This window comes from Macadamia integrifolia, chromosome 5 (genome assembly GCF_013358625.1).
Source record: "Macadamia integrifolia cultivar HAES 741 chromosome 5, SCU_Mint_v3, whole genome shotgun sequence".
Taxonomy (NCBI): Eukaryota; Viridiplantae; Streptophyta; class Magnoliopsida; order Proteales; family Proteaceae; genus Macadamia; species Macadamia integrifolia.
In genome coordinates, this window is record NC_056561.1 from 18,751,583 (window position 1) to 18,823,671 (window position 72,089).

The following is a 72,089-nucleotide window of genomic DNA, read 5'->3' on the forward strand; positions in this document are numbered from 1 at the left end:
GGAAGAAGATGGTTAATAGAAGTCGTTCCTTGTTAATCAAGGAATGGGTCCTTTCCCCTCTTAGGAGGAGTTGGGAAGGGTGAAGCAAGAACAATCTGTTTCAAAGCTAAAAGGCCGGTAGAGATGACTTGTACTATTGCATCACCTGAAATATTTCTTTAAAGTAATCAAATATGGAAAGTGTTTACAATACAATCTAATCCTTTTATGAAAATAAAATATTTCGTGGAATTACAATTCTATTTTAAGGGGAAAATTGTAATGACAGTAGTGTGTAGATCATGGTTTCAAGTATCGGTCTGGGATCGGCCATATCGGATTGGTATCGGTTGAAACTGATCTGATATTGTTTATCCAGATTGTTTCAGGGGTAAAATAGTAAAAGAATAGTACTTTTTATAAAAATCAAGGGTAAAATAGACCGATACCCACCGATCCGATCTGATCCAATCCAGATCGGTATCGGATCAGCATCGGCAGAGACTGATACTGATACCGATACCATCCCCTAAATCCTTGGTGTAGATTCCTGTATGCACCCTCTCACATTCCACCGTAAACCCCCACCTCTCTCCCATTATAACTTAACTCCTATTAGAAGATTCGATTTCCCACTCCCTCATTGGTGTGAAATTGCGCTCCGTCATAGTGATCCATCTCCCTTCTATTTAGCAAAAAAAAATCATATTTTAGTACCAAAAAAAGAAAAAAATAGAATTCATATTTTGAAGCCCTCCAAACACAGCTACCATTTTCAGAATCTAGATTCCGTCCCACGTGGAGATCGTTCCCACACAGGGATTAACTGTCCATGGGTGCAAGACCCATCTCTAGCGTGCGAGAATCATACCCTATGGACAGTGGATCCCATGTGGAGAGAGAATCCGGACTCCCTCTTCCACCCCTATCCTAATAAAGAAGAGAGAGAGAGAGAAGGGTGATGGGGAGTGGAAAAATAGCTTTTGGCTTCCAAGGAAAGATTTCTCTTCTTATTATTATTGAAGCCAACTCTCGCTCTCCACACATAACTTGAGGACTTTATGAGTATACGTAATGAATTGCCTTCCAGAGAAAGCTTACTCTTTGATTCTCTCCCTCTCTCTCTCTCTCTCCACCATATATTTCTCAGGACTCTCTCACTTAACACCATCAATGATGAGAAAAAACTTTACTGGTTAGGAAGTTGTAATTCACTGATTGCAAGATACATGTTGAGAAGCATAAGATACCAATTTAGCAAGCCTAGCATTACTAAGTGGGCACTGATCACTTTCTTCATCTTCTACTTGGTTTGATAAAGCATTTCTTCCTCTTGACAATAGGCCATGCATCTTCAACCCATTCTCAAGATCAATAACCTCATCTAATCTTTTCACAACTCTATCATAGCATAAGTATCTCCCACAAGCTCCATAATCCATAGCTTCATAAACATCTACATGTGCCTTTGCAGCAGTGTCAACATCCACAGGTGCCAACACACCTTGTTCTATCATCATCTGTCCCCCCTTCACATCACCTCACTTTATTAATTATTGGTGAGGCCAAGTTCATAAAAGACTTTTTTGTTTTTTTAGTTACCTGTAAGATAGGGTAGAGAAGCTTCAGTGTGAGCGTTTGATATTCTCCTAGTCATACTTAGGGGTGTCAATTCTAGGCCTGCACTGGTTAACCTAATCGAGATCAATAAAAAAATCCAAGACTGGTTTGGACCACTTATTAAATGTGCAGGGCTTAAACCTACACCGAATAATATCCGGTTGCTCTAGATGCGAGGACTCAGTGCGACAGTTGTTCGACTGGGACAAATCCCTAAGAGCCCATTTAGAAATAAATAGATCAGTAGCTCGTTTAGCCCAATTAGTGGTAACCCCATTAAAAGATCAGTACTCGACTGACTGTTTATAAATGGAACCGTGCCTAACTTATCAAAGCCAATTACTTAATTAACCGATCACAATGCGGGATCTTAAAGTAGTGGGGACCTATTGACACCCAAACTCATAACTACTAAACCAAGGGGGGAGGATTTAGGGTAATAAACACTAGACTATTTTCCCAAGTAATCAAAAGCAGAAATATATGCAATTATTTTGTTGGTAACTAGATTCAAAAACCTTGTTGTCTCGGCAGAACTCTTCATCACTCCAACAACTCTCATTGATGACTGCATTGGCAGCATTGGCTTGCCATATAGAAGCGAGTAGAGATGAAGTAAAGATATATCTCTTAACACATGCAGCTCTCCCACACGCCTCAATAACATTCTTTGCTCCCTCTGTCTCTAAAAAAGCCATTGTTTCCTATAAAGTGAGTAAAGGATCATCATCGGATTTATCAATTTTGGTTCTTGTCTTGTCTGTCCAACAGCCAGAATTACCACATCATTTTATCATGGGACCCAAAACAGTGAGCTTTTCTGATAAGCTTACAATTCCCTTTTAATTGAAGTCTAGACCATTTGGCTAATGGTCTGTCCTTTGTAAATTATGTTGTTTTAAAATTGGGGGTTGATAAGTTTTCGCAAGCTGCCACTTGACAAGCAATTATAAAGTACCTTAGTCCTGGAAACAGTCTTTTTGGTCAAATTTCAACATAAAATTAGCAAATTGTATAGATGAAAATGCATCAAAAGTTTTAGAAAACTACTAAAATGCCTTTTTGAGCAACTCTGAATCATTTTAGCAAGATGCTAGTATGATCCTCTATAAGATTTACCATGTCATAATTTCTTGTCTTGAAGCTTTCACTTACCTTGGTGAATGTTAACATTACCCTAATTTCTATAGAACAAAACAAGTGAAAAACCAAAATTTGCAAAATATAAATATAGGGATCAAGTTTTCCTGAGGCCACGATGAACGGGCATTAGTTCACTATGGCCCGTCAACACTTACAATAGGGGGAGATATATAGGGAGAGAGGAAGGTCACATCAAGACCCTCTCTTCCTTCACCAAGCGGTGAATGAAAACCTTGTCCTAATTGTAATGACATGTTAGTGACAATTGATTATTGTCATTGTCATGGTTCTTTAAGCCACCAGGGGGAGGTATGGTTCTGCCAATCCAATACTCATACCTCCCCCTAGTGGCTTAAAGAACCTTTTCCTATAACAAGATTCTGAAAAATAGCGTTTCCAACAGCAAAGGTGTCTTCTAGGGAGTGTCAAACCTTAGCCCAAACGGGTGAAACCAAATTGAACCAACCAAAAAAGCCCAAATTGATTTGATCCAATTTCTTGTTCAGTTGGTTTCGGATTGCAGAATTGTAGAACTGGCTGAACCCAGACTGTACCATAACCATACTGAGCATGGAAAGCCAAACCGATATAAAATTGATAAGAAAGTACATATATACTCCTCCAAGTCGTGTTGATCCATCGAGTCGTGATCGGTCGATCGTACCTATCAGCCCAACCACTCGGCTACTATCACAGATTTGAAAAATGTCTCATTCGGGTCACCACCAAAATATGCCAAAGCAGGTCATTCTTCGAAACAAGTCATGAATTCGAGACAAACATAACAGAGGTTATGAAACAAAGTAAGGCTACTCATTATACGATATCAGACCAAAAAAGAGGTCAAGATAGATTGGTATGAAACTGAATGAGTTAATGGATCATAAAAAGTAAAAGAAGAAAATTTTTTCCGTCCCTAAGCAGTCAATTGCGACATTTTTCTAGACGGAAATTTCCGTCACTGAAAAACTAAATATGTGATAGAATTTTCTGAAAAAAAAAATGGATGGAATAAGGAAGTCGCCTGGATAAACTAATTGTTTTGTATAGAGTTTGAAGGCTTGAGTGATAAAGACTACAGATTGTTGTAACACCATTTTAATTAATTAGCTAGTGGAGTTCTGAGGAGTCTGCACATGAGCATTGGGGGGAGGTGATGCTAGAAGAAGGAAAGGAAGCACCGATGGATAAGGGTTCTGGATCCTGGCCATGATCCTGAAAGTGGTAGGCCTCCTGATCGAGGAAGACAACTTCGAATGACTAATTTTTGGTGGCCCCTTGCAATGCTACGAGAATGTACGTCCAATATACAAGAAGAAGACCTTTGCCATGGTTGTGGGAAGATCTCTCCCTGATGTCGATCAATGCTGGGTCTTTTACAAGGATCGTTATCCCACAAGAAGCGTATAAAGAAAGACTAGATAGATTCAAATTTGCTCTTATTGGGAGGTCTAATTTCAGAGCTCTGTCCATAAATGACATTCGAAAGGAAGTTGCTGAGGGGTGGAATTTGAGGGGGAATGCGTTAGCTCCAATGGGAAAGGGGTATATTTTATTTCAGTTCGAGCTAGTGATATCCATAAAATTTTCATTCAGGCGATTTTAAAAGCAGTCGCGAAGTTTAAAATAAGTTTGACTAGAGTATAACTTTGTCATTACAACTTAGATTTAAGTAATCTTAGACTTGTTGGAAAGTTGGTTTTATGTTATATACAAAAAGTCTCATGTAAAGTCAAACTTATTCTTTAACAAGAGCATTTCTCTAAATGTTGATTTTTTATAACTTAATGTGACTTACTGTTAATTTTTTATGACTTGATGTGGCTAAATGTTGATTTTTAATGACTTGATGGGGCTTAATGTTGATTTTTTAGGGGACATGGCAACCATCTGGAGAAGAAATCTTATGAAGGTCAGGGGACGGTTCATTTGCTTTCAGAGTTGGAAACTTGACTTTGATGTCCATGCGGCAAACACCCCGACTAAACTAGTGTGGATCAGATTTCCAGACCTTCTTCTGGAGTATTGGCATGAGAAGATTCTTCTATCAATGGCCAAGGGGGCGAGTAGGCCTATGGCTTTGGATAGATGAACTAGATCGGCAACAATGGGTAGCTACGCTAGAGTGCAGGTTGAAGTGGTGATAGAGGCCAAAAGGGTGGAAGAAATTCAGGTGGGGAGAAAGCAGCCGGGGTCAGGAGATGCTTTTTGGTTCAAACAGACTATCACATATGAAGATGGAATGACCAGATGCAGTTATTACAAAAAATTCGGTCATTCTCTACCTGAGTGTAGGGAGAAGAAAGTAACCGATGCTAAAGAGAGAGTGAACCATGAGAATGGTGTTCATGGGGCGGTAGCAATGTAGGAAGGTGGTGTTTTTGGGCAGAACTTGGAGGATGGTGGGGCCAGCAAATCCAGTTTCCAATTTTGGGAGGAGCCCTACCATATTGAGAGACAATTCTATTGCCTTAACTAGATCTCTTTCCAGGGAGAATATTCCCTCTTCAATGGCAAGAGTTCAGCCGATGGGGGACATCTTGGTTGTCCTTCCTTTTGAGAAGGATTATGTGGAGGAGATATACAAGGAAAATATGGAAGATAATTATCGTTTGGATGAGTCAGAAAACGGGGCATCTTAATAGATATGGGGCCGAGTTAGACTGCGGGTCAGATCATAACCCATCTATCGACTCCAAGGAGAGGATAGGGGAGGTGGAGCACTGGAATGAAGAGGAAGGATCTCAGGGAGCTGTAGCCCTTGGAAGGGGGTGTATGGGGACCTATGCTATTAGGGTGCGGGGTGATGGTCGTGGCGGTGGTAGAGGTGCTTACCATTGGGGCTCTCAGAATGCAGGGTCCAAGAGTTACCAGTAGCTTTTGGAGGGGGTGATGGTGGTTTATTATAAGGATTTGGAGGAGGTGGACAGAGCTATGTGTGAGTTGGAGGGCAGCATGGAGCATAGGAGACAACAGAAGGGGAAGAATGCGACTTACCCTGAGTAGGCTTCTTGGAAGTCTGACATATTGGCCCTTTTAAAAAAGTGATTATGAAGGTTCTATTCTAGAATATCATAGGGATAAAGAAGAAGGCTGCATGATTGGCCTTAGGTAAGCTGTTGAGGGAGAGTTCTCCAAAGTTAGTATGCATTGCTGAACCGATGTTGGAGGTGAAAGACTTTCCAAAGCAGTTCTTTAATAAAAATGGTTTTGAAGTGGATTTTATCCATAATGATAGACCAGACAAAGTCTCAAATCTTTGGGTAATGTGAAAAAAGGGGCTTTGATAAGCCGATGGTCCTTTCTTTGTCAGACCAATATATCTCGATAAGTGCGAGGTGGGAGCATCAATTTTTACTCTATCTGTTGTTCATACAAAATATTTCAGGAATGATAGAAGAGATTTGTGGACAAACCTAACAGCATCTTGCCCTGGTCAAGGTACTCCTTGGATGGTGATTGGCTATTTCAATGCCACTCTCCAGTCACATGAAAAAAGAGGACCTAGATTATTTAACATGGGCTCTGCTGCTGATTTCTCTATGATGGTGGATGAGTGTTCATTAATTCAGGTTCCTTCTCAGGGCCGCAAGTTCACATAGACTAATAATAGAAGAAAAGGGAATGTGGTCGTAGTGTTGGACAGATCATTTTGCAATGATTCCTGGTTCACTACTTTTTAGGAATGCCACTAACAAGTTATGTCCAGTGGGGCTTCTAATCATGCCCCTTTGGTGGTGGTATCGGAGGCTTCGGTTAGACCGTAAAATTGCCCATTTCGTTTCCAACGATTTTGGATTGAGCATGAGTCTTTTTTTGAATGTGGTAAGGGATTCTTGGGGTGAATGGATCAGTGGTTCTGCTATTTATATTTTTAGCCAAAAAATTAAAAGGCTGAAAGTGACGATCAGGGAGTGGGCTAGACAGACGTTCCTTAATGTTAATCTAGAATTGGAGGCCACTCAAAAGGGGCTGGAGGAGGTGTAGATGGAGATTGAAAATTATTGGATTGACGATCAAATTTTTTCTTATGAGCCTGATGCAAAAACAAGGTATTTGAAAGCAATGGAGAGCTACGAAAAGCTTTGGGCTGAGAAGTCGAGATCACGATGGAGATTGCAAGGCGACAGATGCTCCAAATTTTTTCATGTCTCTGCGAAAGTCAGAAGAATGAAGAATACAATTTGCAATCTGAAAAATGGCGATGGGAATATTATTTCAGATAAGAGACAGCTAGAAGATTATATAAGTGGGTTTTATGAGAATTTCCTGAGAAGGTCTTCTACTACGGAGCATATGGATATGTTGGACTGTATTCCCTTAGTGCTTGAGGATAATTGTAATACCCTACTTCTTAAACCCAGTCTGATTACAGGGTTGATCCGGTTTAACCATGCAAGACCTGAACCGGAGAGGGTTAAGGCGGGATCCTTGTGGACCATGATGGCAAGGGTGACCTTAAACGTCGGCTGGCCAGACAAGTCCGAGTCAGTGCCAGAGGAGACGGGTGTACCCAAGCCGTGTATATGCACATATCATAAGACCATGTACGGATAAAGCAGGTATGTAGCCATATCTTAAGGCGCATACGTGTATTACATCTTATGCCAAGAGTGAGATTCGTGCCGAGAGTCGAATTCTGTCAAAATCCCACTTATTGATCCAGTTTTGGCCCTCAGGTGGGTGGTCACAAGTGGGTGCATCCGCCCACCTGATTGACTCACCCATGTGGTTACTTAATTATTTTAAAAAGTATAAATAGCATTTATGAGTTTTCCATTTTCTCATTTATAACACTCGGGCGTTTCGTGAGAAGAATAAAGAGGAGAGAGAAAAGAAGGGAAAGAAGAGGAAAAAGGGAAGAAAGAGGAAGAAGAGATGGATTTCAACAGCGCCAAGGGTTGATCTTCCCATTTTGACGCTGGAAGAGTGGTCTCCAACACGAGATCTACGTTTAGAGGTGAGCAAAGGCTAGATTCCTTAAACTTTCACAATACCCAAGTAAAACCCTTGATTTGGGTAGAGTTTCTTGAGGTCTTGTAAATCCCCCTTGAGATGATGAATCTAAGGTTTAATAGATGATCTATGTGTTGATTTTGAAGGATTTGAAGAAGTGTTTACAAGGTTGGCAAAAGCATTGGTGATTTGAAGTGATTTTGGGGGTTTGAAGGAGTTCTTGAGCAAAGAAGGTAAGATGGTTTTCCATTCCTTAAATCTAACCTAGATCTAGGTTAGAATCATCTTATGAGACCTTGAATGTGTGGAGAATGGGTTTGGAAGAGCCCCATTTGATTCCCCAAAGGTTGGGGAAGGTTTCAGGCGAAAATGACATTTTCCCGCCAAGACCGGTGGGCCAAGACCGGTGGGCCAAATGGCTCGCCTGAGGGCACCCGCCTGTGAGGGCAGACCCTCGGGGCCAACCAGCGGGCCCAACCGGTGGGCCGACCGGTGGGCCAACCTGCCTGTCGATCTTAGCAGGACCCTCAGGCCCAACCGATGGGCCCAATTGGTGGGCCAACCAGTGGGCCGACCTGCCTGCCGATCATGACCGGTGGGTCATGATAGGTGGGCTGTCTGACCCACCCGAGAGGCTCCCAACGTGATTTTTACGTCCGAACGGATCCAAAACAGACGTGTGACCTTCTTTTAGGATTCTAAACATGATTTTGTCATTGGATCGTGTTAATTTTGATCCCAAAATGGTGAAATGCTAACCCCATTCACTTATGTTAGGTTCACCAAAACGTACGCTTCTCGCACCGGATCTCACCCGTACCGAGCGTGAGTCCTGGTACACTGTAGGTAAGTGGGGAGAGGACGTGCGGCCTTATGTTAAGGCTTGTTTGGCATTCATTTAATTGTATTTAGACTAGTCATGTCATCATGCGAATTATGTGTAACTTAGCCATCCTCATATTATTATGACTTGTGTGTTGTGTTTATTTTCTTAATGTCAAATGATGATATGAATATGTGATGAATGATGACATCATGGTGCATAATGCATTAGTAGACTAGATGCCATAGTCGGCTTGGAAACGAGTGCATTGGTGGCCCGTGGAATGGGACGCGGTGGTACTATGCAATCATACTATGTCATATAGGAGCATGCGGTTTAGGGTTATCATCTTCCCGTGCTATGACCCTTCCCAACAGGGGTTGAGGTATTGGGTTACCATTTGAGGGGAAGTAGTGGTCGCGATTGTCGGGTCACTTTGGCAGTTAGACATATGCCCGACTGGTCATTAGGATAGTCGGTAACCCCGGTGGTATATTCAAGAGGGCCAATCGTAATGTTTTTAAATTATTGGAGTCAGCACCTTTAATTTATGTCATTTACTTTATATTGAGAGCCGATGGTCGGCATGTTTTACTTTTCCGAGTACTCATGGTGGGCTTTCTCCGACAGCCCTATGGGTGTATCGCAGGATGGAGTTTACGGCTCGTACCCGGAGTATACGAGCACTGTGGTTGTAGTAGCACTAAACCAAAGACTTAGTAATGTTGATTAGGTGGATGTGAATTAAAATGAATTGCATAGCATATAGTGCATATGGTTGTGATTTGTTGTATGGACTATTGTGTGGTCCTTCTTTTCACTTACTGAGCTAGTGAGCTCATCCCACGTGTGCACCTCTTTTAGATGATTTTGCAGGTCATCATCCTGAAGAGCACGGGTCGGGCCCCACAGTTGAATTCCCTGAAGAGGATTTGTGGGTCCTCGAGGAATTAGAGTATGGCACGGATTGCTCGTGCGAGGGCTGTGCTACGGGACCGCAGTTTTGATACCGAGCTAAGCTTTACTGTTGATACCGAGTTGAGCTCTTCTTCTGATACCGAGCTGAGCTCTACCTTTTGATACCGAGCTGACCTTTACCTTTGATGCCGAGCTGAGCTCTACTTTTGATACCGAGCTGAGCTGTACCCTTTGTGTTTTTGATGATCCCTTTTGTACTTGATATGTAAATTGTATTCTTTTGTGTAAATATCATGCCTGCGGGCCCACATGTACTTAACTATGTATTACAATTTAGGTATCAAGTATAATGGGAATATTTATAGGTAAATTAAGCCTTTCGCTGAACTGATGAACACTTTCTTAGTTGTGTGTATACTGTGGTTGGATATTGTATCAGATGATCCTGGTAGGTTTGGGTTAACCGGTGTTAACCCGGTCACCGGTCTGGTTCTGTGTGAACGGGGTGTGACAATAACGATAGATGGAGGCTGGATGTGATGCCATCCAATGCAAAGATTAAAGGGGCGGTTAGGGAGCTCGACCCTGAGAGCGCCCCGGGCCCAGACGGCTTCCCAGGTATGTTTTATAGAGCTAGTTGGGATATAATTTCTAGAGATGTATGCAATGCAGTTAAGGGCTTCTTTAGCAGAGGAATTATGCCGAATGGTATAAAAAGTAATTTTCTGGTCTTAATTCCTAAGGTAAAGGGGGCCATGACTTTAGATAAATTTAGACCCCTATGCTTGGGCAATTTTTTCTACAAAATTGTTTCAAAAATCATAGCAATAAGGCTATCTCCATTGCTGCCTCACCTTATTTTGGAGGAGCAAGGGGCTTTCTAGAAAGGGAAAATTATCCATTCAAACATATCTTTATCGTCAAAGCTATCCAATATGATGTTTTCAGCAGCTAGAGTTAGTGGAATGGGGCTAAAGATAGACATCCAGAAGGCTTACGACACCATGTCTTGGAGCTTTATCTTCCATGTTCTGAGGAAGTTCGATTTCTCGAATAGGTAGGTTTCGTGGGTTCACCCAGTTTTTGGTTTCAGCTAAGTGTAGACACCCAATTTTGTCACCCTCCCCCGACAATGACAATACAAGGACAGTGGACCCGAACTCTCACTTTCAATCAATGGAGATGCTTTACAGTGGTATTCTACTGTTAACCATCCCCAAACCTAACCAAATCCTGATTTATCCGTAAACCCTAAAACCCGATGCGGGAGAAAAGAGGATCCAATTTTGACTTTTCATATGCAAAGAAATCTGGTCAAAAGTGATTGTACAAATGGATAGTACTCAGAAATACGATTCCAACGATATATGGTGCGTCAAAATCGAACTTACGAATCTCCCGAAATCATTCCCGACACTTCCAAAGATTTTCTAACATTTTCATATTTTTTTCAAAAATTTCCTTGACAGTCAGGTTTTTTGCTAAAAATTCCACTTTCTGGGAAAAGAATCTATTTTTCAGAAAAGATCTTGTCCACTTTCACAAGCAGGAGAAAATCTTCACCAATTTCAAAAATATTACATCACACTTTATGTCATGTCATAGGTCTTTACCCACTAGATAAAAATTAGGTGTCATCACTTCATTGATTAAAATTCTCTCGACAGTTTGGTTTTTTACTAAAAATTCCCTAGACAGTCGGGTTTTCTACTAAAAATCTCACTTTTTGAGAAAAAATTATATTTGTCAGAAAATATCTTGTCCACTTTCACAAGCAAGAAAATATCTTCACCATTTTTAAAAATGTCACATCACACTTTATGTCATTTCACATCACACTTTATGTCATATCATTAGTCTTTATTCACTTGGTAAAAATTAGGTGTCATCACTTCATTGATTAAAATTCTCTCGATAGTCGGGTTTTTTGTTAAAAATCTCACTTTTTGATAAAAGATTCTATTTATCAGAAAAGATCTTGTCCACTCTCACAAGTAAGAAAATATCTTCACAATTTTTAAAAATATCAAATCACACTTTATGTCATGTTATGGATCTTTACCCACTTGGTAAAAATTAGATTTCATCACCTTATTGATTTCAAAAAACTTTACCCCTACCTTTACTTGTAAAAAGGACCAAAGACTCTCTTAAGAGCAATCCCTTTCTTGTAGGAGCTTTGCCCTCTCTCCTCATAATTCCCTCCCCCTTTGAGCTTCTTCAGGCCTTCGAAGCGATCTTCATAAAGATCCGAAGTTCTACTCGGATCTTGAAGTGTTCTTCGGGGTTTTAAAAAACTTCAATCTAAGTTTTAGCTTGATCCATTTTTTTCCAAAAATAGAAAGTTTTTAGTTTCCCTCTTTGAATGCTTTTGGTTTTTTTGCCAAAAAATAACAGTTGCAAGCCGAAGCCTTGTTTGAGTGCCACCTCAGCCTAGCCTTCCATAATCCATCCCTAGCAGAAGCTCTGCCCGAGTGCCTTTGGAATCTTTTCAAAAGTAGCTCATCCCTCACGGAAGCTTTGTCGAAATTAACAATCAACAAACAAGCCAATCCTAAGTCGGACCTCTGTCCATAGATAACCACAGTCAATATCTCCTAAAATCGAAAGTTGGAGTTTAAGACCATCTTCCCCCGAGTCAGGAGAATCTATGTGAAAAGTCAGCATCAACCAGGGGACCACCTCTTTGATCCGAAATAGGGGTCAAATTCAGGTATAATCTCTCTCCTCATTTAAGCATAATGCAGATATCTAATTAACCTTGCTTTAGTGTACATAAACAGTTGTTTTTAATTTAATGTACATATGTTTGATAATATAGCCATGCATGCGGAATAGGAATAAATTTTGAAAAATATTCATTCTTAAGCATCTTGTAGGAAGACTAATTGAACCGGGTAGAGTGGGTGCCTAACACCTTCCCAAATCTATAACCTGACTCTTATCCTAAATCTCTGGACCAGACCAATGTTTGTTTTTCTCAATAATTAGGCCCACCCCCAGGTCTTAGAACCATAATCCTAGGTGATGACTCCACACCTTTTCTGTATGATCCCAATCCCCCGTATTGGACCATCATCAAACTCTGTCTTTATGACGAACTTGGTACACCTGCAAAATAGGCCTCCACGTATTTTTGAGCATTGATACGGTGGTGTGGGGCCTATAGAAGCACACACGAAAGCACTCCCCACCTTATCCACCAAAGGATATCAAGAGAGAGGAGAGAAGGCTCGAATCCTGGAGACCTTCCCCCTGATGGGGATATTTCCGATCTGAGGCCCGCTACCCTCACAGTGGCGACTCCACTGGGGAATTGTCAAGATTTTGATACTAGATGCTACCTTTAAATGCAAGAACATTTTTCACCACATTTGTTTGAAAACATGTTTGGCTAACCCCATGTTTATAAATTTAATTCACTAACTGCATCATGCATCGTGCTCGAGTGAAATCATTTGGCGAGGGCACTGCCTGTCATGCCCACACCCTTGGGGAGGTCAAATCATGACATACTAAGTACTCTGAGAGCAAATGATAACCGCTTCCTATACAAGAGTTGAAGGTATTGTCAAACAGCGAGGACGTTGTAATTGTGCCAACACCCTCGGGGAGGTCCGTGCACTTTATAACCTTTTGAGATCGAATGCGTCATGGAATGGTGAGGATGTCCATAATTGTGCCAGTACCCTTGGGGAGGTCTGTGCACTTTATGGCACTCTAAGATCGAATGATGGTTACCCTACACTACACTTCACACACGTTCACTCATGCTTCCACCAACCCCGTAGTGGTCCTTAGCATCCCCTCATGTGAAGTCACGTAGAATGGGGGTAGGGAGTTACACCCTTGGCCAAGTACCCTTAAGGTACGTTAAAGGATTAGTACCTAGCGTATATCGATCTTATCAAGGTAGCCTTGTCGGTCCTATTGCATCCACTGCATACTCAGCATCATGTAGAAAATAGATGGAGAAGCTAGGAGCATCATAAGCTAACTGTAGAGCTTGTTTGCAGTCTTGGAAAGGAATTTTCCTACATTATATTTTCGTCATAACGAATTACTTTCCTAAGTGGGTTTCGATAAAAGGTGTCTCTCCTCCTTGAGAAAAACGTCCAGACACGTGACTTAGGGGCAATCCCGTTAAAGTCACGTAAAGTCCCGAGAAGTCTCGAGGAAATCGGGAGGAAGGACACCTAAGTGGGAAAAAAGAGTAAGGAAAGCATGACTTTATTACATGGAATGTTTTCTAGGAATGTTCTCAATAAGCCATTTGTATGAAATTCTCACCAATGATATCAAGTGGACTAGGGGCATGTTCCCCTATCCACTTTCTATCATACAGTGAATTGACTCTGGATGAATTATTGATTGATCAAAATGGATGAATGATTGAACATGGGATGCGGTATCAGTGATCTAAAATGAACCGCCTTTTGGTTCAGGCGCAATTCCACATCTCAAGTACTCATCGCAGTCCATTTGGACACGCCAGGGCAGTAGGTTGACTCATTTAAGTCCAATGTCACCTACGTTGTCTGTTTGAAACTGTTTACTACCAAGTGTGTGCACCTTGGAAGATATGGATCCAGCAGACGGTGAAACTCTAGTTCACGCATGGGTACACCCCGTTGAGGTATTGCAAGCTGAAATGAAAGAAGTAAGGACTGGGTTAGCACAAGTACTCCACATACTTTAGAACTCTCCCAGAGTTGATCCCACTTCGACTACAGGAGAGCAAGAGCATAATGGACCTATGGGACATCAGGGAGCTTCCCCCACTGGTTAGAATAGGCAGAGAGGAGTCTACTCTTGAGTCCTCCCTCTAAGGGTAGTGATCAAGGATGAAGAAGAAGAATTTACAGCACATCAGAATAGAACCTCCTGAGATGGAGAGAAAAAGAAAGCTTCGAGAACAGCTGAAGAAACTGGAAGATCTGATCCGAGTTGGGAAGAAACAAGAGAGTCAAATGGCAAATTCTGATGATATGAGCTTTTTCTCTGGAGCAAGAATCCTTGAAAAGTTCAAGTGGAAAACTAACAAGTTTGATGGATCAAGGGACCCTAAAGCACACTTAAAAGTCTTCCTCAGTATTACTAAGTCATGGCAATGAGCAGGCAATTAGATGGGTCAAGCATTTATGTTGACATTGTCAGAAACAGCTTTGAGATGGCTCACGCAGTTGGAGCCAGCGTAGATACAAAATTATCCAACGTTGGTAAAAGCATTCACCAAACAATATTCATATAACACTGAGGCAGGTGTGAAGCGTCGAAGCTCGAAACCTTAAGGCAACAACCTAAGAAAGGGTTCACCACATTCTTGATGAGGTTCAGGAACAAGGCCGTCAAGATGATAGAGTGGCCTTCTGAAGCAGAACAAGTAGAAATGTTGATCGAGAGTATGTCTAAACCATATTATGATGTCCTCTACTACCAACACTTATAAACATTTGAAGCGTTGATAGCTACAGGGACATGCATTAAGAATTGGATTCTGAGGGAAGCACAGTACCTAGGAATGTCTTAAGATGCCACAAAGAGCTCCAAGGTTGGATGGGGAAAGGGTTCTGAAACCAATGTTGTCAATTCAACCCAATAGTCAGTGGTGGCCATATCTCCATCACAACCCTTTGTGATACAAGCGGATGCCCCGGCTCAGAGGTCCCCTCATCAAAGAAGGCAGTTTTCAGACTTGGGGATGCCAATCACAGCAGTATATGAGAAACTGAAGAAGCAATGGTTATGGAGAACAGTGGCTCCAAGAGTGATGTCCAATCCTCTCCCAAACTAGTATTGGGACTATGAGTATTGTGCTTATCATACCTAGAAGGGGCACTCCACTGAAAAATGTCTAGGGTTGCAGCATGCAGTTCAAGATCTGGTGGATAATGGGACGATTGAAGTCAAAGTCAAGCATCTCCTAATGTTATTACCAACCCACTTCCAGATCATGGTACGGTTGGTAATCTGGATGATGATGAGTTGGAAGAAAGTGACCCCAATCAGTTCATCCAGCCTAAGAAGCAGAAGGATCCTCTGATCGCCTGTGACTATCAGAAGATCTTGGCACAAATAACAAAGGCCATGAAACTTCCCTGTGTAGAAGAATCATCAGAGTCATCAGAAGAAGCAGAAGGGCAGATGTCCACCCTACCCTCCTTCATCTAACCGACCATTTCCTCCCTATTGTCCAGGATCAAATGTTCCATCATCATCCAATTAACATTTACCTTTATCCAACTATCCCTAATATCTACTATGCAATCCTCTACCTCTACAATATTATCACCCTCTACATCACCAACAACCTTTACTTTATCCTCAAGGAGAGGAAACCCCATCTCCCTCTCATCATACACCCACTCCATCTTGCCATTCACCATCTCCATCAGGATACCCTACCTCTAACGTTACATCCCCATCATACCACCCCACTTCATAGCCTTATCAACTTCCTATGAATCCCATTCCCAAGGTTTTGTTCATAACCCAAAGGAAGGATGGTTTGGTGGGTACAATTGGTGGAACATGCAAGAATTACCTGATTCTTTGAAAATGACTTCATCATCGGGATCAGTGAATGCTCTTGAGGAAGACCAAGAGGTAGATCCCACACCTCTGATTCAGCCAATGGCCTCACCAAAGCATAAGTCAGAAACAACTGAGGAAATTTCAGATGATCTCCTGAGAATAGTGATAGCACTATCAGTAGGTGAGAACATTAAAAAAGATGCCTCCCTAATCCACATAGGGAGTGGCACAGAAGAAGATGAATCAGATGAAGAACCCAATGAGGAGGAAGTCACTGAGGAAGAAGACACTAGCAATTATGATGACAGTGATAGTGCACATCCGGACTGGGATGACTACCTTGAGCCATAAGAGCAGGATGTAAATGATGAATCTGTGTACTATTTGCCCAGGGATCCAGGAAGTTACTCAGTGTTTGCCATCGGTAGCGATGACCTAGTACCAGATCCAACAGGTGGTACTTAACCTTCTCTCTACATAGAAGAAGGTGATTCCACATCAGATTCAGATGATGATGGGCCTGAAGACGAAGGAAGGGCAACAGAGGTTTACATGGAAGAGCAGACCCCTCTATTTGAGATGGAAGAAAAGATGTGTGAGATTTATTGAAACACACTAGAAATGCAAAGAAGGGTGGGTGAAATCAGCCAGATGTTGGGCAAAGTGACTGTCAGCGAACAGTACTACAAGGAGCAGCTAAATGACCTAGAAGAAATTGGGCCACAGGATACATTTGTAGAGGCGGTGGATTCCAAATGCTGTCCAATGCAGTTAAGAAGATGAGAGCTAGGGCTCTCGATATCTGTGGAGGACCTCGACTCCCTACCCTAAGCCGAGAGGGGGAGTCCGATGAAGATGATTCAATAGTAGGGATAATTACCATTATGAATAGTGATGATGAAGATCAGTATCCCACTGAGATCATTATAAAGATGCTCGTCACAGAGATGGAAACCAGGAGCGGTAAAGACTATAAAGGCAAGGCTCTAGGTGTAGAGCCGCCCAAGAATTACATGGCAGGTTCTAGCAGCTTGAAAAAGGAACCAAAAAATCTAGTGTTAGCTCAATTGAAGAAGGCTCAAGCTAACATTTCCATCTGGGGATTGTTGATGGCTTCTCCCTCTCATTGTGAGGCAGTATTGAAATCCCTCACTCATGTACAAGTACCGATCGAGATTGACCAGATGTAGCATTCCCACATAGTAGGGGTAACATACGCAATACAATCTCTGGTATTTCTTAGACACTAACATTCCCAAAGGGGGGGGCTGTACAACAAGGCATTGTATATCACGATGGATTTTCTTGACAAAACTATTCCTCAGGTCCTCATCGATAATGGGTCGGCCTTAAACATCTTGCCTTTAAGATCAGCCAACAGCATTGGCGTCAACATAAGTGAAATGAAAGCAATAGGCCAAATCATAAGGGCCTATGATAACACCAAGAGGGAAATTCTAGGAATATTCACCTTGGCTGTGATGATCAGCCCTGTGAAATTTGACATCAACTTCTAAGTCATTGATATACTGGCTTCCTTCAATATGCTATTAGCGAGGCCATGGTTACATCATGCTAAGGGTGTGTCATCTAACCTTCACCAGAATGTCAAGTTCATACATGGAGGAAAAGTGATTGTCGTCTCAGGGGACCCGGAAGTAGTTAATACTGTGGCCAATATAGAGTAAGGGGAAGAGAAGACAGAAGAGGTCCGCCTTGGCGGATTTGAGATAAAAGGCATTTGTGCTGTGATTTCAAAAGAGGCGATGGAAGCAAACACCTCAGTTGACTATGAGGCAACATTGAGCCCTCCTGTGGGCCAAATAATGAAGACCATGAAGTACTTCCCTGGTATGGGATTGCGAAAGTATGCACAAGGTGTATCCAAGTTACCAACCCCAGTTGTCAACAAGGGCAAGAATGGATTGGGGTATGTTCCTCAAAGTAAGGGCAAGGCCAAGATATTGAAGATGACTAGAAAAATATCCGCCACTTACTACCCCACTCTCAATGGGTACTTTGTAAGAGAAGGAGAAGATTTCCCATTCTGTGGAAATGTCGAGCCATGGTTTGATGAGACCGCCACCAAAATGCAACCAGGATTCAAAGTGTTCTTCCAAGACAAGTTCGACTAGGTGACATATGAAGTAGAACATCTGCAAGTTCAGAAGAGTGATCAGGAGAGTTGTATTACTGGAATAATTGAAGTTGCTGCATTGAGAGTGGGTCTTCCAGTAGCAATCCCGCAACTTTGATCCGGTTAAAAGAGCTACCAAGCCCTAGGATTCTCTTGAAATGGGAATGGGAAAAGAAGATAAAGCTCACTTGGAGTCTACCTTTTCCCAATGAGTTGAAGTTCCACATCTACTTTTTTCTACAAAAGCCTCGAGCACAAGAGCTTCATGACCTCAAGCCAAGGCCGTTCAGGGGAAGAATTGTTTTTTCCAAGCAGAGAAGAGCTCAGAAGATGATGATTTGCATGTACTGTGCTAGAACCAATTGTAATGGGAGATCATGTGAAGACGATCAAAGATGTGATCAGGGAGTGGGGATGGCTTCACTTAACAAGATGATGAAGCTAGACTACATAGAAGAGGGCTTGAGCAGCCTTGACCATCACTTTTCCCTCAACAAGTTTGGTTTTAGAGACCATGAAATTAGGTAGATGAAGTATGGACCAAGGGAGAAGCTAGACAAGTACACCACTGCCGTCGAAGAGGTAGCAGTAATCATCCTGGAAGGAGAAGAAGATGGCCCTTTGCCTCACTTACTCATCCACCAGTCTACTGAACAACTCCTGAACTGGATGAGCATTGGGGAGGACTTCAAGTTTACTCATGCCATTAAGACAACCAACCAAATTACCATTAGCATCAAGTAGATCGTCGAGTCTGTAGATGAACCTTATGCTTATAATTCTGCCATCGAGTCTTCTGTTTATGAGTCTCTTGTTCCCATAAAGGAAAGTCAAGAGTCCATGTATGTTGGGTCTGTCACTCCTTTATTCATCAATGAAATTTCCTATTCCGAGTATGACTTGCCTCCTTTTTCCGATGATGATCTAAATGAATATCAAAATGTAATAAAACAATGCAAACCAAAAAAAGACCAACCCATCTGTGAGGATACCCGGGTTATTAATTTGGGAACCACCAATGCCCTCAAGAGTTAAAAATTGGTATCACCCTAGAAGATGAAGAAGTAGAACAGATGATCAGCTTACTAAAGGAACTTGCAGAAGTCTTTGCCTGGTCGTATGAAGATATGCCTGGAATTGACACCAACATTGTACAACATCGTTTGCTGACTTACCTTGGGGTAAAGCCCATCAAGCAGAAAGTTAGAATAATGTGTCCTGAATAGAGTGAGAAGATTAAAGAAAAAGTCATGAAGTAATGGAATGCGGATTTCTTACAAGTGGTAGAGTACCCCCGATGGTTGGCCAACATTGTACCAATTCTAAAGAAAGATGGAAGAGTACGTATGTGTGTGGATTTTCAAGATCTCAACAAAGTGAGCTCGAAAGATGATTTCCTATTACCTCATATTGATGTATTGGTTGACAGCACCGCAGGGCACGCCTTGCTATCATTTATGGATGGATTCTTAGGATATAATCAAGTGAGTATACACCCATAGGATCGTGAGAAAACATTCACTACTCCACGGGGTACTTATTGCTACAAGGTCATGCCTTTTGAATTGAAAAATGCCAGGGAACTTATCAGAGAGCAGCTACATCCATCCTACATGACATGATACATAAGGATGTGGAGGTCTATGTGGATGATATGATTGTGAAGTCAAGAGATCGACCGGGGCACATTCCGATGTTGAGACATTTCTTCGAAAGGATCAAGAAGTACCAGTTAAGGTTGAATCCCCAGAAGTGTGTGTTTGGGGCAACGGCAGGGAATTTGTTAGGTTTCTTGTTGAGCGAAAGAGGCATCAAAGTTGACCCCATCAAAATCAAGGAAATTCAAGAAATACTCACACCTCACACAGAGAAGCAAATCCGAGGGTTCTTGGGTCACATCCAGTACATCAATAGGTTCATACCCAGCTGACCAAGACATGTGAACCAATTTTCAAGTTGCTGAAGAAGGATCAACCCATGAAATGGAATGATCAATGTCAATAGGCTTTTGACAAGATAAAAGAATATCTCATGAACCCGCCAGTGTTGACACCACCAGTGGAAGGAGAACCGCCCTTATTGTATGTGTTAGTTAGAGAAAATTCCATGGGCTCATTGCTAGCTCAGAAAGAAACAGATAAGGGGGCGGAGTACACCATATATTACCTCAGCAAGAAGTTTCTGGAGTATGCAACATGGTACACATCTCTTGAGAGAACCTGTGATGCATTGGTTTGGGCCACCAAAAGGCTGCGACATTACATGATAGCATATTCAGTAGATTGATCTCAAGGATGGATCCAATCAAGTATCTCTTCGAGAAACCAGCTCTCATAGGAAGAATGGCTCATTGGCTGCTATTATTATTAGAATTTGACATCACTTATGTTGCTCAGAAAGCTATCATGGGGCAAGCTATAGCCGATCATTTGGCTACCTGCCCAACTGAAGATGGAAGAGAGCCCTAGATGATGCTTTTCCAAATGAAGAGATTTCAACAATTGAAGAAGAAGACACATCCAATAAATGGCAGTTATTCTTTGATGGGGAAACCAACCAGAAGGGGTCTGGTGCAGGGATTTTTCTTGTCACTCTAGATAGCCTTCATCTGCCCTGGTCATTCCGCTTTGATTTTTCATATACCAATAACATTGCTGAGTATGAAGTATGTGCCTTGGGACTTGAGATAGCCCTAACCATTAGCATAAAAAGAATCAAAGTATATGGGGATTCAGGATTCGGCCATTGTCATATGTCAGACACAAGGAAAGTGAAAAACCAGAAATGAAATGTTGAAGCCGTACCAAGAACATTTGGAAGAGGTGATCGAACATTTTGAGAAGATCTCATTTGAAAACTTCAAAAGAGATAACATCCAATTTGCTGATGCCCTGTCAATCTTTGCATCGATGGTAGAATGCAATCCGATGGCCAAGATTCGACCATTCTTAGTGGAGCAAAGAAGCAAGCCTATCTACCAGAATACGGTGAATTCTCTCACTATAGATGGCCGATCTTGGTTTGCTCACATTGTGGACTTCATCAGGGAGAGGAAGTATCCAGTTGAAGTTACCGATAGGGAAAAGAAGTTCCTGAGGAGATATGCTACCCAGTTCACCTTCCAAGGAGATTTGTTTTACAAAAGATCCTATGATGGGATACAACTGTTGTGTGTAGATAAAGAACAAGCTCAAACAATCATGAAAGAAATTCATCAAGGCCTTTGCGGACCCTATATGAATGTCAAAATGTTAGCCAAGAAGATCCTCAGATTGGGATATTATTGGAATACAATGGAAGCAAATTGTGTCAGCTATGTTAAGAAATGCCACAAGTGCCAGATGTCTGCCAACATCATACATATCCTGCCAACAGAATTGCACTCACTTAGTTCCCCTTGCCATTCTCCACTTGGGGCATTGACATCATAGGGAAGGTCAACCCCAAAGCATCCAACAGACATAAGTTCATCTTGATGGCCATTGATTACTTCACCAAGTGGGTTGAAGCTCAATCATATACAGTTCTCACATCAACCAAGGTAGCAAAGTTCATTCAAGAAAACATCATTAGCTAGTATGGAGTACTGTAAGAGTTGATATTAGATCAAGGATCCCATTTTTGGGGCAAGATTGATAAGATTTGCATAAAGTTCGGCATCAAGAGGCATCGTTCTACTACTTATAGGCCATAGACCAATGGGGTAGTAGAAGCAGCCAACAGAACATCAAGGTCATCCTCCAAAAGATGGCAGAAACACATAAGAATTGAGCAGACAAGTTACCACTTGCATTATGGGCATATCAGACTTCTGTTCGATCCTCGACTAGGACAACTCCATTCTCCTTGGTATAAGGAGTTGAAGCAGTTTTGTTAGTAGAAATCCTAGTACCATCCCTAAGGGTACTGTTGGATAGTCAATTACTAAAAGGAGAATAGGTGAAAGCTAGGCACGATGAGCTCAATTTTATTAATAAAAGGCATATGAAGGCCATGGATTATCTAATAAAATATCAACTAAGAATAGCAAGAGCTTTCAACAAAAATGTGAAGCCCTGACACATAGAAGAGGGTGAGCTTGATCTTTGTGAACAAAGAGCTCCAATTCATGATCCAAGAGGAAAGTTTCGGCCCAATTGGAGTGGCTCATTTAGTGTCAAAAAAATTCTACCAGGAAAAATAGTGAAGCTTACTGACCTCAATGGGGAAGAAGTATTAGGATTGGTCAACATGGATCAACTCAAGAGATATTATGTTTAATCGGGTGAATAGCCCGAACTACGCTAGACCTGATTCCTCCCAAGGGATACGTAGGCAACTTGACATGCTCAAGTGCGTCTTAATCATCTCAAGGCAATAAATTGGTTCCCAGATTCATAATCAAGGTACCCTAAAAGATTATCATAGCTTGTGTCCCACAAGAATCACCATTTGGCATATATGACCATCAGGAATCTGTCATTCCCCTATGGTCCATCACATCTCATCTAGAACTTCATTTTTCCCAAGAATCGTCATTCGAGATACATGACCATTAGGAATCTTCCATTCCCCTGTGGTCCTCCTAATACCTATCCAGGGTTTCATCTCTCCCCCAAAGATTGCCACCCAACACTATTAATCAAGGCCAGCTCATTCCTCACCCTTGATTAATTAAGACTTTGATGCATAATGATAAAGGTTTGGTTGTGACAATGGCTAATGTCAATATACCTTTTCTTTGCTTAATTTGGTTTCAGGAAAGATCATGGACTCTTTGGATGAGACACTGAGGAAGTGGACATTGAACATTGGCATCTCTGTGCCAGACCTGCTAAAATCAATGAATTTGTCTATGCTCGACCAGATCAGATGTACGAAATTGCACCATGGCTTACTCAAACAAGCATCTCAACATTGGGATGCTAATCTCCATGTATTCTAGTTTAGGACCGTTGAGATATGTCTAGCTCCGGAGGAATTGGTGGATTTTTATCCACTCCAAGAATTGTCTCCTCACATTGTAGCTCATCTTTCCTCCCTTTGGTAGGAGAATTGTATTCATGTAATACATTTGCTTTCACTTAGTAGTAAAGTATGGTGATGCTTGAATTTTTACATTATTCTAATTGCCCTAATGAATGCTTGAGTTGTGGAATTCATCATGCCTAAATAATCGAAATGTAGAAAAGTTTCTTAAAATTAAGAAATTCTTCATTTCAAAAGTACAAAGTACATAACAAAAAAGACAAAGAAAGAAAATAAAAGAGGAACAAGCATGTGGAGGGCAAAGAAAAATCCAAAAAGAAACACTGTATTTGTATCTTGCCAGGAAAGGATCGTTTCAATATCCTCTTTGGTACCATATTTGGAGCAATCCATGGTAAGCATCATTACATTGGCCTCAGGTGGCCAAATCTCATTACATCGGCCTCAGGTGGTCAAATCTCATTACATCGGCCTCAAGTGGCCAAATCATCATTACTTCGGTCCCGAGTGGCCAAATCATCATTACATTGGCCTCAAGTGGCCAAATCTCATTACATTGGCCCCAAGCGGCCAAATCTCATTACATCAGCCCCAAGCAGCCAAATATCATTACATCGGCCCCAAGCAGCCAAATCTCATTACATCGGCCCTAAGTGGCCAAATCTCATTACATCGGCCCCAAGTGGCCATATCTCATTGCACCGGCCTCGAGCAAGCCAATCTCATTTGACCGACCCTATCAACTTGTAATCATTTGCACCGGTCCAAAGGAGTCCAATTTCATTGTACATCTAAACCAAGACTAAATCCCAGATTGGATCGAAAGGCCCAACTCGAAAACTCCTCCAGAGATCGGCATATGGTAGCCTGGTTGAAGGAAATTAAGGTGAATTTGTTAAAGCCCAGATTAGATCAAAATGCCCAACCTAGAAACCCCACCCGAGATCGGCATATGGAATCCCGATCAAAGGAAATTAAGGTGAATTTGCTAAATCCCTTCTGCAAAGAGGGTTCAAACCTTTGCAAAAATTTCTAGAATTGCATTCGCCAAACTAGATCAATCTCAAGTACTAACATCTTCTACAAGAATGGCGTAAAATCCCTGCATGTAAGATCAGCAAACCAGGTAAGATTCTAAACTTTGACTAGTTAGAAAATATTACCTGATACATTTTCAACTCTGACATTGTTGAGCAAGATGATGGCAGTACATGCTCTGGGTGACAAAATGTGGTCATTCTTTTCTTTGCCCTTCGACTGTTGGCACATGCCTCGGCCAAAGAGGGGTATTCTGTAGACACCAAATTTTATCACCCTACCCCGGCAATGACGATACAAGAACGGTGGATGTGAACTCTCACTTCCAATCAGCGGAGATGCTTGATAGTGGTAATCTACTCTTAACCATTCTCAAACCTACCCAAACCTTGATTTAACCAAAATCCCTAAAACCCGATGTGGGAGGAAAGAGGGTCCAATTTTAACTTTTCATATGCAAAAGAATCAGTCAAAAGTGATCATATGAATGGATAGTAGTCGAAAATACGATTCCAATGATATATGGTGCATCAAAATTGGACTTATGGATCTCCCATAATCATTCCCGAAAGTCATCGTCACTTCCAAAGATTTTTTGATATTTTCGTATTTTTTCCAAAAATTCCCCTGACAGTTGGGTTTTCTGCTAAAAATCTCATTTTTTAAGAATATATTATATTTGTCAGAAAAGATCTTGTCCACTTTCACAAGCAAGAGAAAATCTTCACCACTTTCAAAATTATCACATCACACTTTATGTCATGTCATTGGTCTTTAGCCACTGAATAAATATTAGGTGTCATCATCTTATTGATTAAAATTCTCCTGACAGTCGGATTTTTTGCTAAAAATTCTTCCGATAGTTGGGCTTTCTGTTAAAAATCCCACTTTTTGAGAAAAGATTCTATTTGTCCCAAAAGATCTTGTCCACTTTCACAAGCAAGAAAATATCTTCACCATTTTTAAAATATCACATCACATTTTATGTCATGTCATTGGTCTTTACCCACTGGATAAAAATTAGGTCGAATCATCTCATTGATTAAAATTCTCCTGAAAGTAGGTTTACTATGAAAAATTCCCTCGACAGTCTGATTTTCTGCTAAAATTCTCACTTTTTGAAAAAAGATTCTATTTGTCAGAAAAGATCTTGTCCACTTTCACATGCAAGAAAATATCTTCACCATTTTCAAAAATATCATATTACACTTTATGTCATGTCACTAGTCTTTACCCACTAGGTAAAAATTAGGTGTTATCATCTCATTGATTTCAAAAAAACTATAAATACCCCCCTTTCACTTGTAAAAAGGACCAAAGACTCTCTTTAGAGCAACCCTTTTCTTGTAGGAGCTCTGCCTTCTATCCTCCTCTTTCCCTTCCCTTTGAGCTTCTTCGGGCCTTCGAAGTGATCTTTGCAAAGATCTGAAGTTCTGCTCAGATCTTCGAAGTGTTCTTCGGGGTTTTGAAGAACCTCAATCCAAGTTTTAGTTCCATCAATTTTTTTGACAAAAATGAAAATTTTTTAGCTTCCCCCTTTGAGTGCTTTTGGTTTTTTTTTTACCAAAAAAGGAAAGTTTCAAGCCAAAGCCTTGTTCGAGTGCCACCTCAGCTTAGCCTTCCATAACCCATCCCTAGAGGAAGCTCTACCTGAGTGCCCCTAGAATCTTTTTCAAAAGTAGCCAATCCCAGCGGAAGCTCTGCCCAAGTGCCCCTGGAATCTTTTCCAAAAGTAACTTGTCCCAGCAGAAGCTCTGCCCGAGTGCCCCTAGAATCTTTCCAAAAGTAGCTTATCCCTAATAGAAGCTCTACCGGAATCAACAGTCAACAAACAAGCCAATCCTAAGTCAGAATTTTGTCTGCAGATAACCACAGTCAACATCTCCTGAAATCGAAAGTTGGAGCTCAAGACCATCTTCCCCCAAGCCGGGAGAATCTATGAGAAAAGTCAGCATCAACCAGGGGCCCACCCCTCTTTGACTCGAAACAGGGGTCAAATTCAAGTATAATCTCTCTCCTCATTTAAGCATAATATAGATATCTAATTAATCTTGGTTTAGTGTACATAAACAGTTGTTTTTATTTAATGTACATATGTTTGATAATTTAGCCATGCATACAGAATAGGAATAAATTGTGAAAAATGTTCGTTTTTAACCATCTAGTAGGAAGACCTATTGAACTAGGCAGAGTGGGTGCCTAACACCTTCCCAACTCTATAACCTGAGTCTTACTCTAAATCTCTGGACTAGACCAATTTTTGGGCCCTTTTCTCAGGAATTGGGCCTACCCCCGAGTATTAGGCCCATAATCCTAGGTGGTGACTCCACACCCTTTTTGTATGATCCCAATTCCCCGTATTGGACTAACATCAAACCCCATCTTTATGCTGAACCTGGTACACTTGCGAAATAGGCTTTCAAGTATTTTTGAGCTGTGATACAATGGTGTGGGGCCCGTAAAAGCACACACGAAAGCACTCCCCACCTTATCCACCAAAGGATATCAAGAGAGAGGAGAGAAGGCCCGAATCCCGGAGACCTTCCCCCTGACGGGGATATCTCCGATCCGAGGCCCACTACCTTACACCAAGATTTCAATTCTTCTGAATGGTGGGCCGATAGGGTACTTTGGGCCGGAGAGGGGCTTCAGACAAGGGGCCCCTCTATCCCCAATGCTTTTCATTTTGGTTGAAGAAGTGCTCTGTAGAGGATTGCTTTTGCTTGTGGCAAAGAGGAAGCTCAAGCCGCTTAAGGGCCCTCGTGGGGTGATAACTCCTGGTCACAATCTCTTCGCAGATGATATTTTTATTTTTTCTAATGCCTTGATCAGGTGCTTTCGTCATTTAAAGCGATTCCTTCTCAGGTATCAAGAGTTTGCAAGGCAATGTATAAATTTGGGGAAGAGCAAGTTGTTAGTTGGCCATATTTCTCCTCAGAGGAAGCAAGCAATTATGGCAAAAATGGGCATTCCTCTCTATTCCTTCCCCACCAGATACTTGGGCATGGCAATCTTTAAGGGCAGAGTTAAAAAGGGGGCAATTATGCCAATTTTGTACAGGGCAAAGGATCGATTGGTGGGTTAGAAAGGTAAACTGCTTTCGATGGCAGGTAGAGTGGAGTTAGTGCGAACTATCATCTCGAGCATGCCTTTTCATAGCTTTGCGGTCTATTGGTGGCCTACGTCACTTATTGAGACTTTGGAAAGGTGGATGAGAAACTTTGTATAGACAGGGAAGTGGAGACCTCGAAGAAAATAGTGGTTAATTAGGACCAGTGTTGTAAGCCTAAGGAGGAAGGGGGCTGTAGAGGTTGAGAGATGTCAATAAGGCTGCTTTGCAAAATAGCTTGGAGAATAAAAAATGAAGACTCCTTGGCGAGTAGGTTCTTGAGGGCTAGGTTCTTAAGCAAGGAAGGCTATCCTAAGAAAGGGTTTAGGAAATCTTCTATTTGGCCCAGGATAAGAAGGATGTGGGACTATATCTCATCTAAGGAGAGATGGATTATGGGTGATGGTCGAACAATAAAATTTTGGAAGGGTAGTTGGGTGGGTCAAGCCACCCTAAATGATAGAGAGGTGATGGAGGGTGTCGATCCCCTTCTCTTAGATGGGAAAGTGAGTCGGTTTATTGAGGACTTCAAGTGGAATTTCCCAAATGTGAATTCCAATCTTATGCGAGGCATTATTGATGGGGTTATGAAGATCTACATCCCAGATTTTGTGTGTAAAGACAGGAGCATCTGGTCCCTATCTCATGATGGGGAGTTTAATTCTAAATCAGCTTGGGAGGATATTAGGGTGAAGAAGCCAACTGCTCCTTGGGCCTCTATTATCTAGTGCAAAAAACAGCAGCCTCGGTTTCTACTCTAGTGTGGAGGGTGATCTATGGTAAGGTGCCCCCGGATGATGCAGTGAAGAAGAGAGCAGTGCCCTTTGCCTCTAGATGTGAGCTGTGCAAATCGGATGAGGAGTCTATAGAGCATGTATTCCTGAGTTGTCCCTTTTTTAATGAGAAATGAGGTTTATTATGTGACTGCTTCAATGTCCGTTGGCATGTTCAAGGATCGATTATTGATCTTGCTCAGTGGTGAAAACGAAAGCTGAAAATGGTCTGCTGCAAGGAGGTGTGGAGCTTGAGTATGGCGACGGTTTTGGACCATTTATGGAGGGAGAGAAATACAAGAAAATTTGAGAATAGATCTCGTTCAAGCAGATATATCTTCCTCATGGTTCTTGAAGACATTAGAAGAAATAAGCCGAGGACTAGAGGAGAGGTCAAATCCATGGCTGATTTGCAGTGCTACAGGCGTCTCGGTCTTCTTTCTTAAGGCTCTGGTCACAAGGATATTTTGGAAGTTTTCTGGTGCAAGCTTCCAATTAATTGGATTAAACCAAACTTTGATGGAAGCTCGTTGGAAAATCGGGCCGTGCTGGTGCGGGGGGAATCTTTCGCAATCACTTTGGCAGAGTCTTGGGTTCATACAAGAAATTCATGGGAGTTATAGGTGTTTTTGAAGCTGAAGTGGAGGGGCTGATACGTGCCAAAGACATGGATATTCACCAGTTGTGGGTGGAACTGACTCTAGTGCGGTTGTGATTCGTGACTATGGTGCATCAATGGACGATCCCATGGTTTGCTCTTCAGAGATGGTTGTATCTTCAACCATTCCTGGATAGAATAAGCTAGAAGATAACTCACAACTTCAGAGAAGGAAATTCAATTGTTGACTATTTGGCCAGAGATGCGGCTAAGTCTGGGAATTCGGGTGTTATTGTGGGATTCCCGTTTCACATTCTGGATCTCCTTGCAAGGAATTCAGATGGGAGACCTCACTTCAGGTTTTCTTAGTGTTCTTTCTTTCCTCCTGTTGATGGCCGTGCCAAAGGTGGGAGGTTAGGAATTGCTTGTGGTGGTTGGGTTTATGTATGGTTTTTCGCTTTTATTTTTCCATTAATGAAATAATTTTCTAGCAAAAAATAATGCACAACATTTTCAGATTCCTCCTGGACTATATTGGATGGGGAGGTTCTGAGCTCCCTCCTTCCCCAAAAGCTTCCAAAAGCAAACTCTCCCTGTTGACACAAGTCTCCCAAAACCATCTTAATTTCCAAAAGGGTTCTCTCACAACTTTGATCACAATTGAAAGGAATCCCTCTTGCTTGAACTGTCAAAAGGTCTCTTTGGATTCTTACCATATCACTTATACATGACACTCCATCTCTTCCCATGGCCTTCTATTCCCTCTTTCTCTTGCTAAGTTTCTTGAGAGCGAATCTTTTCGACATTAATACCAGTTTGTATGGAAGTCTAAGCAGAAGGAAGAAGATGATCTGAAGGATCAAGCAGGGGCAACAACATGATATGACAATGCAGTCAGCAGCAAGCATGTTTGAATCCTCCATGTCACTGGGGATTGTTGGAGCAAAGGGAAGAGAAGAGATATTGATGGTGAGGAAGAAGATGGTTAATAGAAGTTGTTCCTTGTTAATCAAGGAATGAGTCCTTTCCCCTCTTAGGAGGAATTGGGAAGGGTGAAGCAAGAACAATCTGTTTCAAAGCTAGATGACTTGTACTATTGCATTACCTGAAATATTTCTTTAAAGTTATCAAAAATAAAAAGTGTTTATAATACAATCTAATCCTTTTATAAAAAGAAAATGTTTCGTGGAATTACAATTGTATTTTAAGGAAAAAATTGTAATGACACTAGTGTGTAGATTCTTGTAGACACCCTCTCACATCCCATCGTAAACCCCTAACTCTCTCCCATTATAACTTAACTCCTACTAGAAGACTCGATTTCCCACTCCCTCATTGGTGAGAAATTGCGCTCCCATAGTGATCCATCTCCCTTCTATTTATTTGGGTAGCAAAAAAAATCATATTTTTAGTACCAAAAAAAGAAAAAAAAAATAGAATTCATATTTTGAAGCCCTCCAATCAGAGCTACCATTTCCCGAATCTAGATTCCATTCCACTTGGAGATCATTCCCACACAGGGATTAACTGTCCATGGGTGCAAGACCCATCTCTAGCGTGCGAGAATCATACCCTATGGATGATGGATCCCATGCGGGGACAGAATCCGGACTCCCTCTTCCACCCTAATCCTAAAAAAGAAGAGAGAGAGAGAGAGAGAAGGTGAAGGGGAGGGGGAAAATAGCTTTTGGATTCCAAGGAAAGATTTCTCTTCTTATTATTAAAGCCCACTCTCGCTTTCCATACATAACTTGAGGACTTTATGAGTATACGTAATGAATTGCCTTCCAGAGAAAGCTTACTATTTGATTCTCTCTCTACCATATATTTCTCATGACTCTTTCTCTCTCCACCATATATTTCTCAGGACTCTCTCACGTAACACCATCAATGATAAGAAAAAACTATACTGATTAGGAAGTTGTAATTCACTGATTGCAAGATACATGTTGAGAAGCATAAGATACCAATTTAGCAAGCTTAGCATTACTAAGAGGGCCCTGGTCACTTTCTTCATCTTCTACATGGTTTGATAAAGCATTTCTTCCTCTTGACAATAGGCCATGCATCTTCAACCCATTCTCAAGATCGATAACCTCATCTAATCTTTTCACAACTCTATCAAAGCATAAGTATCTCCCACAAGCTCCATAATCCATAGCTTCATAAACATCTACATGAGCCTTTGCAGCAGTGTCAACATCCACAGTTGCCAACACACCTTGTTCTATCATCACCTGTCCTCCTGCACATCACCTTACCTTATTAATTATTGTTGTGGCCAAGTACAGAAAAGACTTTTTTGTTTTTTGGTTACCTTTAAGATAGGGTAGAGAAGCTTCAGTGTGAGCGTTTGGAAAGGTGGGAGCCATGACAAGGGCAGGGCAAATAGTGGCAAGATTAACTTTCATTTCTTTGGACTTCCTCCACGTAATCTTCTCTGCTGTCGTCTTACCCAAGGCAAGCCAAAGCTGCACAGCAAAAAAAAAAAAAAAAAAAAAAAATGGAGAAACCAGTTCACTTACGATGCAATGACAAATTACTATTTCTTCAAACACCCAAGTCCCACCAACCAAATATATTCTCTTAGTCATACCCAGGGGTGTCAATTCTACGCCTGCACTTGTGGTTAGCCCAATCAAGGTCGATCGAAAAAACCCAAGACTGGTTCGGACCAATTATTAAATGTGCAGGACTTAAACTCGGACCGAATAATATCCGGTTGCTCTAGATGCGAGGTCCCGACTGGGACCAACCACTAAGAGCCCATTTAGAAATAAATAGATTAATAGCCAACTTAGCCCATTAGTGGTAACCCCATTAAATGATCAGTACTCGACTGACTGTTTATAAATGAGACAATGTCTAACTTATCAGGGCTAATTACTTAATTAGCCGATCACAATGTGGGATCCTAAAGTAGTGGGGACCTATTGACATCCTTATTCATAAACCAGGGGGGAGGATTGGGGGTGATAAACACTAGAGTATCTTCCCAAGTAATCAAAAGTAGAAATCATATATGCAATTATTTTGTTGGTAACTAGATTTTAAAAACCTTGTTGTCTCGGCAGAACTCTTCATCACTCCAACAACTCTCATCGATGACTGCATTGGCAACATTGGCTTGCCATATAGAAGCGAGTAGAGATGAAGTAAAGATACATCTCTTCACACATGCAGTTCTCCCACACGCCTCAATAACGTTCTTTGCTCCCTCTGTCTCCAAAAAGGCCATTGTTTCCTGTAAAGTTAATCAAGTAAAGGATCATCATCGGATCTATCAATTTTGGATCTTGTCATATTTATCCAATGGTCAAAATTACTACATCATCTTATCACGGGACTCAAAACAGTGAACTTTTTTGATAAGCTTACAATTCCTTTTTAATTGAAGTCCAGACCATTTGGCTAATGGTCTATCCTTTGTAACTTTTGGTGTTTTAAAATTGGAGGTTGACAAGTTTCATAAGTTGCCACTTGACAAGCAATTATAGAGTACCTTAATCTAGGAAACTGTTCTTTTTTTTTTTTTAATCAAATTTCAACGCATAATTACAGACTGTATAGATCAAAATGCATCAAAAGTTTTAGAAAACGACTAAAATGCCTTTTTGAGCAACTCTGAATCATTTTAATAAGATGCTAGTATGACCCTACCATATACTAGGGGAAGGGGCAAATATATGGGAGAAAGGGGATCACATCAGAACTCTATCTTCCTTCATCGAGCAGTGAAGGAAAACTATCCTAAATGTAATGACTTGTTAGTGACGATTATTGTCTCAAGGTCAAATTTCCTTCGCACATGGATATGGAAAACTTGGATAGATGCAAGTGGGTCAATGTGATAGATACCATAGATGTCTCATTAATTCATAGTTTCATTATAGGGCAAGCTTTCTCTAAGCCTTAAAGGTATCCCACACCCCCTCGCAAAGAAATATTAATTTTTTTTCAGATAAAGATAGATAAAACAAATAAAAAAAAATTCCCTATGAGTGAGGAAATAATTTTTCTTTCATAAAATTACAAGAAAGGAATTTCCCTGTAATTAAACATAATAGCATTTTCATAATTTTGAACTCACTGTTAAGATATTTCGACTACTTGTCCTAGGTTGGAATTGAGAGGTGAAATAGTTGTGGGTTCCTCTATCACATTAACCCACCCATGTTGCTAATTAGCAAGTACCAATAGAATTCAACTACCATGATCACAAGGGCAAAGTTTTGCAACACAATATGTTTAACAATATTTATCCAAACAATCCACTATGTTTGAGTTATGCGAAGATCCGATCTACTAAATTCAATCATTGAATAATAAATATATTATCGTATGGATAGTTTTCATGTTAAATTTCATGATCTATCTCAACCATATAGTCCACCATCTAAGATATTGTTACAATAGACTTTTGTCCAAGGGTTTGAATCATGACAATCAAGTACTATACTTGTGGCACAAATATCATAGTCTAAAATATGACTCATGGATACATATGAGAAAATAGTCATAGTTTTCTTACAAGAAAAAAATGAAAGAGAATGATGAAAGTTTATTTTTCTTTTGGTGATTTGATGTTTTCACAAGATAAATCTGGGCTAATTGATTTATTGGTTTTTAAATTAAAACATCTTTTCACTCAGAGTTGGGAGAGACATAATAATATCTAGAGTATTAATATATCATACATGGAATGTTTGCCAATATAAAATGATATATTTGATTAAATTAGACTATGAAATTGGACATCATGATCTAGATCATGTTCCCTCTATCAAACTGTCAGATAATCATATCATTTAATGAGGCAGAAATATACATTGGATGTGTGTCAAATAATATAAATAAAATATGCAATTCGATTTGTTGTTGATCTAGATCATGTTCCTTTTATCCAAAAGTTAGAATGACAATATCATCTATGGTAGGGTAGATGTTTTGTGATATTTATAAATAATAATAAAAGACCTTTGTGATAATAATAATTCACAGTTTGACTAACCGAATAACCGGAGACGCCGTGAGGGTCGAAAGAAGAGGAGGTGTGGAAAACTGCACAACAACCAGTGAAGGCCCTGCAAAGACTATCCACATCTCCCAACTTGCCCACCACCACACTCTCCAATCCCACTCCCACCTCCTCATCCATCCCTCCTCCTTTCAACTTCATCATCATCTCCTCCACTTCCACTGTTAAAACCATTAGATTATGCTCATCATCATCTCAAAAAGAGAGAGAGAGAGAGAGAGAGAGAGAGATCTACCTGGGTGTTGTAAAGCAAGTCGAACGAGGTAGCCACGAGCCAAGAGTTGCTTGAGTATGTGAGAACCCAAATAGAAATTCCCACCAGTGAGACAGACCAACCTCCTCTCTTCACTCCCCTTCATATTCCCCCCTAAACCATTGAAGCTTCTTCCCCATGGATTATTCTCTTGTTCACAAAGAGGTGGTGAAGGTGGTGATGCTGGTGTTGCCTGAGGCTTAGATACCACCACCTCTCCTCCTCTGCAACTCATCATATTCCTCTACTTCTCTCCCTCACTCTAAGCTAAGGACAACTAATTTTGAACACGAGAAGAGGATATGAAACGTGAAGTGGTAGGTATGAAATGTAGAAGATTAGATAGAAACGTGGTCTCCAGACTCTCATTCATTTTCTTCTAATAAATACTACACTTTCAACTATTCAAAATTTTGTTACTCATTTCTCTAATATACCATAATTAAAGCATCATAACCGTTGGATCTGAATCTACTTTGTTCCTTTTTTGATCATCCACTTTGGCTTTGATTTATTGAAGAAAGAGAAATATACTATTATTGGAAATGTTTTCTGGCTGCTGGCTAAAAATGTATCTACCCATGTTGTCATCTACCTAACTAAAAAATTTTAGGCTCCATATGGATATGGTAGTATATTCATATATCAAGATACACAACTTTAAAACTTAGTTGAAAAATCAATTTCTTCTACAACTACCAGGCAACTTCGACTTAAATACCTAATTATACTTTGTTCAGTACCTATCAAAAGAGAGAGACCGCATTTTGGCTTATCCATATATACATAGCTTTAATTAATACCAAACTACCAGAATTGCCCGCAGCACGGGGGAGAGGACGGATTAATTCTCGTACGACGCCTGATCCACACTTGGATTTCACTTAATCTCTCTTCTTTCAATTCGATTTTACTTTGAGCGGAGGGAAGATGATGCACTTCGGAATAAGTGACCAAAAAAGTCACACATGGTGATCCATACGCGTATTGTTGAAATGGCCATCCAACAATTGTTAGAACCAAAACATCAATACAAGTAGCAGTTATTGCTGTATTTGTTGGATTCAGTTCCAGCCTCTGTGCCCAGAAACCTTTGAGGATTCTAAATCAGTTGGATCAATCTTCTTACAATGACAAGAAGAGGATTCCGTGGCTTAAGGGATAGGGAATGAATGCGAAAATGAAAGAGATGGGAAGAGTATTTGTAATGGTTGAGGGTGAGGGGGCAAAATAGAGTTCTATTAAAAATTCTGAAAAATAATGGTGAATGGGAAAAGGGCTATCACAAGCACATCCGTGTAACTTTAACTACAAAATGGAAAGACAAAAGAGGGAGAGGGGTTCTCTAAGCAAGCAGGGTACTCCAAACCCTCTCACATTTATTTTTTAATCACTATTTCTTACCGTAAAAACATTAATAAAATAATACATGCGAGGAGGCATGGTATACAGCACCTTAGGCTCAGAGAGCCTCCCCACACCGCCGCCCAAAAAAAAAAAATTTACAGGATAATATGCAACTGGATGCCTCGAATCAACCTGATTGAATGATCTCAAATATCCAAGTCCCAGCACTCAATTTGGCTGGGTCCAAGGCCAAACATTTGTATTAGATCCTTTCCACATTTACACCCAAAAAAAAAAATTTACAACGACCGACCTGCAAGCAACCTTATTGTCCCTTAAGCTCCTCTTGCCCATCCCTGAACTGCTGTCAACTGGATCTCTCTCTTTACAACCCATATTCTTGGCTCTTCCCATATTCTCTGCTTGTCCCATCTTCTAGGCTTCCCCCATATTCTCTGCTAGTTCCATCTTCTTGGCTTCTCCCATATTCTCTACTCCTCCAGCTATTTTCGCTTAAAAAACTTGAACTGTAGTGTTGACTGCCAAACGCCATCCTCTGAAACATTCTGATCTCTGCAGATTGCTGTGCAGAATCAAAGACTTCGCTTTTGCCTGGTCTCATTCCATTTGACAGATCTGCAGAGTCTCCTACACAGTCCAAAGCCCGTACCACCTGAGGAAAAAGAAAACATAACTCTTGAACAATTTCAGTTTCTACCCAAAGTAAGGCAAACAGACATTTCAATGCAAGGTTTTGAGTCCACGTTAGCAGTGAAGAATATAAATTACCTGCCCCATTCGAGGTCTCTTCACAGCTGAATGACGGATGCATGCTGCAGCTGCCTCAATCATCCGGAACATCTCTTCTCCTACATAGTTATTTTCAAGCCTTGGGTCTGCCAACCCTTCAAAGTCTTGACTATTAAGCGCTTGACTAAGCAACGGCCGAGCCTGAAAATGACTTCACATTTTAGTAAAACTATAGTTTAACATGTTCCCAGGGATTCCATCACATTAGATTGCAGATTTCTTCTCTGATAAAATTCGAAAAGACAGACATGTCCAGATGAGATTTATGACAACTGGGGAAAGAAAAAATAGAGGTACATGATCCACAACAGACCACACCCTACCACGTGCTGTCAGGAACATGATTTAATTTGAGAACTTGATTGAGGAATCCTCACCTCTTGGTCTCTCTCTCTCTTTTTCTTTTTTTTTTTTTTTTTTGGAGGGGGGGGGGTGTTGGAGCTGAAAAGCCCAACCCAGGCCCTGTTGGGCTAGGGCTTGCCGGGCCAGACTTGCACCCCTAGGATGAATATTGTGCCTTCAATTGGCATAGTGCAGATTAATTCTCAATCAGACCTGTCCTTGCTCTTTTGCCCTTTCTGTGGTGGCTAAAGTTGGGCCTTCTACCCTATGTGAAATATATGTTCTAATGGGATTGTCACAATCATAATATCTTCAATGCGCTTAAGCAAGTTGGCATTTTCATTTCATGTGTATTTTTTCCCCATAAAAACGAGAAATTCAATCAATATTTTGCTGGATGAAATGATGCATAATTTTCAAGAAAAAAAAAATCAGATGACATGGAATTCTCTCAAGAATTTCAAGAAAATACTTAACTTGACATTACTCTCTGTCAGCTTAGAATAACACATCCACTTGTATGAGTGTGTGTTCATATGTACTATCATAACATATCTGATAAATTCGAGAATAAAATAGGTTTTTTTTTTTAAATGTTTGACAGCAAAATAGTTAGTGCAACTTTGAAGGCTTCACTTGTTTTCATAGATAGGAACCACAGTGCTTGATGTGGTTTGCACTGTGGTTTGAACTTCGAAGTCACCTAGGAGATTAGGGTTTAGAAACCAACATTCAATTCCGGGATCGCAAGAAAGTAGGAAACTGATGGTCAGATCTGGCCAATATGCCGGTTGAAGGGTCTATTTAATAAGGTGAACAGAATATTAATAGCTGAGAACAATCCAAGGGTCAGATTCTTAGTTATACGAAAATCCTACAGAGGACAGGACACTCAAGAACAGAACCAGAACTTGAAGCTTAAAAGAGTTTGTTCTTAGGTAGGACTTCAGAGTCCTGAAATCAAACCAGAAAACAGAATTCCAGGATTGAAACTAAATTAAATCAGAAGATAGAGATAAAAATAATATAAAAAATACATGGTCAGGAATCACCACCAGTACCTCAACCTTGGAATCTCCACCTAGGGTTCCTGGAATCTCTATTAGGGAGCCACAGCAGGGAGGATTACGAATAACCACAGAACCAAAGGGCTGAAAACCAAATTGATTAGTCGCATTTGTGTGCAGGTCTATAGCCTCTTAAAAACATTTATAAAAATACTCAAAACTGGAATCAAACTAGACCTAAAACTCCTCCCCTCAATGGCTTACCTTGGAGGTAGTCTACTGCTACCAAAAATCGGCCTAAAATCATGGAAAGCAGCTTAAAATCAGAGAGAACAAATCCAACCTAACTAAAACATCTTGAAATAATTAATAAGCAAATAGACTCTAACCAGACTTAGTAATAAAATAATAGGAAAAGGCTGGGTATGCCGCCGGTAATACCCAGATCTGTGTCTATCTCTCCTCCTCCCCTTGGAAAAGTCCCCGATGCCCCTCCCATCCCAGCCCTCCCATTGGTAGAGCCGCTAGCTCCAAGAAAGCCAGCGGCATACCTAACCTCATCCTAAAATAAATCTCGAATCCATCCCTCCTACTCATATATTAGTGTTGGAGTTTATGTAATAGGGGGTAGTTTAGGAACTGTTCTTATATCATGTTGTCCTAATCATCGGTTTTTTCTTTTTTCCTTTCACCTCCCTAGGGAGGTCTAATGTAATTTCCCTAAAGTTCTAGTTGAACATAATATATTTGGGAAAGAGCAAGTTAGCTCTCCACGTTTTGCTCTTAGTCCACTTCTTTTTATCTCATCTTCTCTCCCTCTTCTTCCTTCCTCTCTTCTCTCTTCTTCACTCATCTCTAACCCTAGTCCTTTTTTCTAACTTGGTATCCTTGTTTCATTTTTTTTAAGTCTCTCTTGGAACCCTAGAAGCAAAGGTGTCCATTAGAGGCTATACTATGTAAGAAGAGTATACAAGAAGACCTAATGGAGTTATAGAAACAAGTTGAAGGCACTTGAAAGGAGATTTGAGGGCTACAAACATTGATTGGAGCTCACACAAAGAAGAGGAGCTCACCACAGTATTACCGCCAGCCAAAACTCCAACATTTAGGCCCATTAAAGTGCCTATTACGAATAAAAAAAGTCAAAAACCAATTGAACCAAAGGCCCAACATGTATAGAACCCAACCTAAGACTTATTTCTCTAAAATAAGCCCATTCATGTGATTATCTGCATTAATCCTCCCGAGTCTGGGGAAAAAAAATTGACACCGACCTATGCAATGACAAGGGGTTGACAGCTTGTGAGTAGCAGTCTTGACCAGTCCCAAACAAAATTGTGGTGATGCAGGGATAATAGGAATAAGTCCTCAATCCTGGGAGCTTTGTGTCAAAGAAAAGAGGCGGAAATACGAATTCTGTCTCTTCAAGAACAGCATCTTGAATCTTTGACGGTTTCTTGTGGAATGTTCTTGACTTCTTTCCCACTCTTGGCCTCACTTCCAAGTTCCACCATTACTTGTCTACTTCAACCTTGTTTTCAGTAGTATCCTCATTGTAATATCCCACAGCAGAATTTTTTATGTGCTGGCCGCCTTCTTTCTTTGAAACTTCATGCACAACCTCTTTGTCGTCGGAGGTCGCTATGACTCATTTATCTGCATACTCAAACTTAGGCTGGCATTCTCTCTTCTTCTGCCTTTGGTCGTACAAAGTTGAGTTCAGCGATTATTTGGGAATTAATTTTGATGCCCTCCCCTCTGTTGATTTATGATCTTAACAGCATTAGTAGGTTTCCTTGATCCTTTTGATCTATAATCGTTCAGTTCTCTGACCATCTCAGACAATTATTGATCGAATTTTTATGACTAACCATGATAGGGTTCCTTGGTTCACTACGGGCCATGGCTCTGATACCGACTGATATCATTCTAAGTCACCTATGACATTGGGGTTTACAAACCAATAAAAATTTCTAGAATCGCAGGAAAGTAGGAACCAAATTTGAGAGATTTCAAATATCCAACCTTAAAATCACCACCAAGGAGCCTACTGAATCACCACAGCAGGGAGCATTCTAAATAACCACAGAACCAAAGGGACAAAAGCCAAATCATTTCTCAAATTTGTGTGCAGCGCTATGACCCCTTACCAACTTACATAAAAGGCTAAAAACAAGAATCAAAACTTAAGCCTAAAACTCCTCCAGCCATTAGCTTACCTTGGGGGGAGTCCATTGTTACTAAAAATCAATCTAAAATAATGGGAATTAGCTTAAAAACAAGGCTGGACTAATAGAGACATAATCCAACCTCATTTAAAAAACCTTAATAACAATTAAAATAAGGAAATAGACTCTGGCTAGACTAACTAATAACGTAAATCCCGTATTCATCCCTCCTACCATATTTTAGTCTCATAAAATGGCCTATAACAATAAAAACCCATTGGACCAAAGGCCCAATATGCATATAACCCAAGCTAAAACTAATTTCCATTAGAAGCAGCCCATTTATATGATTTATCTGCATCAGTGCTTTTCCTGGTCTCTGCGGATTTCTTAATGCTAATACCCTAGTTAAACAATTTAATTGACCAACCTCGATACGAATACCATCTGATCATCAAATTTCACCATGTTCATCTTTTTCATGGCACTTTAAGTTCAAACAGCCTAATTCTACAAAACAACCTACAGTCTAAAGTTTCTCCACAACCATGCATTCCTAGATACATTGTTGCCACTAAAAGCCTAGGTCCCTGTTGGCTCTGTTGAGCTCAACAATTCCACCATATTCTTAGTACATTATAAAGGCTACACAGGACATCCAAGGCAACAAAAGCCAACAAAAGAATACAGCTAGCACCACTTAAACTACAAGATGCCAATTAAAACAGATTAAGTTGCACCATAGCAACATGTTGGTCATAGGTTCAATACTTGGAAACAGCCTCTCTTGCGAAGCAGTGGGTAAGGCTGCGTACACTTGCCCCTCCGAAACCCTGCAGTAGCGGGAGCCTTGTTCACTGGGTTGCTCTTTTTAAGAGAACCTTAAAGCACTGTAGAACAATCCTCACCAACTTGTCATCAGAATGTTTCTAATTGGACTTGAGAAATCTATGTAGTCCTTGAAGCACTTTAGAACAACTCTCACAACTCATCCTCAGAATTCTAATTGGACTTGAGAAGTCTATGAAGTCCTAAATTTATCATTCCTAGAAATACCATTTCCCAAGCTGCCCAAGCTTCTGAACAAATTATACATTAGATTTATAGTTTACTCAGTTTATCTCCAATTTCTATCATCTCAGCTTTCCAGAGAGATTTATATTCATCAATGGTGTTCTTTGGTAGAAGACACTCATAAATATCTGGATACTCCCTTATTCACCACAAAAGCAATGGTCTGGAAAATTTCTCAATGACAAGCCCATCTAATAGCTCAATGCTTGATATTGATAAAGGTAGGTCCATTTATTTGATTTTTTATTTGAAAAATTATTATAGTTAAAATTGATTTCTTCTTTAAAACAATAAGTAGAAAAAAATTCAAGCAGCATCAAAAGCCCTAATGTCAACACAGAAACTAAACAACTATACAGTCAAAAGTGGAGTATACTTGGTTCAACAAACTATTGCAGAATCAGTGTGATTCTATGGCACAAACCAGATCAAATTTACAGCAGGGGAAAATGAATGGAGGGTGCAGGGGGAAGGGGTGGAAGGTCAAAACTGGATATGGTATTGCCAGGATAAAATTTTCCAGAAACCAGACAAATCTTAATTAGTGCATAGTACAAATAATGGGCATGTTTACGTCCTCAGTAACATACAAAATTTCCACATAAAACACTATTATCAGCAAGATAGAATATTTTATCAAGTGAAACCAAACTGTAAGTAGAAACTAACTATATCAATGTGCACATTCATTGAACTTACCCACTCAACCAAACTCTCATCTCCTAATGGCTGAGATGCATCCACAGGCTTGCGGCCCGTAATTAGTTCTAAAAGCACAACTCCAAAAGAGTAAACATCTGACTTCTCGGTCAATTTGCCACTTGATGCATACTCTGGAGCCATGTATCTGACAATCCATCCAATGTCATTTGTGAGATGATTATAAACAATTATAAGAAAGGCATATATTCATACAATGGGGGCTCTGAAAGCAAGGCTTGGCTAAATGGCCATATCATTTCATTTACATAGAGGGCTGATGTTTCCATATCCAACCAAGATAGACAAGACACCTTCTCAGATTGGCTACATGCCAAAGTTCATGGTCCATCTCCACCGCAAGGGTTTCCTTATCAGCCATGAAAACAATTTCAAATTCTGATTTTTCAACCATTTCTCAAAGCATAGGCACATCGTAAAAAATGTTCATTCTGAAACTTACGACACAAGCACATAGTGAGGTGGACAGCACTACAACACACGGACAAAGTTTGAACACCAGTTTTATTGGCACAGCACCAAAAATGTGGACAGGTTGTGCACATCCTCTCCACTTGTCTGGAAGATTTCATCCCAACAAGTGGTTCCCGACATGGCAGAATAAAGGTTCAAAAATGTTCAGCAGTCAGCATTTCGAAAATAGTTCAACAGCTGACCTAGAAGGGAGAACTCCAATCCCTCGTAGCCATACATAATAGTTGGTCCACAAATACTGATAGCAAGCAAACAATCCGGATGATATCACACCTATCCAATGGTCAAAATAGCCACACCAGCCCCTCAAGTGGCTCAAATCAAATGGCCAATGAGCAAACATTATCTTTTTACAGAAATATCTTTCACAAACTAGTTAATTCCCAAAGAAAAATCCAGCCCAACTTTTAAACTACATTCAGAAATATTAATGATTGCCTACCCGAAGGTTCCCATGACACGTGTTGTTACATGTGTGTTTGTGTCAAGAGCCAACTTTGCAAGCCCAAAATCCGAAACCTACCATATAAGCAGACAAGAGGATAAGAGGAAGGAAATTATGAGAAACATCAGCAACTAGCAAAGAAGAAGCTCAAGAAACATCATTTCAAAAGAACTAGGCATACCTGAGCTTCAAAGTTGTTATCCAGAAGAATGTTTGAAGACTTAATATCCCTATGAATGATCCGGGGATGGCCTGAAAAAAAGATTAAAACAGAAGTCAGTAACATGTATATTCAGATGTAAATATGAAAAACAAATGTTAGTAAAAGTGGAACCACTTCTTTAAGAAATTAATGTGTTGCAAACATGTGCCACAAAGAGGTCAACGAAGCAACTTCTGTTCTATAATTTTAATACAGAATTGAGTTCCCTGTCCGGCTGCATTGCATATGCTAGCACCTCCTAGCAGTGCACATCTCTCTCCTCTCTCCTATGAAATGACATATCTGCCCCCTATTGTGGGAGGAGAAAGAGAGAGACACTAGCGTACGCTATGCAACATGGCAGCATTCTTTCAGCAGTCTTTCTCCCTTTTAAAATATACTTCATGGGAAAAGTTTTACTGAGCCATGCAATCCCTTGTGGAATCCATGGACCACGCATAGTTAGCGAAACCATGAGAAAGGGTGACGTGGCAATTCCAACTATTTGATGCTAGGGAATAGTCTGGAGTGGCCACATGTTAAATTCCATTACCCAAATTCAATCACATTCCCTCCCATGTATTGGGGACGCACTCTCTTGGTAGCGCCCTCCTAAGTGGTCCTGGATCTTTCAATGTTCATCGTTACTTGACCAACTACTTTTGGACTGAAACTTAACATATGAGCGAGCGACCTTGGGGTCTACCTCTCAACAGAATTTCAGCCCATGACCTGCCATGTACATCACCATGTTTATCACCCATGGATTCCTTTGTGGACAGACTGTCCATGAAACTCACTCACATATTTTATACAAAACTTCCATATATGTACATGCTTTTACGATCATATTTTAATACAACAACAAACTCAGCCTTATCCCAACTTAATGGGGGTCGATTACATGGATCCATGCAAAAACAAAAGGAAAAGCAAAGTGAGAATAAAAGGAAAAGTACGAGTAAATAGCACAACACCAATAAGTTAGGAAAGTCTCAGCTAAATGGGATCGGCTACATGGACCATTGCACTCCAAACAGCTCTATCAAAAGTCATACTTGGGACAAGCCCTAGACTATGCATGTCATTCCTCACTATTTTTCTTATGGCCATTTTAGGCCTATCCCTAGCTCTTTTAACTCCTTCAAAACTGAATCAGATCATTCCTCCTAACTCGGGCATCCCCAGGAAACTGAACCAGATCATTCCTCCTAACTCGGGCATCCCCAGGCCTCTGTTGAACATTTTCCTACCACCTCAAACGATTTTCTCGAAGCTTATCTTTGATTGGGGCAACTCCCAAATAAGCTCTAATGTGCTTATTCCTTATTTTATCCTTCTTAGTTTTGCCCCCACATCCATCTCAACATCCTCATCTTTGCTACACATAGATTATCTATATGGCACTTATTAACTACCCAACATTCTACCACATGCATCATATTCGATTGTACAACATTCTTATAGAATTTTCATTTAAGCTTTACAAGAATACGTCAATCACACAACACTCCGGTCGCAGCTCTCCACTTCATCCATCCCACTTTAACTCTTTGTGAAACATCATCCTTTATGTCACCTTTATATTTATGATTGACCCTAGATATCTAAAATTGTCACTTTGAAATATTCTCTCCTCAATTTTCACAATATCATTATCCATCAGTGTGACTAAAGTTCACCTCTTATACTCCGTCTTCAGCCTACTTGTCTTAAAAACTCTTGCTTCCAAGGTTAATCTCTATAACTCCAATTTGGCGTTAATCCTTGTTTTTGTCTCATCCACAAAAACAATATCATCGGCAAAAAACATATACCACAAGACCTCATCTTGAATGTCCTTGGTTAAATTATCCATGATAAGCACAAACAAATAAGGGCTTAAGGCTGATCCCTAATGTAACCCAATCATGATTGAGAATTCCCTAGCATAAATCAAACTGGTTCTACATGATAGTAGTTTCTCTTTTCAGTTTGCTTCAATAACCTTCTCCCACAATTTCATATTATGACTTGCTGGTTTTATACTACTACAGTTATTGCAGCTATGAATGTCCCTTTTCTTTCTGTAGATCGGCAACAGAATGCGTCTCCTCCATGCATCTAGCATTTTCCTTGTGTTCATAAACTTGTTAAATAGATTGGTGCCAATCGTTATGATCCTATTTTAAGAATAATAATCTCAAATGCCGTATCCTCTTGTCGTCAAGCCTTTCCTTTCGAACACAATCAAAATAACATTTATCCTAAAGAAATAGGCTTCTTGAAAACTATTATACATAGAATGACAAGACAAGAAGCAAAATAGACCTAATTTTTTCATGACTATACTCTTGCTTTGAATCAAACTCTACATAAAATGAATCCTATCCATAGTTCTCAAAGCACTAGGCAAACCAAGACAGTCGAGGGGGAGGTGACACCAACAAGCTGCCTAGGCGACCAAGGCGCCCATAAAAAATAAAAAATAAATAAAAAGTGGCCAGGACAGCTAAGCAATTGTTTGACAACTTGATCGTATCACTGACTATAAACTAGTAAGAGTTTTGCAGAACTCTCCCAATGACATTGGATTCACAAATCAACTAAAAACCATGTCAAATTGAACCAAAGATAATCTGAAATCAAATAAAGGCAACAAAAAGCAGAAATATGATGAACAGAAAACATGAAATAAAACCAAATGTTAACAAACACCTCATAAATTATGAAACCAAGTTTTCCAAAATATTTTTCCTTTTTTTTTCCGGAAGAGGACAAATAATTAAAATAAACACCAACCAGTAAACTCTTCTCATAATCCAGACAACCCCTATGGCTTCAGCATTGTCCAGTCTACTTGACCCAATTTTGGTTCCATATAGCCCCCACCTTTGGTATGAGTACAAATGACACATCTGGACCTCCCAGTTTGTTTCTGAATTCAGTAACATAAAGCAGCAGATGGATATGCTGAGTCTATTTGATGTTGGACCATAAACATCTAGAGCACGGTGCAGTGAAAGGTTCAAAAAATAATAATTAAATGCAAACAAAAGAAAGGTTGTTTACAGTCTTCATGGAGATATGCTATTCCACGAGCTGAACCAGCAGCGACCCTAACCCTTGTCGCCCAGTCCATAACTGGCCTATCTTGCCCTACAAAATTCAAAATAAAAAGTGAACATCAGCTATCATATGATAACAGGACAAGTCAATATGTGGGTAACTAAAAGGTTTATCTTACCATGAAGATGGAAGTAAACGGTGTTGTTTGGGACATAGTCATAAACGAGTAACCTCTGATGCTGTGCTATGCAGTATCCCACCAGTGAAACCAAATGTCGATGGTGCACACGACTAATAATCTCGACTTCAGCTCTAAATTCACGCTCTCCCTGTGCACCACCCACCTTCAGCTGTTTTACAGCCACCTCTCGTCCATCTGGTAGGCATCCTTTGTACACAGAACCAAATCCACCCTCACCCAACAGATTTTGCGGCGAGAACCCATTTGTAATCTCTTCTAGTTCTTCATATGTGAAACATGACTTTGAATTCCCTAACCCACCTGACTCTGTTGGCGAATCCATAAAATTACTGCCAGAGCCACTTCCCACAAGAGGAGCTGGAGAATGGGTCTTGAGAAAGGATGAATCTGAAGAGGAGAAGCGTAACCCATGTCAACTCCATTTCAGTGAGTCCAAACTCAAAGATTTATTCAAATGTAGTTGGCAAGCTTAATCAAGTACAGGGAACAGTATATCATCCATTTTGACACTGGGCCACATTTTTATTTTATTTTATTTTATTTTTTTTTTTGAGGGGGGTTAAATTTAACACTTCAATGTCCTAACAAAAAAAAAAAAAAATCTAGAATGACAAGCCGGACATGCAATGGAATTGCATAAGGTTAGGGAATCAGATAATAAATATCACTCCTTGGAAGAGCAATTCATACAATGGTACCACTATTTCAAGCCTAACATGAGAAAGATCTCCAAGTTCATGGTACCATTCAATTGTTCGTAACTTGTTTGCAGAGAAAGGTCCAATAACGTTCGAACCAACAGTCCCAATTCAAAGTTTTCGTATATTAACAACCCTAGAGATCCATATCGTTTAAAATGGACAATTGACTGTTAAGGCATTCAATACCTGATTGCTGGGAAGAGTTGTATGGTGAAGGCATAACATAGCCACCATTGTAACCGGACGTCTTTCTCTTTCGTTTCCTCAACAAACACACAACAAAGAGAACAAGAGCAATCGTTACAAAAGTAGCTACAAGAGCAATAGCCAGCACTGTACTAGTGTTACTCCCTCCACTGGAAGTGGAGTTACCAGTTGTAGTATTTGTGCTTGGACTAAAATTAGTCTTCCCAGGTGCTGGTGCTGGAAGCACTGATGAGGGTGAGGGTGGTGTTAGAATCGCTGGAGTTCCACCAGTCGATGAGTTCCTTGGAGAAGGAGCAGCAGCAGGGGGAGAAGCAGATTTGGGAGGGGAATGAGGTGGTGGTGCCCCCGTTTGACGTCTTGGAGGTGGTGGTGGTGATGGTGTTGGTGGTTGTGAGCTTGGAGGAGGAGTTCGATCTGAACTAGATGGGGAAGGTGAAGTACGACTAGGAGGAGGAGGCGAAGAATTTACCGGTGGTTTTGCTGCTGGCGGCGGAGGTGAATTGAACGGAGGAGGCGGCGAAGAATTTACAGGTGGTTTTGCTGCTGGCGGCGGAGGTGAATTGGATGGAGGAGGAGGCGAAGAATTTGCCGGTGATTTTGCAGCTTGCGGCGGAGGTGAATTGGACGGAGGAGGAGGCGAAGAATTTGCCGGTGATTTTGCAGCTGGCGGCGGAGGTGAATTGGACGGAGGAGGCGAAGAATTTACCGGTGGTTTTGCTGCTGGCGGCGGAGGTGAATTGGACGGAGAAGGAGTAGTGATAACAGCAGGCGGAGGAGGAGAAGGTGAGATAGTTTGAGGCGGAGGTGGCGATGATACAGGCGGCACAGTGGAACCTGACGGCGACGCCACAGCTGGTGGAGGGGCAAGAATAGGAGATGTTGGTGGAGGTGACGAAGTAGCCGGAGGTTGCGATTGCGGGGTTGACATTGAAGCCGTAGAAGGAGGTGAGGAAGAGGTTTGAGGAGGTTGCGTTGATGGGTTAGTAGGGGTTGCAGTTGACGGCGCCGGTGGATTCGCAGTGGAACTCGGGTTAGTAGTTGCACTTGTTGGAGCAGTCGTTGAAGGAGAAGATGGAGGAGAAGAAGCCGCTGGTGGGGAGCTAGAAGTCGAAGCTTGTGGTGGTGGACTAGCAGCCACAACTGGAGTACTTGGAGCAGGTGACGCCATCTTCCCCAAATTTCTCTGCAATCTCCTAAATCAAGTGATCCAAATCTAAAACTTCCATTAAAGTAAGAAACAAACGGCAACGCCAAATCTCCAAGATTTCCGTATCCGCGTAAAACCTTCCATACGTTTTGCTCCAGAAACCCAATTTTCAAACTGTGACCAGAAGATTAACAAACGATTCTTTACCCAAATCCAAACGAACGAACGAACGATAACCAAGAATTCAAAGAAACCCGGAAGAAGAAAAATATTTCCAGATGCACAGCATCCTCACCAAAATTCTTGAGCAAAATCAATTCAAATCCCAATACTTGGATGAACAAATGCAGTATGAAGAGATTACCAAAAATGGCAGAGAATGAAAAGACAATATATTCCAAAAGGCTTTAAATGCCAAAATCCTACATATCAACTTCTCTACAACTCTTTCTTCTTCAGCTGTTGATGTTTTTCGGATCTCCTCCTCCTCCTCCTACTCCTCTTCCTCTTCCTCTTCCTCTTCCGCTTCCTCTTCCTCTTCCTTTCCTTCCAAGACTTCTAAAAGTTGGAATGGGATGGTTTGAATTGGGGTCGATTTCAGAAGAAGTTTATTCTCTCTCCATGTGAAGAAAGAATTAAGGAAAGTTGATTAATGGATATGAACATAGGAAAAAAGGTTGAAACTTGAGACTCAAAGCCAAGAGCAAAATGAGAGCGACTTCACTTCATAACTATTTTCCCTAGGCCCCAGATACACAGTAACAAAGAAGAGGAAAAAAAAATATGGAAAAGATCAAAAGCGATCAAAATGATCATAATCACAGGGAAATTCAAAACGCTGATGTTTAGTTTAACGGTAAATCAAAATCCCAAAAGTCTTTTTCTTGGAGGATATTGATTGATTTTTTGACCCCCCATTACTACTACTAGAGGAATCTCCTCTCTCTCTCTCTCTCTCTCTCTAAACTGAATACAACCTTCCTAAATTGTCAATAGTTCAACTGTTACCTGGTCGGTCATGAAGAAATGAATAATGTTTATTGAAATTCTTCTGTACGTTTGGACTTTTGTGCTTGGAGCCCCGAGTCTGAGTTGTCATTTAAATCTAAATCCAGGTGGGAGAGAAAGAACGCTATCTAGTCGTCAAATAGGAACATATGTTTAGGCATCCAACAGATGGGTGTGGTAGTCATTTTATATCCCCGCGTTTGGATGGGTGGGGGATCATCACCAGATACTCTAGGCCATCAAATGTATATTTATCTTCATTATCTCATAGATTAGTTAAATTTCACAGAAATTGCATCATTAGATAGTATTCTTTTTTTTTAATTTAATTATCACCTTTAAATACACACATGTGGATATAAAAAAACCACACTGCCTTAGAAAATATTTCGGTTTTTTCTTTCATTTTGTTTGTGTATTTATTGTTTCTTACAACGGACCAACAGGGTTTTTTTTTTGCTTTTTTACTTTATGATCCCACATTTAACAAAAAAATAAAAGGCAAAAAGAGAAGAAAACATACCATAGCAATAGTAACTTAGTAACACAGGGTCCACAATCTCGGCCACTGATCCTGGTCAAGAAAAGCCAAAGTTAAGGTGCTTATAAAAATATCTAAACTGGCGCAGGGTTTCATTACTCTAATTGTGGAAATCCTTTGCATTAAGCACTCTCACTAACATCGAATAAGGCAGGATGGGTGTCGGTCCTAATTTTTTTATAGGGGGCTTTGTTGTTACTTCTTTTGACTTTGGCGCACCAAAACCTGAAGAAAGCCATGGGAATGCTCCTCGGAGGCATGATCGAAGATTTCTCAACTGATTGTCAAAAAGCTGATCTGGCTCCTCGCCAATGCGGCATTTAAAAAATTGGAAGGATCGGACATATACCACGGAGAGGATCATTTTTCTCCCAAAAAATAAAAAATAAAATAAGAAGCATCTGAAGGCTGGAAGGATTTAAACACTTACTCTAATATATAGCCAGATCTTTAGGTCAGACCGACTATGAGAGTTATTTAAAGATGTATTTAATGATATTGATTTAGTGATGAAGCCAATTCTCCAAGATGTCTTTTGAAACAGGATTGAATTATGTATCAGTGTCTAGCTATTTCAAGTATGAAAGTTTGCCCTACTTCCATTTTTATCAATCATGGCTGACAAAACTTTGTAATGCTTCATCTCCAACCTTTCCTCGTTATCATGAATGTTTATCTATCAAAAAATTTAAAAAAAAAAAAAGATAAACTTTTTACTATTTTCTTCAATAGTTTAAATTACAAAGTTTTTTATCCAAGAACAGCCCTGAACCATAAACACAAGGACTTGGCAGAGGCAAGGTTATCAAATGGGTCAAACCCAAATTTGATCCAAATCAGTTCAATCCAATGAGTGCTAAGCTAATTTTTTTGGTGAAAATAGAATAGGCTCAAGAGTTGATTCAAGTTGAGATATGAAGAAATAACTAAGAATTGGATTGATTCGATTCTGATTCAAACACTAACAACTGGTATCGGTGAAAATCGGTATTGATGTTAACTGATTCCACTACGAATTGGCCGAGTCACCGATTCACCAATCTGATCCCCAATTTATAAAACCCTAGATAGAGGGCCAAATATAACGAACATGTTCTCCAATTATTACCTAATTGGATCCTCTAAATCATCAATTCATCATGTATTAATTTTGGGACCAACTTTTGTTCAAGCTATTGTGAAAAGGAGGAATGATCATTGCACTTCACGCCCCATTTTTAAGGGGTAGGAGTAATAATGCTGATTGGAGATTTGTGGTAAACTCCGCCTTAATATTGGTCTTTGGTGGGGTAGGGTTCTACTGGCATTGGAATCTCCCATAATTCAATTGAGACATTGGGGACTGAGCCTCACGCGGTCACGCCTTGTATATAAGAAGGTTTCACAAGGTTAATAGAGACTAAGAAACAAACAGTAGCTTAGTTTAATATATAGTGGCACCTTTAGTTTGAAGAGTTGACATTCAAGGGAGGAAGTTGTGAGATTGAATTTTATCTTATACATATGCATATGCATATACATATATATATATATATATATATAAATAAGTGGATGGATGAATATAAGGCTTTGTTTGATACTGTTTTTGAAGATTTTTCGTTCTATGAAAACAAAAAAACGGAATAAAGCGTTTGGTGCATTTTATAGTGGGTTTCGTTTTTTTTTTAACAAAAAGTGAAAAAAAAAAAAGAGAGAATTGATGGAACGATAAAAGGTAATTCCGTCATTCTAATCTTGTTTTTAAAAAAAAAAGGAATTTTGACACAGAAACTGAAATTTCCGTTTTTTACACGAAACATCATTTCTGGAATAGAAACGTTATCAAACGCAGCCTAAGAATAGGTAGCCATTGGCCCCACTAATGCCTAGTAGGCAGGCCATTGGCCAGCTATCCTCAGTGAGAGAGAGAGAGAGAGAGAGAGAGAGAGTATAATCCATCTTTTTCTCTCCTTATTTGTTATACTAATTTGACATTTTTACAATTCCAAATTGTCTACAGTGAGGCGGTGAGGTTTAGTGAACATCCAACGGCTAAGGTGTAACCACATGTCAATATGGTATCTTTAGTATTTACTATCATATTAATAAGACCAATCTATTTTTGTGAAGTTTATGGATAACACAAAAACTGTTTATGCCTCACAAGGGTACCATTCTTTGGGATTTATCTTTAAATTCCAACAATTTATTAAAAAAAAAATTCATTGTTTAACTTTAAATTTTGAAAAATGCAATGCCTCATGAAGGTGGTGGAACAACGAGATCCAGGCCGCCATTAAGATAAAAAATGATTGTTTTAGAAATTGAAAGAGGACCAACGAAAATGAAGATAGAACAAGATACCATAAAGCAAGGAATGAGGCTAGGAGGATTGTGGGAAAGCTAGGGCAAGGAAGTATGATGATCTATGTGAGAACCTTAATACAAAGGAGCAAGAAAAAGAGATCTATAGAATAGCTAAAATAAGAGAAAGAATAAGCAGAGACTTGGACTAGGTAGATGCATCAAAAGCGAGGAAGGTAGTGTGCTTGTACGAAATGAGGACATTATGAAGATATGTGGTGATTACTTTTGCAACCTATTTAATGGAGGTATTGGGACTGATAGGGTGAAACCAGTTGTAGAGAGGGACAAACATGACACCGATCGAAGTTTGGAAGAGCACATGGGCATTTACTGCAACTCGGATAAATCGATATTAGAGAGGCCATGCGAAGGATGAATATAGGGCGAACGTCCTGATGAGATCCTAATCTAAGTTTGGAAGAGCTAGGGAAGACGTGGGGTGACTTGGTTGACCAAGATGTTTAACAAGATCTTGAGTACAAAATATATGCCAGATGAGTGGAGGAGAAGCATTGAAGTTCCAATTTATAAGAACAAATGGGACGTTCAAGACTGCAATAACTATAGAGGCATAAAACTTATGAGCTACACCATGAAACTTTGGGGAAAGATTATTGAAGCCCACCTAAGAGAGGAAACAAAGGTATCGGAGAACCAATTCGGTTTTATGCTAGGGAGATCAACAACAGAAGCTATTTACCTCATAAGGAGGTTTATAGAAGTTTTTAGAACCCAAAAAAAGAACCTACATATGGTCTTTATTGAGCTAGAGAAAGCATACGATAGAGTTCCGAAAGAACTAATTTGGCATGTCCTTGAGAAGAGGGGTTCGACTAAATATGTAGATATAATTAAGGACATGTACGAGTGAGCGGTGACGAGTGTCAAAACAATAGAGGGGCAATGTAATGAATTCTTGATCATAATTGGGTTACACTAAGGATCTGCTTTGAGTCCCTAGCTGTTTGCACTCATTATGGATGACCTAACCAGGCATATACAAGACTCGGTTCCGTGGTGTATACTATTTATTGATGATATTGTGCTGATAGATGAAACTGTGGATGAGATTAATACTAAATTAGAGCTATGAATATCAAACTTGGAATCACGAGGTTTTAGGTTAAGCATAACGAAGACAGAATATATGATGTGCCCCTTCAGTCAATCTAGAAGAGGGGAGGAAGCGGTGAAGCTTGGGGAACAGGAATTACCTCAGATGAACTATTTTAAATACTTGGGGTCTATCATTGACAAATAGGGGGATATAGAGGATGATGTTGTTCATAGGATTAAAGTGGGGTGAATGAAGTAAAGAGGTGTGTCGGGAGTGTTATATGATAAAAGAATACTTATTAAACTCAAGAAAAAATTTTACAGGATTGTTATATGACCAACTACGATGTATGGATCAGAATGTTGGGCACCTAAGAAGAGTAATGTGAACAAACTGAGTGTAGCAAAAATAAGAATGTTCAGAGGCATGTGTGGGAAGACCAGGATAGATAGGGTACGGAATGAGAATATTAGAAATGAAGTGGGGGTTGGGTTGCACCGATCTATGATAAACTCCGTGAGAACCGATTGAGGTGGTATGACCATGTCCAACAAAGACCTATGGAGGCCCAAGTACGGAAGAGTGACCAGATTTGTTGGGAAAGAACTAGAAAAGTAAGGGCAGGTCTAAGATGACTATTAATGAAGTAGTCTGAAAAGTTATGCAATTAGTAGGGCTCGACCCTAGTATGACTTCGGATAGAGTTTTGTGGAGGACAAGAACCCGTGTTGCTAACCCCTTATAAGGAATGCTGCATTCCTCTTATGCTAATATCAGAAGTTTAAATTTAGAATTAAATATTTTTTAATAATAATAAAATCATTATTTTTTATTTTCCACTGGTAAGGAACGAAGGAAGGATAGATAAGTTTGACTTGTGGGTTATCTTTTGATAGAGAAGCTACCTATATTGAGTAATGACTCGGGGAAGGGTGTGGTCAATGACTCAATCTATTATCATCTTGATTCTTGACCTTAGCATGCATGGTTCATACCCATTCATTCATTGGTCGTCACAAAACCCATACGAATCTCTCTCTCACTCTCTCTTCTTTGGTCAATCTCTTTTTTATTTTGTTCAATAAAGATATCTTTTAATAAAGAGATTATCTGAATAATACTCTACTATAGATACATGTATAGATACATGTATTTAGAACATATAATTTATGGGGGAGTACTTTATGGGGCAGTGCAGCCTCCACCAACACCTCTACAGTATGTCTCCTTTGCCCATATAAGTCATTTCACATCAAGGAAAAATATACAAATTGTGGCAGCTGATGTGCTTCCTATCTGGAAACATTATCTCATAATTTATTTATCTTTTATTTTTTATTTTTTTGTAATACCCTGAGTCCTAAAAGTTTTGATTATATATAATAAGATGCGACTTAGTAATGACAATGAGTTTAATCATAGGTTCACATCATCAACAGTACTGGTAAAGGATATCTTCCTTTCTCCACTTTTGAAGAAAACTTATCCAAGTTTTTGAGTAAGAGATAAAAGAATGATTTTTAAAATAATTAAAAAAAAAATCATTTATCATTATATTATTATAATAAAACAAAAAAAAATGATATTAAATCATTTGACACCTCTTAAAATGTCAATAAGATAATCCCTTTAATTTAATTAAAAAAAAATTGTATGAATGCAAAAACTTGCTGAGTACTCTCCCTTATGTAAGGATTATAGCTAACGAATCCTTTCCCGTAGGACTCTAATATCTCACTTAGAAAATCAAGAAATTCTAAAAATTTTGTGACTTGGTGCCACTTAGGGACCCTGCATACATGTCATAGTAATAAAACTCTGTAGAGTTGACCATGTGATGAATTAAATCTTTGAAAATATATTAAAAACTCAAACATATAATCGTTAAAAAAGAGATGATTACAAATAGAGTTTTCTTTCCAATCACTATATCTAGTGACTCGGAAATATTACATTTCACATGGACTGATCCATGTACCGACAATTAGCAAATAATGAAATGTTATATTTCTCTGGGCAAAGTGACTCTTAGAAGTACCCAAAAAAATATGAATGTGCACCTAGGGTAAAAATGTTGTCAGTTGTCACTAGGATGAAGTTGTGACAACTCACAATTGTGAGACCCATTCGTGTGGAGTAAACGGAGACAAATGAAGTTGTGACAACTCATCCTTAGCCAAGGAACACAAACGGCCAGAATCAACATTCTCTCTCGCTCTCTCTCTCTCTCTCTCTCTCTCTCCCTCCAAAGCCTTAAAAACTCACCGGTAAGGTACTCTACTTCTCGCAAAACAGGTTTGATCTTCAATACCAAAATGTAACAACTTGTGTGATTGTCAATATTGTATCACATCCATGCCTTTCACTACTTCATCATAGTCATAGCAACTGAAGGGCCAAGCTACCACTTTCCATCCATTTTTGCACACAAAAAATATTGAGATGAGCAATGTTCACATACCCAACTGTCATTTGATTCAGAAGGTTGTAGTTGAGTTCAGCTTTTGATTGGGTCAAAACAATGAAAGTTGCAGTTCAGTTTCTGTTTTGCTCCATCAAATGGAAGGATGATTATCTCTTGATAAAAGAGTGACATTACAAAAGATGGAAGAGAGAGAGAGAGAGAGAGATTTACATTGGGTGCTATCATATATCTTTGTATCAGTTAAGTTCACTAGTTGGAGATAAGCGGATTTGAACCGCAAACATCCATCATAGGGTAAACCATTGCCTCTCAAGTCTCCCTGTTTGATTCTAATGTCGCTTAGTGAAAGATTTATCCCCTTTTAATTCTCTCTAAAAATTAATTAAAACTTAGGAAAAATAAGCATAAAAGGTAGCATAGCCCTTGGTGCCCAAACACAGAGGGGAACCGAATGATCATCCTGCTCCTCATGAAAGATGGAAATCTCAACCCAATTGATGCTTTTAGGTATATTCTTGTTGATCCAATGCAGAGCCACACTACCTTTCTGGAAACTTTCTCCCTTAAGAAAATTTAATATTAATTTGAAATTAAATGAGTGGCAAATCCTTACCCTATCTCAAAGATTCAGAATTCTGCCACATTATTCTTTCACATGGTATAACTGCCATGCAAAAAATCCTTTAACCATCTTTGTACGTAATTACCTTAAAGAGAGAGAGAGAGAGAGAGAGAGAGAGAGAGAGAGAGAGAGAGAGAGAGAGAGAGTATGGTGTCCTTACTAAAATTGTGGATATCTAGTCAAAACATTTATTTCTCATGGAAATGGCCCTTGGAGGCCACTAAAAATGCTAGTATCTATTAACAAATGAAAAATTTGAAGTATTTTTCAAACATGCATTTATCATGGCTTTGCATAATATGGGGTGCGACCGTGCGAGGATAGAAATGTAATTAGCCATGTTGCATTTTCAAAACCATAAACACGGCATAAACCATGCTGATGGAATCTCTCAATCGGAATATCATTTTTCTATGTTATTGGTAAAATAGAATAGAAACCCAAATAAGAAAGTCAATAGGTTCAAATAATCTAACAATTTTGCATGGAGACACAACCAGCCGACTCGAGCGGTGATGAGTTGAGGGCATTTTCACTACTAGGCTACCAATCCCATTGATTAGCTCCATCTCTACCCACTAATGATATTGTTGATTGACAATGGGAGAGGTTTTTTTTTTTTTTTTTGAGTGGAAGAGTATTATAATTAGGTATTCAGCTTTGTTGGTTTTAAATGAATTTAAAAATTAAAACAAAGATTCAATGTCTTCCATGAGTTTTGAACACACAACCTTTATATACTTGTTCTTTGTAAGGGCAAGGTAATTGTTGGTATTGTTCAATCCCATATTGCTAACGGATGAAAAATATAATACTGATTCATGCAGTTACATAAAGGGGCAAGAAGTACTAGGCTAGGGATTGATAGAAGAACCCTCTTTGCTACTTTTGGGGGTTCCGTGCAAAACAATTATATGTTGGTGTTCCATTTGAGGATGGAGAAGTTTTTTTTGGGAATGATCTGAGTCTCACGTGTGCTATTGGTGAAGGGGTGTATGAAAGAAAATGTGAGCAATAGGTATAAGACTTTAACAAAATACGAATATTAATTCTATTAAATACTGAAGAAAAGTATCATTTACTTGTTCAAGTAGAAATATTGAAATGACGACACAGAAGTCTTCTAAATTGTATAGAGTTGAGTCGTATTGGTATACTCTCCTTAAAGTATTTGAGCGTCCTATATTTGTGTGCAACCTGGTTGGTCGTATGTCCTCACCTCCAAGATAAAACAACTTACCAACCACTTAAGATGCATTTCCAATAAGTGATTAAAGTAGAAAAATATGAAGGTATTATATAAAGAATGTAGAAAATACTATATATTAAGGCAAAACAGGGGTTGTTAAATATCCAAAACACTAAGTAATAGTACTTACAATGAAAAAATTACACCATAGTAACGTTTGCAAAAAATGTAACAGAGATTGATCTCAATTTTACTATTATCTTTATAGAAATGGAGATGTTTGTACGTCTTATTCATAGAGGTATGTCGGTATATACAAGTGTATGCATGTGTCTCTTCATGTGGACACATGGTGTAAGAATTCCTACATGTATGTGCTCTTCAATGATGTGACAAATTAAGTTTGAAATTCAAAATTCGAAGTCAAATAATGGAGCCAAAACTCCAAACTTACATCTTGTGTAAAAAGATATAACCTTCGATACATCCACACCCGACCCAACCCTGGCCTCGGCTCCACTTAGTTCTTATGATTCAAAAGCACCCTAGGAGACCCCCATACACATATTAGAAGGGAGAGTTCTTCTCCAAAAGACTTGCACACCTAGGAAATAATTATTCTTATATGTTTTTCATTTCTTTTCTCTAAAACCAGTGTGGAATTAAATTTAAAGAGTTACTTTAACTTCTTTGCAAATTGTCTTTATTTATGAACCAACTCATTTCAAAAAGCAAAGAAGTAGGAAAAGGTTTTTAGACTTTTAAGACTTTATAAATTATACAAAATAGAGTAATTTACATACCCCTCCCCTGTGTTTTGTTCATATTACATCACCATCCCCTGTGTTTCCAAAAATTACACCAACCTCCCTTGTAGTATGTTAAAAATTACAAATAAGCTCACTCCGTTAACTTTTAACTGTTAGTTTTGTAAAATACTTTTATAATACCCATATTGCCCCTCATTACTTTAATTTTACCCTTCTACCCTGATATGCATCTTCCCCAAATCTTAAAATCAATTTAATGAGAAACTCATCCCTGCGATACATTTCCTTCTCCTTAGCGAATGGCGAGCTACGAACTGCGAACGACGAACTACACATGGCATACGGCAATCGGCAATCAAAGTTCTGGCGTCGCTCTAACCTTCGGACCTTCGGCCATTGAACATATCACGCTTGTTAGTGAGAAACTCATCCATAGGTGATAGATATCCTCCTCGTTGGTGAACGGCAAACTACGAATGGTGAACTACGCTCGGCGAAAGGTGGAAGCTGAATGGAGATGAGGAGAATAAGTTCATCTCCAACCTAAAAACATTGACTACTAAAAATTGTGAAACCGGAATCCTAGCTAATGCTAATTTGAGTTAGGCCTTGGGTCTAAGTGAGAGTGTAATATCCTAGAAAACTCTTAGCCTCTTGTTGATCTCTCTTTGGGAAATCCTAGGATTGTTATAAGTGTCTACTGTCTTGGATGTTTCATTAGATGATCCAAGAATTGTAGCTCCGATGGCCTCTTCGTAGTCCCTGCTATCTGGTAACAAGTCTGTCCACTTGCTTGCATTTTCTTCTTCAACCAGAGTAGAGAACCTCTTAGCCTTTGTGTTCTAATTGTTATGTTCCAATTGATGTAGCAAAAAGAGTTAAGGAATAAGAAATATCTTTTGTCTCAGTGGTTTGCAGGGAAAGTCATGGCCTCTCTTCTCAATCTTTTGTTTTAAAAAACAAAGGTCTGGCCAAGAGGACTCCTTTGCTACATGTGCATATCCATATTCAAGTCAATCGAAAAAAATTATACAGTCACCATAAAAAGAGTAAAGGAACCAGAAAAATCAGAAGGAAAGGAGAGAGAATGAAGAGTGCCTCACCATTGCCTGGAATCGTCGTCGTCTGCAACCGTCCTTGTCGTTGCCTATAGTCGCTTCCTATCACCGACAATGATGAACCTTATTTCCGTTTTCCTCAAACTCTATTCCCTAATCTGTTTTCAGTTTCGGGGAAAATGATAGGAGAGAAGACACAAGGGTAAAATCGGAATACTAATTGTGGTTAAAGACAAAAGGCAAAATTGTCTTTTAACATCCAAAACTAACACCCCACTAACCGTGTTATCTGACAGGGGAGGTTGGTGCAATTTCTAAAAACATAAGGGAGGGGGATGTAATATGAGCAAAACACAAGGGAGGGGGATGTAAATGACCCTAAAAAATAATATTATATACTATTAGTATAAATTCAACAAGGGGGAGATTATTGGGGTTCTATATGAAAGTAATTATGCTATATCGGATGTGAATAGTTTGATGGAAAACTTGTAAAGACTTTAACGGTTAGCTTTTAAGGATGAGTTTTACCTAAGTCCTAACACTACTTAGGTGTTTCAAAAGTTTTATCTTCTTCAAGGGAGGAGGGTTTCCTCCGACACCAGGATACAGTTTTGCACCAATAGGAGAGGGTTATGAAGGGTTATGAATTGTCCATTAGGGGGGAGAAGAGAGGGTGTAGAATCCATGGGTGGTATGTGAGAGTAGGGGTGTCAATCGGTAGGGCCTAACCAGGCCTGGTAGTTTGAAACCCTTGCACCGTGAATGCCTGTTTACTTAAACAGGCCTAGGTTTGGGGGGCATGGTACGGTTTGCAATTGGTCTGGTCGGTGTCGAGCTTTAATCGGGCTACCTTAAACGGGCCTTATAGGGGCCTTAAACGGGCCTTATAGGGGTCTTAAACGGGCTATAGACCTATTTAGTTCTAAACGGGCTCTAAACGTGCCTACCCTAAATCCTTTTTTAAGTTGATTAAACTATTGACTTTAAACTATTAGAGAATAACATTCATAATTCCGGAACCATATCCATGGGAATCATGTCTTTAAAATATAATCTAAGTTACAAGAATTACACCCTTTTTAACAATTGAATGATCCAAGAACATTGCAAACCTGTAATTGGATTTTTGATTCACTGGTATACAATGAAAGAAAAAGTCTATTTTCATTATTCAACTTACAATCTACAATAATGTTCCACATTCCCCATTCAATTTAATAATGACAGCATGTCAAATAGATGGGCAGAGTGAGATGGAGTTGTCAAGCCAAATCGAGTTGGTCCCGGCAAAGTTGGTTAACACCAAAGTAACATGGAGGGTCAGGCAATCAGCATGGCATGTCACAAAGTGACTAAACGTCATGAACCTATCCATTGAGCAAATCAGTAACAATTGTTTTACCATAACAAGTATACTTCAAAGACATGACATGCAATCTGACTGGAGTAACCCATTAACAAGGTTACTCGTGGTCTCCAACTACAAAGAAAAATTTAACAGTTGTCCAATAAGGAAACTGAATGGAAAAGCCAGATTGTACAATATCAAAGAGATTCAAAATTCTGCAGCTGCTCATTCCAAAGTCCAACCCCCACTCCCACCACGCGCCCCAGAAAAACAATAGATAACGATTAACTGTAAGCTTAATAGTTCAATATATGGTCTGGATGAAGTCATAAAACTCATGTTCCGCATGGATTGGGATCAAATCCCAGACTTGTAGACTATAAATTATGTGTTAGATTCAGTATCATGTGTTGAGATGCAGACACACCTTAGTGTTTACTCATAGTTTGTATTATTAGTGGTAAAATAGGTATTTAGGCATTTTTAAAAGGGGTGGGGTCAGGTCGGGTCGGTCGGGCTAAATGAGTCGGTTCTAATGGGCTTCTTAAGTGAGTCGGGTCAATCGGGCGCCTGATGGGCTAGTAACTGACAACGTAAACTCCCGTTTAGTAAACGGGCCGGGCTTAAGCCCGACAGACTTATTAAACGGGCCGGTTCAAGTCGGGCCTTAAGCGAGTCGAGCTCGGTCAGGCTTACCGGTGCGGGCTCAGGATTGACACCCCTATGTGAGAGGACGTAGGAGTATGCACATTAATATAGTGCAATTCCTTTTTCCTTCTTCCAATTAAGGATAATTTTGACGAAGATGCTCAGTAAATAAAAGCAAGTCTACTTACAGAACCTGTATGACAAGAACTTTATTTTGAAGATCACATATACTTAGTTGCATTATAAGCAAGGGGTGCAAGTTTGGCTCTATTGGCCCAATCCCGCCTTAGCTTGCCCTAAGCTTGAATAGACATGGACTGAGATATCTTAGCCCTTAGGGCAGGCCAAGATTGGGAATTTCAGGCCTTGAGTCAAGGTCAGGCCGAGTCAAGGTTGAGCCTACGGGTTGAGCCTAGCTGTGTTCTTCTTGTTCTTCTTCATGTTTTCTTATTTCTTCTTCTTCTCTCCAACAGTGGCCCCCTGCTGCCATTGCATCTCCTTCCCCCTCCCCATGGGTGCGTATCAAGGTCAATTTGGCCCTGACTCAAGGCCAAGGTTGGATTTTTCAGACCCTGAGTCAAGGTTGAGCTAGGCCTAGACCTAGCTAAGGGTACTTACGTTTGGGTTGGGGTTTTAAAAATACCGGCCCAACCTAACTTTATTGTGCCCCTAATTATAAGAGACTTTCATTTTGAAATGTGCATACATTAAGTTGCACTACGATTCAAAAGTTAGTAACTAGGGGCACAATTTATTTCCACCTATTTTTCTAAGGCAGAAGTGTGATAAAGACATTCCACTCTTTTTCATTCAGTTGAAGGTACAACGTGTACATACACAACCTTCTATAAAAACCTTTTTCCTTTTTCTAATAGAAGAATGCTTTTCTCCATCGTATAGGTTCACCACACCATCCTAGAGTTCACAAACCCCTAAGAATTTTATTATATCCCCTATAATCCCCTCCCTATACTCTCTCATACATAACTAAGCCCTATGATCAAAGGATTCCCCGTCACTGTGGTTGAAAAAAAGTCCTTTCTATTGAAAGATTCAAGTTACATGCCTTGATTTTCGGCTCTTCATTGTTTACTGAAATCAAATTCATTTCTTCCACATAGCGATATAAATATGGAGAAAGAACCTTGTGCGTCTAGCGTTCCCTGTGCCTAGACACAACTGGGAGAAAAGACCCAGTTGCTCTATGTACATTGGGTATTTTCATGCCCAACTATGTTAGGGCGTAGAGGACGTGAGCAGCCAGAGTTCCTTTACCATATAAATAAATCTGGGAAGAAAGAACCCTGTCCACTTGCGTGGATCTATACCCAAACACAAACTGACACAAAAAGACCACATTGGCCCAACCTCGATACCTCTGCACAGTCTCCCAATAATCTACACACTGGCACACTTCCATTCAAGCAGACAGAGTTCTCTTGTCCATAAATCTATTTTTAAACTATTATGTTATATATTTCAGCATTCATCTCTTAAAATTTATTTTTGTTGTGCAATTTGCTCAGATTTGAAGGCCTTTTTTTTTTTTTTTGGGGGGGGGGGGGAATTATTTGATATCACCCCCAAAATTGAAACTAATTTGGAGTAACACCCAAAAATGAAAATAATATCCACCGCAACCCTAATTTGTAACACCGTTAACTAAAAATGTAAAATAACCCTTTTACCCTTCTATTTAACCTCTAAAGAATTCATTTTTTACCATTTGAAACCCTTGCATACTCCTACCATATGTATGGTAGGAAACAGTGGCAACTTCGATTTCTTCAGCAACCTGATGAGAAAGGGATTCTTGAATCAAGGACTGTGATTAAAGAGCCGATAAACGCCGATGATGTCGATGTGGTCTTGATTGTTGAATTGAGGACTGTATTAAGGATCGTGTACCAGCGTTGCTTGCGGGAACCGAAGGAGAAGACAGATGTAGCAGAAAGAGGAAGGCGGTGGTATGCTACTACAAAAATAGTGTGAGAAAAACAAATTAGAACCTGAAGAGAGGAACAATCGAAGAAACAATCCGTACCCAATGACTATACAATGACCTTTTCTGTAGTGCTGCCAATTTCTTCCTGTTCGAGAAACCAAAGAAATCATTTTTATAGATTTACAAACAGGGGTTTTAAGAAAGGAGCAAGAAATAAGAAACCCTTTCCTTTTGGTTTAATAAGAAAACAAACACCCTTTGTTTGCTATAATCTTGAAGAGAGAGTAGCAATCTCTTAAACAAAAACAAAACAGAAATGAAACCCCAGAGAGAGAGAGAGAGAGGGTTGCAAACAACGACCTCTATTCTTGGAACATCCGAAGCAAACAACGGGCTATGTTTTTCTGAGAGATAGAGAGAGGTGACAAGTTGCAGACAATTTTCTATTCTGTGCTTTCTCTTATGGGATCCCAAACATTTCTGTGTCTTTTCTCATTTATTTATTTTAGGGTTAGGGTTTTGAATCTATGAAATTTGTTGGACTTAGGGTAATAAGGAAAACAAACCCCCGCTCACCCCTCTGCAAGCATCTGTCTTCTCTTTCGCTGCCACCCATAATTTTGCCATCCGAGCCATTGCAACGACGGTGCTACGGTCCTTGCCAAGGTGGAAGATGGGTGAAAGGGGAATCCCTTCACCCACAACTTTATTAATCAATGTCAAGGGTACTAGGGTAACTTTACATACCCATAAGGGTAGTTTGGCCATTTAGACAATAAAAGACTAATGACATCATCACTTAACGACCTAATTCTAATGGAATTGGTTTTTTAGAAATAATTTTATGAAAGTGAGAAGTATACGACGTATTATTTTCATTTTTGGGTGTTACTCCAAGTTAATTTCAATTTTAGGGGTGGCACTAGATAATTTCTCTTTTTTTTTTTGTTAATAAAAGTGCTTTTCTCATTGAAGGCAATGATAAGTACGGCCATAGTTTTAGTGCATGTTATTGAAACGGATATTGGCTATCTTCAAAACCACTATGATATCAGAATGGATTAAGATTAGATCCTCGGTATCAAACAAAAATACCTCTAATTTTCTTAAGAAAAAACAGATTTTTTTTACTTTTTACCCCAAATCTGTTCAAGAAGTGAATCATTCAATTAATATGATGTCTACCAAGTATGGATATTAAAGACCAATCAAACCAATATAGATTATTAATCCAATACCAATACTTGAAACCCTGAGTAATTAATGCTTACCTTTAGATAAAAAGGAAATCAGCAATAAATACACATCAATTATCAATCATAGAAGAAAATGAGGTCCCAAAGTTTTCAATTACCCTACATAAGAAAAGTCCAAATTGGTGGATCCGGCCATGATTTCAGATTTTCTGGTGTCTGGTGACTCTGGTCTTTGTGAGCAACCCGTGACACATACGATACGGCTTGCAGAATGAATTGACTCACGGGACCACAACCACCACTTACATTCTTAGATGAATTCCCCATCTAATAAGGGTGCGCATCATGAGCCACCACCGCCAACTATGAATAGTTTCCCTGTGTTTCCCACCCAAACATCCATCATCTGTCCCTCTCTCTGATATTTTTTTTTGCTAGAATGTACTTTTTGACTACATTCTTCTTCTAACCAGGGTAGCCATCTTTAATTTAAAAAAAAAAAAAAATAGCCATCAGATTGTGACATGACATGATATGAGAGTTATTTAATCTTTCCTTGTAAATAGGTTGGTCTTAAAAAATATATAAAAAATATAAAAAATAATAATTAATAATAAATATGGCCAAGTGATCCTTTTTCTGTCGGTTGTGATTTTTCATTGGATCAGGATCTTCTGTAGCAAGTATTTAACAACTATCAGAAATGTCATGGGTTGTATTTGAATATCTTGGCTGTGTGTCAGAACGTTCTTGGTCGTTAGATGTGTATTACATGCCTTGTCACGCTACAGAGGTGCCCGATCCTTTCCTATCTAGTCCTCCAATGTGGGTTTCATACTAATAAAAAAAAAAAGCAACATATTATAGTGAAATAATCAAAACGTTTCAAGTTTTTTTTATCTACAAAAAATTCCAATAGAGAAGATATATATATATATATGTTCTTCTTTTCCTTGGGAGAAGGGGAGAGGGACGGAAATGAAATGCGAAGATATAGTTCAACATCATATATTTATAATTTTTTTATTATTATTTTAGATTTAGATCATGACTAACAATTTCAATTATGGTATAGTTTGGTTTAATATTCTACCATAATTAGCTTAAAAAATATTATAACTAAAAGGATATGTTTCAACAATAATTTTTGGATAGGGAGGGGAAGTAGATAATAGCCACAAGGCTCAAATTCGAGACCTCTTGGTGAGCATGTGTTTTTTGCAGGCCATGACTTACCAACTATGTTTCAATCATAACAAATATGATGGTACGACTTGATCTAAGATCAAACTTTTAGAAAATTCTAATAGATTTCAATTGCAAGATACAATTTAGTTATTATATTTTGGTATTAAAATTTGATTTGTACCTTGATTATTCATTTAACATTCTTAATAATAAAAATGTTAATCCCAAATTGACACTGAAAGTGGGTGAACATTGTCTATAAAATCTTTCCTAGAGATTTCTATTTGAAGCTACCCTGTATACTGTTCAACACACACAATCATATGTTTGTCCACATTGCACCACTCAGTGGCCAGGTCTACCAGACAAACATACCCATCCTGCACGCATTCACAATCCACATACTCCAATATACAAGCATACACAAATGGCACAACATATACGTGATTCGGCTCACTGCCTACGCCACGGAGCAATATCCTTTATGGGTTTCGTATTTTGCTCAATACTCAACTAACTTATGACCGTTAAAACAGTCCAGGTGCTATGACACCTGCTTTAACTTGAGATAGTATTCAGGTTAGGGTTTAACCCCCTATACAATGTATATAATGATAAATATAAGTATAAGTCCCTTCCCTTTCAATCAATACCTTAGGTTATGCAACTTTAACAACTTAGATCATACAAAATAAGACTTGATGAGCAGAGATTAAAATAACCTAGATGGGGTGAATAGGTTATGTTAGTGAAATTTAAATCTTTTCGAAACATTAGCGGTTAGATATCATCAAAGTAGGCACCGATTGACTGGGGGTTTCAGTCGGTCGATCGCCTATGGCCTTAGACAGTGCTGATCGACCACCCGCAAGCTCTTTCCAGATTGATAAAATTCTGTTATTTTGATCAATCATCAGTGTTTTGACCATAATATTCCGGTCCAACCTTGGATTGACCCAATTCAAATTGCAATGGAATCGTACCTCGATTTTCTACAACTTTTATGAAGGATCTATCTCCTGATACTAACTTTAAGGTTACCCAAAATGCCCTTGATTCAAGTCATTGTGGTTGATTTCACTAGAACATATTTTTCTTAATATGTTCCATACCACTTAAGGACTTTCATACTTGATCAAAGTATGTTCTAAGGTCATTCTAGCATAGTGCAATGCAAATACATGTGGTGCGTGCATGTATATATTTTGGAAGGTTACATAACACATATAAAAGATTATTCTATCTTAGTAGATCTTCATTGAGCTTCTTCACTTAGATCTTCTACTTCTTGGCACTTCTTCTTCAATCAATTCATTTGTAAGTCCTTGTCTTGAGAGATGAGCTTCATGTCTTGATCTCTTGACGCTTGATACCATCTGATGTCTTCTTCAAGTATTGATACTAACTTGTTGGTATTCTTCATTTGATGACTTCAATCTTCAATTTTTTTTTTTTATTCATCAAATTCGATCTTTAATATGAAGTTTCTACAAAACAATACTTGAAAGTAAATTATGAGATTTTTCATATGTTTTTTATCATCAAAACCAACTATAAGAGTGTGGGCATATCCCTAACAGAGATTACCTCCCTTGACTAGCAAGGGGTGGAGAGCTTCTCTGAGATTTTCAGATAAACCAGAATCTTCAATTTTTCCTCTTTGATGGTTAATCTTGAACCTTCAAGAGAAAAAGATGGTTCACCATCTTCTTTATATTCTACTCCTTCTTCTTCTATTACACAAGGAGGTTCTTTGTCTTTAATAAACTTGATGAAAAATCTTGAAACCTTCAAGAATTGAAGATGGTGGTCCTTCTTCTTTGTCTTCTCCTTCTTCTTCTTCTTCTTCTATCACACACAAGAAGCTTATTTATCTTTAATAAACTCCAAAACCCCTCTTCAACCTTCAATGTTTCTTTTAATAGCTTTTCAAGCTTGGTGGTGATGGTATTAAAGCATTCAATACACGAAAATTTTCAAACAAAGGTTTTTTCTCAAGATTTAGGCATGAGAGCACACAAACATTTAGCTTCTTCTTTTATTTTCTCCTCTTCTCTCTTCTAGGGTTTTTCTTTTTTTTATTCTTCAAGAGTTATAAAATAAATCCCCAAAATTCACTTAAGAAGGTCCAACAAAAGCCCCAAAATCATGTAGGTTTAACCACCCGGTTCAGACCGAAATCTACTTTGACAGATTGATCTTACCTCAGTGCAAGAGTCATAACTTTTATATATAACTTCAAATGAACCCATTCTATTGCTTCTGAAAGTAGACTCAAATATATACAACTCTTATAGAAATATCATTCTTCTAATTCTTCTTCAAAATATCTCAAAAATTAACTCAAAGTCATGTGAATTGAACTCGTTATGAGAAGTTGGGTTGGCTCTGTTTTAGAGCGATCATACGAAGATGATCAAATCTCTCTTGTCCAAATTCCGATTGACCTGATTCTTTTTTTTTACGGATAAAGGACAAGAACTACATTTATCCTTTATACCTTTAACTTAGATGAAATGCATTCATTTAAAAAATGGGATTAAACCTAACTAATGTGTAAGACATTGTCTTTTTCAACTTAGACGTTGGTCTGAAGAACATATCGTATCTTTTTACTCCGATATCCAATCATCTTGATTCTAATTGTGATAGACTCAGAGCTCAAGGATCTATAATTTACAAGCACCTGTATGTTATTAAGCCTTTCATTTAAATTTTTTAAAATACTTGTAAATGTGCTGTCATTGTATAAAATAATGATTTCTTCACTTTCACACACTACTACGATTTTCACACATGCAATGTGTGACACGTCTTTGAGCACTATCAAGATAACATAGTGATCATACACAACCACGACATCACCTCTGATCACCTCATCATTGACATGTGGCCAATGTTGCCAACAAGGACAACCAATATGCAACAAACATAATAGTAAAAAGTTTGATCTACAATTGAATCATTAGAAACATTTAATATTAAATATTTTCACATTTTTAAATAGAAATTAACACAAAAATAAAAATTTTGATCTACATTTGAATCATTGAAAATATTTGACCTTAAACCTATTATCTTGCAATCAATTAAGGGTGTGGGGACTGTTGGCATAATAATCCTTATGGTGAAAATTTTCTAGAATATTCTTCATACAATGAGTCTTGTGTAGATATTGGCTTGTACATGAGCAGGTCTAATGTTAACATTGGCATGCTACTTTCTGAAGCATTGCACTAGCTTTCTGGGCTACCGACCAAATTTGGCAAATCCAAAAAATCATTATTCTGCAATGTTATTGATAGAGTGCAATGGGTTGGAAAGAAAACCTGTCACACCCCGTTCACACAGAACCGGGCCAGTGACCGAGTTAACACCAGTTAACCCAAACCTGCTAGGATCATATGATACAGTATTCCACCACAGCATACACACAACTAAGAAAGAGCTTATCAGTTCAGCAGAAGACTTGGTTTACCTGTGAATATTTCCATAATACTTGATACTCGAATTGTGATACAATAGTTAAATACAAGTGGGCCCGAAGGCATGATATTTACACAATAAGAGTACAATTCATATATCAAGTACATAAAAGAAATCATCAAAAATCAGAGTATACAGCTCGGCTCGGTATCAAAGCCTAGAGCTCAGCTCGGTATCAAAGGTTGAGCCCAGCTCGGCATCACAAGGTGGAGCTCAGCTCGGCATCAAAAGTGGAGCTCAGTTCGGCATCAGAACTGCAGTCCCACAGCACAACTCTCGCACGAGCAATCAGTGCCGTGCTCTAACTCCTCAGGGGCCACCAGTCCTCTTCAGGGAACTCGACCGTGGGACCTGCCTCGTGCTCTTCAGATGGATGACCTGCAAAATCATCTAAAAGAGGTGCACATTTGGGATGAGCTCACAAGCTCAGTAAGTGGAAAGATGGACCACATAACAGTCCACACAATAATTCACAACCATATGCACTACATGCTATGCAATACATTTTAAATCACATCCCTCTAAGCAACATTACTAAGTCTTTGGTTTAGTGTTACTACAACCACAGTGCGCGTATGCTCCGGGTACGAGCCACGAACTCCATCCCACAATACGCCCATAGGGCTGTCGGAGAAGGCCCACCGTGAGTACTCAGAAAAGTAAAAACATGCCAACCACCGACTCTCAACAGAAAAGTAAATGACTGAAATTAAAGGTGCTAACTAGGCTAGATACAATTAAATGAATGCCAAACAATCTACATAGCATTTTCATGATGGTATGACTAGGCTACATAGCATTTTCATGATGGCATGACTAGGCTAGATACAATTAAATGAATGCCAAACAATGCCTTGAAACAAGGCCAAACGTCCTCTCCCCACTTACTTGTAGTGTACAAGGACTCCTGTTCGGTACGGGTGAGATCCGGTGCGAGAAGCGTAGGATTTGGTGAACCTATCAAGAGTGAGCGGGGTTAGTATTTCACCATTTGGGAATCAAGATTAACACGATCCAATGACACGATCATGTTTAGAATCCTAAAAGAAGGTCACATGTCCGATTTGGGTCCAATCGGACGTAAAAATCACATTCGGAGCCTCTTGGGTGGGTCAGACAGCCCACCTGTCTGACCCACCGGTTTGGACCGGTGGGTAGGTTGGCCCACCGATTGGCCCGCCAGTCTGGCCCACCGGTTGGGCCAGAGGGTCTGCTAAGACTGGTGGGCAGGGTGGCCTGCCGGTTGGCCCGCTGGTCTGGTCCATCGGTTGTGCCCGAGGGCCCTGCCCTCTCAGGCGGGTGCCCACAGGCGGGCCAGATGGCCCACCGGTCTTGGCGAGAAACCTGCTGTTTCTTTCCAACTTCCCTCCATTTTTGGGGATTAAAATGGGGCTTTTTCAAATCCATTCTTCACACATTCAAGGTCTTATAGGATGGTTCTAACCTAGATCTAGGTTAGATTTAAGGGATGGGAAGCCATTTTATCTTCTTTGCTCAAGAACACCTTCAAAACCTCAAAATCACTTCAAATCCACAATGCTTCTCCAACCTTGTAAATACTTCTTCAAAACCTTCAAGATCAACACATAAATCATCTATTAAACCCAAGATTCATCATTTCAAAGGGGATTTACAAGATCTCAAGAACCCCTACCCAAATCAAGGGTTTTACTTGGGTATGGTGAAGGCTTAAGGAATCCAAACTTTGCTCACCTCTAAATGTAAATCTAGTGTTGAAGATCACCCTTCTGGCGTCGGAATGGGAAGATCAAGCCTCGGCGCCGCTGAAATCCATCTCTTCTTCCTCTTCCTTCTTTCCTCTTCTTCTTTCCTTTCTTTTCTCTCTCCTCTTTACTCTTCTCACCAACGTACGAGTGTCATAAATGAGAAAAGAAAAGAAAATTATAAATGCTATATATATTTCTTTAAAATACTAAGTAATTCACATGGGTGGGTCACTCAGGTGGGTGGATGCGCCCACTTGAGGGCCAAAACTTGGGATTTTGACAAAATTCGGCCCTCGGCGCGAATCTCATTCTTGGCATACGATGTAATATACGTATGCACCTTAATATATGGCTATATACCTGTTTTATCCGTACATGGCCTTATGATAGGTGCATTTACACGGCTTGGGTATTCCCGTCTCTTCTGGCACTGGCTCGGACTTGTCGGGCCAGTCGGTGTTTAAGGTCACCCTTGCCATCATAGTCCATAAGGAACCCGCTCTAACTCTCTCCGGTTCGGGTCCTGCATGGTTAAACTGGGTCAATCCTGAAATCAGACCGGGTTTAAGAAGTAGGGTATTACAAAACCTTTAGGAGAGCTACGGTTTAGGGACTTTAGGTGCTTTAATCAGGGTCTATTCGCTCGCCAATGTTAGTAATTGCTGTCCAATGAGGATGCCTTACGGGTTAGAGTTCTTAAAGGGAAGTACCTTCCAAACTCTTCCTTCCTTGATGTCCTCTACAGAAACTCTTGCTCTTGGGCTTAGAGAAACCACCTAACAGGTAGGATTGTGCTCGTAAATGGTCTTCATAGGAAAACTAATGATGGTAAATCCACATCCATCTACCATGATGCTTGGGTTCTCTCTATCCCCAACAATAAAAAAAAAAACTCGGCCTTGTCCCAATTTACAATAAGGTCGGCTACATGGATCCAAATAAAATAAAGTAGACATAGTCTAAAAAGAAAGAGGGGGGCACGGAAGAAGTGGAAAGATGAGAGCAGGAATATAAGAACAAGAGAAAAGAGGCACAAACCAGCAAGTGAGGAAGATCTCAGCTATATGGTCGGGGTTGGCTACATGAATCCTTGCCTCCAATAGGCTATGTACGAGGTCATACTTGGGATAAGATGGAGTCTATGCATGTCATTCCTCACCACTTCTTCTATGGCCATTTTAGGCCTGCCCCTAGCTCTTTTGATTCCTTTTAATCTAAGTCTGATCACTCCTCCTTATTGGGGCATCCTCAAGTCTCCTTTCAACACGGCCATACTACCTCAAATGACTTTCGCGGAGTTTGTCATTAGTCTGGGCAACTCAAAAAATCAACTTTAATATCCTCATTCCTTGCTTTATCTTTCCTAGTTTTTTTTTTTTTTTACAATTGATCTTAACATCATCATCTTAGGCAACACATAGCTTCTCTATATGACTTTTCTTAATTGCCCAATATTCCGCTCCATACATCATAGTTGGACACACAACAGTCCTATAAAAATTTTCCTTGAGCTTTAAAGGAATATGCCGATTACACATCACCCCAGATGCGCATCTCCACTTCATCTATCACATTTTGATTCTCTTCAAAATATCATCTTCTATATCACCCTCTTTATTTATGGTTGATCCTAGATATCTAAATAGTCACTTTGTGTAATCTCTTTCTCCTCAATTTTTACTATTTCATTATCCATCATAGAGTGGCTAAAGTTACATATGATCTACGCTGTCTCTGATCCACTAATCTTA

The 72,089-nt window shown here is 39.6% G+C and overlaps 4 protein-coding genes across 4 annotated transcripts in view; all 4 read right to left on the reverse strand.

Moving 5' to 3' along the window:
* LOC122077830 overlaps window positions 1–76 on the reverse strand; it is a 695-nt gene extending 619 nt beyond the window's left edge. The window contains exon 1 of the mRNA XM_042643731.1: window positions 1–76. This exon is cut by the window's left edge and continues 619 nt beyond it. The gene's annotated coding sequence lies outside the window, so the exon portion shown is untranslated.
* A 1,114-nt stretch (window positions 77–1,190) lies between these two features.
* Window positions 1,191–2,297, reverse strand: LOC122077938 (cinnamoyl-CoA reductase-like SNL6). The gene is made up of 2 exons (XM_042643826.1): window positions 2,118–2,297; window positions 1,191–1,508 (listed from the first exon to the last, which is right to left on the reverse strand). Exons 1-2 carry the CDS (start codon window positions 2,295–2,297, stop codon window positions 1,191–1,193), a joined length of 498 nt encoding a protein of 165 aa, XP_042499760.1.
* A 28,190-nt stretch (window positions 2,298–30,487) lies between these two features.
* LOC122078320 (cinnamoyl-CoA reductase-like SNL6) lies at window positions 30,488–34,183 on the reverse strand. Its single transcript, XM_042644252.1, has 5 exons — window positions 33,870–34,183; window positions 33,608–33,795; window positions 31,655–31,840; window positions 30,914–31,067; window positions 30,488–30,841 (listed from the first exon to the last, which is right to left on the reverse strand). Exons 1-5 carry the CDS (start codon window positions 34,123–34,125, stop codon window positions 30,525–30,527), a joined length of 1,101 nt encoding a protein of 366 aa, XP_042500186.1. The 5' UTR covers window positions 34,126–34,183; the 3' UTR covers window positions 30,488–30,524.
* A 1,219-nt stretch (window positions 34,184–35,402) lies between these two features.
* Window positions 35,403–48,708, reverse strand: LOC122079285 (proline-rich receptor-like protein kinase PERK9). The gene is made up of 8 exons (XM_042645635.1): window positions 46,614–48,708; window positions 45,703–46,113; window positions 45,528–45,614; window positions 42,456–42,526; window positions 42,272–42,348; window positions 41,335–41,482; window positions 36,024–36,185; window positions 35,403–35,907 (listed from the first exon to the last, which is right to left on the reverse strand). The coding sequence occupies exons 1-8, from the start codon at window positions 47,800–47,802 to the stop codon at window positions 35,620–35,622; spliced, it is 2,433 nt and encodes an 810-aa protein (XP_042501569.1). The 5' UTR covers window positions 47,803–48,708; the 3' UTR covers window positions 35,403–35,619.
* Window positions 48,709–72,089: the final 23,381 nt, after the last annotated feature.

Coding starts and splice junctions, on each gene's coding strand:
- LOC122078320 (XM_042644252.1), bottom strand. CDS start 34,125: ATGATGAGTTGCAGAGGAGGAGAGGTGGTGGTATCTAAGCCTCAGGCA. Junction 31,841..33,607: donor ACGGCGTCTCCGGTTATTCG/GTTAGTCAAACT, acceptor TTAACTTTACAG/GAAACAATGGCCTTTTTGGA. Junction 30,842..30,913: donor TTCTCTACCCTATCTTAAAG/GTAACCAAAAAA, acceptor GGTGATGTGCAG/GAGGACAGGTGATGATAGAA.
- LOC122077938 (XM_042643826.1), bottom strand. CDS start 2,297: ATGGCTTTTTTAGAGACAGAGGGAGCAAAGAATGTTATTGAGGCGTGT. Junction 1,509..2,117: donor AGTTCTGCCGAGACAACAAG/GTTTTTGAATCT, acceptor GGTGATGTGAAG/GGGGGACAGATGATGATAGA.
- LOC122079285 (XM_042645635.1), bottom strand. CDS start 47,802: ATGGCGTCACCTGCTCCAAGTACTCCAGTTGTGGCTGCTAGTCCACCA. Junction 41,483..42,271: donor CGTGTCATGGGAACCTTCGG/GTAGGCAATCAT, acceptor ATGGATTGTCAG/ATACATGGCTCCAGAGTATG. Junction 36,186..41,334: donor ATGAGAGTTTGGTTGAGTGG/GTAAGTTCAATG, acceptor AGTCATTTTCAG/GCTCGGCCGTTGCTTAGTCA.